At 49.6% G+C, this 71,799-nt stretch overlaps 4 protein-coding genes across 4 annotated transcripts in view; 1 reads left to right on the forward strand and 3 right to left on the reverse strand.

The window, feature by feature from the left end:
• The window catches only part of LOC307090191 (WAP, Kazal, immunoglobulin, Kunitz and NTR domain-containing protein 2-like), a gene marked incomplete at both ends in the record, with an annotated part of 2,147 nt that extends 1,930 nt beyond the window's left edge, over positions 1-217 (reverse strand). The window contains one exon of the mRNA XM_079756764.1: positions 32-217. Within this exon, the coding sequence (XP_079612890.1) occupies positions 32-217 (186 nt within the window). The remainder of the gene's footprint in view (positions 1-31) is intronic.
• A 3,314-nt stretch (positions 218-3,531) lies between these two features.
• abcc3 (ATP-binding cassette, sub-family C (CFTR/MRP), member 3) lies at positions 3,532-53,977 on the reverse strand. The gene is made up of 31 exons (XM_079757151.1): positions 53,725-53,977; positions 41,357-41,533; positions 39,763-39,888; positions 37,977-38,114; positions 36,074-36,208; positions 35,624-35,685; positions 34,011-34,142; positions 32,195-32,458; positions 30,829-31,006; positions 30,042-30,203; positions 29,450-29,542; positions 26,748-26,951; positions 25,995-26,141; positions 25,276-25,363; positions 25,111-25,177; positions 24,834-24,960; positions 23,631-23,807; positions 22,887-23,054; positions 21,777-21,957; positions 21,002-21,110; positions 20,046-20,205; positions 19,383-19,590; positions 17,809-18,119; positions 13,781-13,980; positions 12,421-12,547; positions 11,951-12,052; positions 11,052-11,198; positions 7,392-7,550; positions 6,374-6,540; positions 4,859-5,053; positions 3,532-4,477 (listed from the first exon to the last, which is right to left on the reverse strand). Exons 1-31 carry the CDS (start codon positions 53,758-53,760, stop codon positions 4,366-4,368), a joined length of 4,659 nt encoding a protein of 1,552 aa, XP_079613277.1. The 5' UTR covers positions 53,761-53,977; the 3' UTR covers positions 3,532-4,365.
• LOC307090749 (uncharacterized protein) lies at positions 13,976-16,931 on the reverse strand (the record flags this gene model as incomplete). Its single annotated transcript, XM_079757512.1, has 1 exon — positions 13,976-16,931. A coding segment is annotated over one exon (990 nt), but the record flags the coding sequence as incomplete, so codon positions are not given.
• Positions 53,978-57,136: 3,159 nt separating the features above from the next.
• The window catches only part of LOC307090192 (ras-associating and dilute domain-containing protein-like), a gene marked incomplete at both ends in the record, with an annotated part of 25,087 nt that continues 10,424 nt past the window's right edge, over positions 57,137-71,799 (forward strand). Inside the window, 11 exons of the mRNA XM_079756765.1 lie at positions 57,137-57,279; positions 58,843-59,042; positions 59,761-59,938; positions 60,919-61,154; positions 62,138-62,265; positions 62,479-62,643; positions 64,668-64,970; positions 65,574-65,975; positions 66,523-66,560; positions 66,978-67,213; positions 67,492-67,604. Of these exons, the coding sequence (XP_079612891.1) occupies positions 57,137-57,279; positions 58,843-59,042; positions 59,761-59,938; positions 60,919-61,154; positions 62,138-62,265; positions 62,479-62,643; positions 64,668-64,970; positions 65,574-65,975; positions 66,523-66,560; positions 66,978-67,213; positions 67,492-67,604 (2,142 nt within the window). The remainder of the gene's footprint in view (positions 57,280-58,842; positions 59,043-59,760; positions 59,939-60,918; positions 61,155-62,137; positions 62,266-62,478; positions 62,644-64,667; positions 64,971-65,573; positions 65,976-66,522; positions 66,561-66,977; positions 67,214-67,491; positions 67,605-71,799) is intronic.

The following is a 71,799-nucleotide window of genomic DNA, read 5'->3' on the forward strand; positions in this document are numbered from 1 at the left end:
TTAAGGAATGACTAGCGCGTAATGAACGTACCTGGTCGTGTTCACACTCTCGGGTGCAAGTGCTCATCGCGTCCACCCAGAGGTTGGGGTTCATCTCGTTGGGGCAGATGCCCGCATGCGAAGGGGCTGCACGAGGCATCGCTGTGGCGTGGGGGTCCATCCACGCGCAAAGGTACGCCAAGAACCATATCCACCGAGGGAACAGCATCCACCACATGGCCAGCGTGAGGCTGAACGCAGCGAGTGGAGAAACGCTCTGACTCACCGGCTCGGACCCAGCGGTTAATGGTCGGAGATGTAAGCCAGATGTGCGGGTTTAATCAGACGACCAGCATCAAGACGCATCACGTGTCCGCCTGGGGAACCAAGAGCTCCGATGGGGCAGATGGAGGTCCGTCGCTCCCCTTCGGTTGATCACTTAATTTCAACTACAACAGGGATTCTCCTATTTATACTTTGCGTGAGTAAAGGAAAAAAAGGAAAGATCTCCAAGCGCCCAATGCAGAACCTCTGCTAACATAGCTGGCCAGGTATCCTAACTGGTAATGACAGTTATGGATCGCCTTGGAGTTGTTGAAAGAACTTTTGAGGTACTTTGATGCGCTCGGGGCTCACAGCGGGGCACCTGCCTGCTAAAGGGATTATTAACCCTTCCCTGGCGGCTGGGCGTCAGCACGTTGCTGCTGGTGGAGACTCTGCTGCGGCCCCTGAAGCGCTCGCTGGAACAGAGTGGCTGTTTATTGATCTGAAGATAGGGAATATTAATTGATAGGTGGAGCGACTCTTTTTTTAATGCATGGCAAATTCTTTGAATTAGGTTCAATCGGTTCAACTGATGGACTGAATTGTATGTGAATAGGCCTCAGTCTAAGATTAGTTCATTTTAATTCACTAAATAACTGACAATTTCAAATAAATTCTACATATTTATATATATATTTTATTATGAATTCTTAGCATGATTATTGTGATTACGATTATTATTTTACACAATTCTTAATTAAGGAACAAATTATCATATTATCAAATCCCTAGTCCATATCAGAATATTGAAGCATAAACCACATGGTATTAAATCCAGTGCTTTTTTTGAATGAGTGCTATTAACTAATAAGGAATGAAAATACTATTCAAATAAAGTTTCAATAATTCGTTTCTCGGATTTAACCGGATAAAAGTGTCAGCCTCAGTAATGTAAATGTACGAAGAACAAAAGAATGTCTTGAATACCAAATAATCAGTTTATAGTCAGATGTTCTAGATGTCTTCTTCTTATTGTTCGCTTGTTAAAAAAAAGAGAGCACTCCAGCAATTAAACTGCGTTGTGGACTCACAATCACAGCACATTAAACATGTACTTGAATGTTATTCGAATGCTATTTCAAAAGAGCTGCAACTACATTGCTAATTTTCTCTTCATTAACTTGAAGTCACTTTATTAACTCCAGATGCTTTGCAGTCATTGGCCAAATTCTGCCCTCAGAAATGTTATTTTCAGCATCTTGCGCAACATGTGACCACCAACCCACCCGGACCTTCATTTACAGGCTACATACATAACCTTTGATTTACAGTGCATGTCTTTGTGCCGCCTTCCGGATTAGCCCTCTAAATACATTTTAGCGTGGACTTTTAAATGTCGGAATGTCTACACTCTATTCATGTCTATCTCCCTCTCAGAGCTCCGTAATGCTGGTGACTAAACGCGCTGCAGGATGAACTATGTTAAAGCCCAGAGACCCTACAGCGTGTTCCCTGTGGTACACGCAGCCAGAGCTTTGTGAATAACAATCAGAACACCGGTCTTATCCCAGCCCCTGCGGCAGAGCCGGAGAAGGTGAACTGAGGAGAGGAACGCAGACGGACTTACGATGCAGAGAGGCTGGGCAGTGAACCCAAAACGTGCTGTACTGTACCGTCTGTTCTAGTTTATTTTGGCTTTCTCACCGGGTCATCTCAGGACAAGGGAAGCTAGTGTGTGTGTGTGTGTGTGTGTGTGTGTGTGTGTGTGTGTGTGTGTGTGTGTGTGTGTGTGTGTCTGTGTGTGTTTGTGTGTGTGTGGTTGTGTGTGTGTGTGTTTGTGTGTGTGTGTGTGTGTGTGTGTGTATACCATAATTTCCTCAATAAAATTACCTTTGCATAACCTTGAAGTGATAGGTAATATGTCTGTGTATTTCACATAAAAGATTCTCATTCATTATAATTTTCATCAGACTCCATTACTTACCTCACCTCAGGTGCCCCCTCTCTCTCACACACACACACACACACACACACACACACACACACACACACACACACACACACACACACACACACACACACACACACACACACACACACACACACACACACACACTTGGATGACATTGATTAGTGAGATATTTCATTTTCATTCCCACTCATAACTTTCAAGGCTACTGTGGCAATGAGATGCAAATTGAGGCTACGAAAGTTAGAATATTTGTTGGAAGGTACAACAGACACGGGTTTGAAATGGAGAGCACCGTACCAAACCAATTTAGCAGAAAACATTAAAGGAGTCAGGGTTATTTGAGGTTTCAAACTTTGCTTGGAGAACACAAATGAATTCTAACTGAACCCCCAACATCAGATTCATCTCTCGTACCTTTTCTGGGTCAGAACTTATCCAGCTTTAAGGATTCCTGTAAGACGGAATATACATCTAAAAAAAAGTTGTGCTGATGTTAGAAAAGGCAGCAAGGTTTCAGAACTTTTTGATTTAGTCTCTGGATTGATGGAAATCTCAGGGTGACGGTGAAGTGGTGTGAAACCACCTTCATCACTGCACCCTTTGTTTCATTAAGAAACTAAATGAATATCTACTAGTAGAGTAGAGATGGACTCTCCCAGACAGGACAATTAATATTGACTTAGCATCGTGTAGCATCTTATCCTAGCTATCTTTGTTGTGTACGGGGAATGGGTTTACCTAGTGATTGTTAGTGCTTGGCACTTGGTTCAATGAATATCCTTACTGTTCCGACCGATATGTTGTTTTTCTTTCTTCTGACAAATGTACTTATTGTAAGTCGCTTTGGATAAAAAATGTAAATGTAGATGCAAGGCGTTAAGAGATGGACTCTCCCACGCAGTTCCACAAAAGTGACCAACAGTGGAATGAGTTTAATTTCCAGAAAGATCCTAACCATATTTCTGGCTGAATTCTGACCTGTCAGTTGAGATTAGGTGTGTGTGTCTCTGTGTGGGTCTGTGTGTGTGTGTCCCATAAGACAATGGATGAAGCCTTTTCAATAGTCGATTGAATGTGTCAGGACAGCTGCTCTGAATCATTTATGTGCTACAGGCACTCTGTCTCTGTGGGAGTTCCTGGGAAGGGAAGGCAGACGTCTCCTCTCAGTCGAGAAATCAAAAAGGTTGGTTTGGAAGCTATAATCGTGTTCCTAAATCCTGGTGAAATGAAATCCGTCATGCCTGAAGAGAATTTCTGCATAAGGGTAACAGTAGGTGCAAAGAAAGTGTTTTTTTCATTGTGAATCAAACAACAAGTTATCATTTATGTATATTTTTAATAAAGGCAATAACATACGTCCATATTTTGGTAGTACACAATTCAAGTTATTTTTTCCTTTCCATTTTACTGCGGTGCCTCAGAAACAAATCACAAATGTAGCCGAACAATCTTCCCTAGAAAAGAAAACCTTTAAGAGTAGCTTAAATAAAAATACAGTACAAAAATAGGTGGGGCCGCCGCCCCTTTAAGCAGGCGACGGCCTCTCTGGAAAAAGTTCTGGAAAGGACAGTGGCACAGTATTGCTAGGTTGTTGAGTACAAATAAAATAAAAAAACATGTTCCTTATGTCTTTGCATGTGTAAGAATACATATATATATTTATACATCAATATATATATATATATATATATATATATATATATATATGATCTGGACAAGTGTTTTAAAAAACGTTTACATTCAGAAGTTGTTCTCCCTAGCCAGAAGGCACTAAATTCCAGACTTGTGTCAAGCAGTAAAATGCAGAGATCCTACTTTCCTCTTTTATAAATGGCTTCCTTAAATCACAAACAACAGATGAGCGACGCGATGCACAACCCAATCAACGCCCTCAGCTTTGGTCAGTGTGTTTACGTCCGACTTAGGCAGCACTGCCCGACGTGTGATCTGTGGTCAGAACGTTCCTGAAGTCTCTCTGGATCAAACACCAACCGGAAGGTTTGACAGCGCCGGTGATCCTCAGGACTGAACCCATTCTCCAGGGAGACGGGAGGTAAAGGCGGCTCCGCTGTCTGCGTCGGGGGTCCCTGACGGAGCTACACCATGCCCCCTCCAGCTGGCGCTGTGAGGTCGCTGACAGACAGGGGGCGCTACTGCACCAGGCCTGCGTCTTTGGCCATGGCGTAGAACACGCCCTTCTGGGACAGCAGCTGGCTGGGGGTGTCGAACTCAGAGATCTCTCCCTTGTCCAGAACCAGCACTCTGTGGAGAGGGAGAGAGGGAAGGGAGAGGGAGAGGGAGAGGAAGAGGGAGAGGGGGAGAGAGAGAGGGAGAGGGAGAGAGAGGGAGAGAGAGAGGGAGAGGGAGAGGGAGAGAGAGAGAGAGGGAGAGAGAGAGGGAGAGGGAGAGAGAGAGGGAGAGGGAGAGGGGAAGAGAGAGAGAGAGGGAGAGGGGAAGAATAAAAAGTGAGTGTGAGTAAGTTAGCCAGCACAGCCTGAGCGCCCCCCTTTCAAAATAAGGGCGTAAGAAATACATTAAAAAAATGTGCTTCGATTGCAAGTCTCATTCAAAAAAAGAATAGTGGGGTACTACTGGGTTGCGACCCCTAGAACCTGGGGTTCCCCCGTGGGCGGCGGGGTGTACCTGGTGTAGTCCATGATGGTGTTGAGCCGGTGGGCGATGGTGAACACGGTGCAGTCCTCGAACTGCGTCCTGATGGTGGACTGGATCAGATCGTCCGTCTCCAGGTCGATGGCGGCCGTGGCCTCGTCCAGGATCAGGATCCTCGTCTTTCTCAGCAGCGCGCGCGCCAGACACACCAGCTGCCTCTGGCCCACGCTGCACACACACACACAGACACGCACACACACAGGTACACACACACACACACACACACACACACACAGACACAGACATGCAGACGCAGTCAAGCAGACGCACAGACACAGACACGCACGTACACAAACACACACAGATGTACACACAGACATACAGGCACGCAGACACGTATAAAGACACACTCACACAGACCAACATTCACACACATACACAGACACACAGACAAACACACAGAACCTTCGGATTATTCATATTCTTTACATATAACATACAACATTAGAGCAGACTGTAGACTGTCTAGTCCAATGTAACTATCCCAATGTAGCTGGCCTAATGTAACAAAACAGGAGAAGAAGATCCAGTATTCTGTCTGTGTCCCACTCAATGACAATTAAGGCATTTAGCAGACGCTCTTATCCAAAGCGACTTACATCGGTTAATACACACATTGTTGTGTATTGCCAGCTGGTCAGGAGCAGTTAGGGTTAAGCGTCTCGCTCAGGGACACATCAACACTCAGCTAGGAGGAGCTGGGGATCGAACTAGCAACCAGCAACCTTTCGGTTACAAGACAACTAGAGCCGACCCAGGTCTAACTAGAGCACCTCTACCTCTGCCTCACAGCAGAACCCTTTAATAACCCCTATGTTCTCCTCTGCGTCGCATGAGCTTTCATATAACATTTTTGGGAGGCGCAAGTCCGGCCCTTGCGGTGGACGCTAGCAGGGTCCGCAAGGACGTAAGGGGTCCGTATACCCCCTCGCGTCGCGTCGACGTGGAACCATAATCAGTCCCTCCAGAAAAACGTGATTATTCGATCGCATAATTCAACGCATAATCAGCCAAAGTCCGCATATTCATGCTGGGGCCGCATTTTTTCAAATATGCCAATCTTTCACCGCATAAATTGCCGATTTCTGTGCAAAATATGCGGGGCTTGCGTGATTTCATAATCCCCGCATTTTCGTTGGAAAAAAAGTCACATATATCTTAGCAGAAAGTTGAAAAGTGTTGCGTTCACTCCACACAAGAGCGACCATTTCCCCCTGTTGCCATGGGAACGTTATGAAGTGACGTAATTACGCGACGCGAACGTCATCGAAAAGCTGCATTTTTGCAAGTTCCCGCATTTTCATTGCATAAAATTGCAATAATGTGCCGCATATTTCATCGCAATTTTTAAGAAAACGTGCCGCATAATCAAGGATTTTTGGCCGCAAAAATCACAAAAAAACGCCACATTTTTCTGGAGGGACTGCATAACGCGCCCTTAGAGTTGGGGTGAATCCCGGTCCAGAAGGCCTGTGGTGGGGGTATTACCTGAGGTTCTCGCCCCCCTCAGCACACTCCATCTCCAGCTTGGCCGGCGCGTTGGTCACGAACTTGTGGAGGTGGGAATGTTCCAGGGCCTTCCAGATGTCCTCGTCGCTGTACGAGTCGAAGGGGTCAAGGTTCATCCTCAGGGTCCCCGAGAACAGAACCGGTTCCTGGAGGTCAATGAAACGGTCAACTGAAAAATCCTTCACACTTTTTACGCCACAAAAGGAAACCCGTGTCAAGTTACAGGGACCGAAAACAGCCTTTGACAGGATTTCATATTTTCTAATTCATAGAAGGTTATATTGTTATACATCAAGAAGAAAAGTCAAACTAAATAAAATGCAATTAGAAGAATGTGTTTTTCCTTTTTATTCAACGATGCGTAAGGAAAACCTCTTGAAATTGTATTTAGTATTCCTCTATTGTTTACAATTAGTATTAGTGCTTGTCACCTGGTTCTATGAACATCCTTACTGTACCGACAGAGATATATTGTTGTTTCTCTTTCCTCTGACAAATGTACTTATTGTGAGTCGCTTTGGATGAAAGCGTCTGCTAAATTCCCTCAATGAATATCGTCACCCTCTTAAAGTAATGGCCTAAGTCATATTTTCAAGTTGTTCAGAAAACAGAAAAAACTGAACTGAGTTATGGCAATAACTTCACTAGCTTGGTACACTTTCTTTATTTGGGAAGCGGCCGCCATCTTGAAACGCATATGGAATTGCCTGAATTTATTTTGCCTAAGTCACTCTGTCTAGTGACTTAGGCAAAATAAATTGGCCTAATTCACACTCTTGACATAGGCCATTACACTAAAGGGGTAGGATCACATGATCTGTTAAACTGAGGATTTTGGGGATCATACCAGAGGTGGCCAGCATCACAAAGAGCTGATTTAGGCAAGAAAATCATTTTAGCAAAAAATTGACGCAGGCCATTACTTTAAGAAGGGGACGATATGTTAATGTAAATGTTAATGTTAATGTAAACGTTCATGTCTTGGTAGGGATCAGACCTGGGGGATGATGGTGAGTTTGGAGCGCAGGTCGTGGAGGCCGATCTCGGAGATCGTCACTCCGTCGATGGTGATCTCTCCCCCCGCTGCCTCCAGCAGTCGGAAGAGGCACAGAGTCATGGAGGACTTCCCCGCGCCGGTCCGGCCCACGATCCCCACCTGTCAGACACACACACACACACACACACACACACACACACACACACACACACACACACACACACATACACGTGCACACAAGGGCATATGTACACACACACACACACACACACACAACCACACACACACACACACACACACACGTGCACACAAGGGCATACGTACACACACACACACACACACAGACACGCACACACACAAACACGTACGCAAACACACACACGCACAAACACATACACGCGGACACAAGGGCATACGCACACAAACACACACAGACACACACACAACGGCACACACAGACACGCACACACACACACACACATACAATCGCAAAACCGCACGCACGCACGTACGCACACACACACACACACACGCACACACTCTAATGAGGTTGACAGATGTGCGGGGGTGACTCGGTTGTGAGTTTGAGTTCCCCTCGGCTCGCCCCCTGCTTGAGGACCAGACACTGGGGATGGAGCCCTTTGATAGACACTTCCACGCATCTTAATCCGTTTGTGCCCGTCTAATATTATACACTGTGGACGTTGAGGTGATATAATACCAGCAGGAGGGTAGGTTCCCATGGGCAAAGGAAAAGGAGGCGGAGCCTCACTGTGGGTATCTACGTTACCGAAACGTTACCGGACACTAAATACCTTTCAGAAGGAGCTTCTGAAATCAGACACTTGTTTACTGTATGTTGTTGTGTCTGTGCAAGCCTTAATAACAATGGCTGCTTTTACTGTTCAACAGTACAGTATCTATTCAGCAATATATATAATATATATATATCATTCAGCAGATGTTTTTACCTAAAGCCACTGACACTGAATCTGAATACATGTCAATAAAGGAGCACTTTTAAGATTCATAGGAGGTTCAAAACACTGAGCATAATCTGAAAAATACAGAAAGAAACCAAGTCATAAGGCTCTCGAAAAATGTTTACAGCCTTGTCCTCAAATGACGACAATAAATAATCATGAATCTTGAATATTATTTTTGCAGATAATATGATTAACAGATAGCTGCTGGTGTATTAGAAGTAATTTTATAATTTTGATTAAATTATTTGACATAAATATTGCCTCCTGCTCCTTTAAAAAGCAGGTAGGGGTTAGACAGTACAGAGACAGGTCATTAAGGAGCAGGTAGGGGTTAGACAGTACAGAGACAGGTCATTTAGGAGCAGGTAGGGGTTAGACAGTACAGAGACAGGTCATTAAGGAGCAGGTAGGGGTTAGACAGTACAGAGACAGGTCATTAAGGAGCAGGTAGGGGTTAGACAGTACGACAGGTCTTTAAGGGGCAGGTAGGGGTTAGACAGTACGACAGGTCTTTAAGGGGCAGGTAGGGGTTAGACAGTACAGAGACAGGTCATTAAGGAGCAGGTAGGGGTTAGACAGTAAGACAGGTCACTAAGGGGCAGGTAGGGGTTAGACAGTAAGACAGGTCACTAAGGGGCAGGTAGGGGTAGACAGTACAGAGACAGGTCCTTAAGGAGCAGGTAGGGGTTAGACAGTAAGGCAGGTCACTAAGGGGCAGGTAGGGGTTAGACAGTACAGAGACAGGTCTTTAAGGGGCAGGTAGGGGTTAGACAGTCAGACAGGTCACTAAGGGGCAGGTAGGGGTTAGACAGTACGAGAGGTCGTTAAGGAGCAGGTAGGGGTTAGACAGTACAGAGACAGGTCTTTAAGGGGCAGGTAGGGGTTAGACAGTCAGACAGGTCACTAAGGGGCAGGTAGGGGTTAGACAGTCAGACAGGTCACTAAGGGGCAGGTAGGGGTTAGACAGTCAGACAGGTCACTAAGGGGCAGGTAGGGGTTAGACAGTACGAGAGGTCGTTAAGGAGCAGGTAGGGGTTAGACAGTACAGAGACAGGTCTTTAAGGGGCAGGTAGGGGTTAGACAGTCAGACAGGTCACTAAGGGGCAGGTAGGGGTTAGACAGTCAGACAGGTCACTAAGGGGCAGGTAGGGGTTAGACAGTCAGACAGGTCACTAAGGGGCAGGTAGGGGTTAGACAGTCAGACAGGTCACTAAGGGGCAGGTAGGGGTTAGACAGTACGAGAGGTCGTTAAGGAGCAGGTAGGGGTTAGACAGTACAGAGACAGGTCGTTAAGGGGCAGGTAGGGGTAGACAGTACAGAGACAGGTCCTTAAGGAGCAGGTAGGGGTTAGACAGTCAGACAGGTCACTAAGGGGCAGGTAGGGGTTAGACAGTACAGAGACAGGTCGTTAAGGAGCAGGTAGGGGTTAGACAGTACAGAGACAGGTCCTTAAGGAGCAGGTAGGGGTTAGACAGTAAGGCAGGTCACTAAGGGGCAGGTAGGGGTAGACAGTACAGAGACAGGTCCTTAAGGAGCAGGTAGGGGTTAGACAGTCAGACAGGTCACTAAGGGGCAGGTAGGGGTAGACAGTACAGAGACAGGTCCTTAAGGAGCAGGTAGGGGTTAGACAGTACAGAGACAGGTCTTTAAGGGGCAGGTAGGGGTTAGACAGTCAGACAGGTCACTAAGGGGCAGGTAGGGGTTAGACAGTCAGACAGGTCACTAAGGGGCAGGTAGGGGTTAGACAGTCAGACAGGTCACTAAGGGGCAGGTAGGGGTTAGACAGTCAGACAGGTCACTAAGGGGCAGGTAGGGGTTAGACAGTCAGACAGGTCACTAAGGGGCAGGTAGGGGTTAGACAGTCAGACAGGTCACTAAGGGGCAGGTAGGGGTTAGACAGTACGAGAGGTCGTTAAGGAGCAGGTAGGGGTTAGACAGTACAGAGACAGGTCGTTAAGGGGCAGGTAGGGGTAGACAGTACAGAGACAGGTCCTTAAGGAGCAGGTAGGGGTTAGACAGTCAGACAGGTCACTAAGGGGCAGGTAGGGGTTAGACAGTACAGAGACAGGTCGTTAAGGAGCAGGTAGGGGTTAGACAGTACAGAGACAGGTCCTTAAGGAGCAGGTAGGGGTTAGACAGTAAGGCAGGTCACTAAGGGGCAGGTAGGGGTAGACAGTACAGAGACAGGTCCTTAAGGAGCATGTAGGGGTTAGACAGTCAGACAGGTCACTAAGGGGCAGGTAGGGGTAGACAGTACAGAGACAGGTCCTTAAGGAGCAGGTAGGGGTTAGACAGTACAGAGACAGGTATTTAAGGGGCAGGTAGGGGTTAGACAGTCAGACAGGTCACTAAGGGGCAGGTAGGGGTTAGACAGTCAGACAGGTCACTAAGGGGCAGGTAGGGGTTAGACAGTCAGACAGGTCACTAAGGGGCAGGTAGGGGTTAGACAGTCAGACAGGTCACTAAGGGGCAGGTAGGGGTTAGACAGTACAGAGACAGGTCGTTAAGGAGCAGGTAGGGGTTAGACAGTACAGAGACAGGTCGTTAAGGGGCAGGTAGGGGTAGACAGTATGACAGGTCGAGGAGGCTGCAGACACTGGGCATTGAACCCAGTGCCTTTGGGCGGGGATTCGACCCTGCGTTGTGGTGTCGGTGGGCAGGTGGCGGGCCTCACCTTCTCGCCGCCCTTGACGCTCAGCGTGAGGTTCTTCAGCACCAGGTCCAGGCCCTCGCGGTACCGGACGCTGTAGTCTCGGAACTCCACGTTGCCCTGCTGCGGCCAATCAGAGGGAGGCCGCTTGTCCTCCACCAGCCAGGGCGCCTGCGGGGTCCAGACCGGGAGTGAGAGGGTGAAGGAGTGAGGGAGGGAGGGAAGGAGTGAGGGAGGGAAGGAGGGAGGGAGGGAAGGAGGGAAGGAGTGAGGGAGGGAAGGAGTGAGGGAGGGAGTGAGTGAGTGAAGGAGTGAGTGAGTATCTGGTTGTGGTTGTGTGAGTGAGTGAGTGAGTAAGTGAGTGTGTGAGTAATTGAGTAAGTGTTTGGATGTCTGTGTGTGTGTGGGAGTAATTTAGTGAGTGAGAGTGTTTGAGTTTGTGTGAGTAATTGTGTGTGTGTGTGTGTGTGTGCATGTGTGTGTGTGTGTGTGGAATTGAGTGAGTGAGTGAGTGAGTGTGAGTGTCTGAGTGAGCGTGAGTGTGTGAGGAAATTAGTGAACGAGTGAGTGAGTGAGTGTAATATAAATATATACATATAAATATATCTATATGATACATATGTATGAGTTGTAGTCCTTCTGGTGTTAAATCGCTGAGTCTGCAGTACAAAGGCCTCGCTCCCTCTCTGCAGTACTAGGGCCCCACACAGAGAGCAGCAGGTATTATAACCTTTATGATCGGGTTGTACTTTAGGAGCGCTGTGTGTTCCGCTATGAGCTGGCAGCTCTGCTGCTGCTGTTGTTTCTGAGCTCTGTTATTCTGGCAGAGCACACTCTCCTCCTGAACACAAACAACAACAGATGCTGTGCACACACGCACGCGCACACACGCACACGCACACTGCGTCAGCAGAACCTTGTACCTCAGTCTTTGTCTCGGAGTACTCCTTGACGCGCTCCACGGCCACGATGTTGCTCTCCAGGTCGGACGTCATGCGCACCATCCAGTTCAGCGTCATGGTCACCTTCACAATAAGAGCGTAACATGTTGGTCGCCTTCACAATAAGAGAGGCACACGTTGGTCGCCTTCACAATAAGAGCGGGACACGTTGGTCACCTTCACAATGAGAGAGGGTCTCGTTGGTCGCCTTCACAATAAGAGCGGCAAATGTTGGTCGCCTTCACAATAAGAGCGGGACACGTTGTTCACCTTCACAATAAAAGGCCCATATTTACAATGCTCGCCTTTTAAAGGGGAGGGACGGAGGTTGTACTTCAGTGAACTTTATGCAAAGTAGCCTGTCTTGCAGCGAGCCTGGGGCCCTGTGATTGGACGATCGCCGTTCAGTGGGTGCAGTCCCCGGAGGGTGTGAGACGGGCTGGTGTGCGTACCTGCAGGGCGTAGGACACCGAGAGCCCCACCAGGCCCGGGTTCAGCTTCTCCTTCCCGATGACGGCAAACAGCGCGGCGAACAGCACGATGCAGTTCCCGATGAACTCAATGCGGACGCCCAGCCACCTGGGGACAGACAGACGGTGAGAACACGGCCGCAGGGTCTGGATCAGCACTTGGTCAAATGCCTGTGCTGCCTTACATCTGCCAAGTCAGCCTGTCTACACACTGGCTCTAAGGGAATGTCTTTTGAAAGTAGTCCGAGAGTGAGTGAGTGAGTGAGTGAGTGAGTGAGTGAGTGAGTGAGTGAGTGAGTGAGTGAGTGAGTGAGTGAGTGAGTGAGTGAGTGAGTGTGACTGAGAGAGAGAGGGAGTGAGTGAGAGTGTGAGAGTGAGTGAGTGTGACAGAGAGAGAGAGAGGGAGTGAGTGAGTGAGAGTGAATGAGTGAGTGAGTGAGATGGGTTGTTCAGCTCAACAGGTAAAGAATGCTCCTAAAACAACCCATACTAGTTTGAGGCTTCAAGGAAAACTCTAAAGATATAGATTTAAAGATAGATATATAGATATATAAACTTATCTAGAGGTATAGGTAAGCGTCTAAATATCTCTATCTATTTTTAATTAAGACCACGCATATATATATAAAGAGAGAGAAATACAGATAAGTGTCTAAATATCTTTTTTTTTAATAAAACAAATGCATAGATATCTGTAGTCTAGATCTATCCCTCCCTCTCACCTGTTGACCACGATCCCAGGATCCCTATATATTATGTATAGATCTATATTATGGATAGATCTATATTATGAATAGATCTTTATTATGAATAGATCTATTTTATGTATAGATCTATATTATGTATAGATCTATATTATATATAGATCTATATTATGTATGGATCTATATTATGTATGGATCTATATTATGTATGGACCTATATTATGTATGGTTCTATATTATGTATAGACCTATATTATGTATAGATCTATACATAATATAGATCTATATTATGTATGGATCTATATTATGTATAGATCTATATTATGTATGGACCTATTTTATGTATGGATCTATATTATGTATGGACCTATATTATGTATGGATCTATATTATGCATAGATCTATATTATGTATAGATCTATATTATGTATGGATCTATATTATGTATAGATCTATATATGCATGGATCTATATTATGTATAGACCTATATTATGTATAGATCTATATTATGTATGGATCTATATTATGTATGGATCTATATTATGTATGGAGCTATATTATGTATGGATCTATATTATGTATGGATCTATATTATGTATAGATCTATATATGTATGGATCTATATTTGATCTCTCACCTGTTGGCCACGATGCCGGGGTAGTAGCTCTTCTGGTTGTCGTCCACGCGCGTGTCGCTCATGCGCACGAAGGCGCTGTCTTTGCCGTAGGCACGGATGACGCTGGCGCCCGTGATGGTCTCCGAGAAGTGGGAGTAGATGGGCGAGCGGCTCACCGACTCCAGTCGCTTCAGCTGGCGCGACGTGGCCACGTAGAACCTCTAGGGGGCGAGCAGGAGGCCGCCGACGGGACGGGCGTTGGCGTGATTGGACGAGGGGGCGGGGACAGACACAGCGTTAGGGCAAACTGCGACGCGGGCTGTACGTTTTGAATTGGGTGGAAACTGAAATGTTGATGCTCGCTTTCACACACACGCACGCACACACACACACACGCAAACACACGCACGCACGCACACACACACGCATACACACATAAGACAGCTACACATTGAGACAAAACAACGAGACGCACACAGAATCGCACATATACACATGTGCACGTGCACAGCGGCGAGGCCGATGTTGAAACAAACACCTGAAGCCTCAACAGACGCAATAGCAATGCTGCCATCAAACAACACCAGGTGTGTTTTGGAGATAGGGACTATGATCGAGATAGAGAGTCATCATGTCATAGCCTAGTCATACTCAGTATGAGATACTTGCACCATTCTCAGGGGTGTCATTTTTAATCTGTGGGAGTCAAAATGATAGCACATAACTATATTGTGCATCAATATATTCAGTGCTTGCATAGTTTTGTAATCCATGGCGAGATGAAGAAGAAAGTCTCAGGTGTTTTCTAACATATAAACCAATCAAAACCCTTGATTATTACACCGCCATTTGGCATAATGTCATAACGGTGTCATAATGGACGGGCATAATGGTCGGGCTGTCTCATAATGGTGTCATAATGGTCGGGCTTTCATAACGGTGTCATAATGGTCGGGCATAATGGTCGGGCTGTCATAATGGTGTCATAATGGTCGGGCTGTCTCATAATGGTCGGGCATAATGGTTGGGCTGTCATTATGGTGTCATAATGGTCAGGCTGTCTCATAATGGTGTCATAATGGTCGGGCATAATGTTCAGGCTGTCTCATAACGGTGTCATAATGGTCGGGCAGTCATAACGGTGCAGCCCAACCATAATCCCACAAACCCAACAGAACGCAGGAGGCCCCTGGCCCCGGGCTCAGGGGCCCCCCCGCTGGGGTCACAGGAGACAGGACGTTATACATGCAAACAAAGCTCGGAAAGGCGGGAGGGAGAGACGAGATCAGAGCGAGTGATTGGTTGAGGCGGGTGGTGTGTGCTGTGAGTGGGATATGGCGCTTGGGTTAGTTAGAACAAGGACGGCGCACGTGAACGAACGTACACACACACACACACACACACACAGAAAAGGTGTTCAAATTGATCACAAACACAGGATGAAGATAGGTTTCGCACCTGTACTGATTTGTCTCGGGGGGGGGGCGAGCGGCTGTTAGTTATTTATCATGCAAACTACGCCACCTTGAGGACAGATGGAGAACCGGTGTTTCTGCTTTTCTGTCGTTCTCTTGAGGAGGCTCGGGATGCCCGACCCCTGTACTCAGTTCGGGGTCTTCATCCTCCACGGTTTACCACCACCCAATGTTTGATCAGCAGATGTTGAACATCCTGCCAGCTTTGACTTCCAAATTGTGTTGCGGGCCCCAGAAACCAAACATCAGCCAGGCTCCCCAATAATCCAACCGAGGTGAGTGAACTTCTAGCAGACTGTCGACTGTTAATAGGCACACGTCCACGAGAAACACTCCATCAACACTAGATACCACCGCTGGACGGCTGTTCCCTTGACGACCACACGGAAACCAGGGAGGGGGGAGAAACTTCATCTGTTTCTATATATTTATCAGTACACCTGCGTGTGTTAAATAGTGTGTATTCTGGGTAGGGCTCTTAAAGGAACAACCGTCCGCACAGGCCGCTAAGTACTGTCCCGCCTGCTATCGTCACGGGCACGTCGATGTTGGGTCCCAACACCGACGCCACGGCAACACCGAACCCCGCGTCCGTCGCGTCGTCGCGCTAACGCCTCGCTAACGCCTCGCTAACGCCTCGCTAACGCCTCGCTAACCACGCGCACACGGCGACACAAGACGACAGCAGAACCAAAACGGACGACAGACTACCGCCAGCCATCCAACAGAGCTCTCAGACGACGTGCGGACAGGTCGGGGGGGGGGGGGGGGGGGGGGGTCTCCGTGTTTACCTGGACCCACCAATAGAAGAGCAGCAGGGGCGCAACCCCGACCATGAACATGGGCGTGAGCACTGAGCACACCAGTAGCACGTTGAGCGTGTACCAGAAGGTGCGCATCCATATGTCTGTGTTGTCGGGGATGGCCGTGTCTATGGTGTCCACGTCTTTGCTGAAGCGGTTGAGGACGCGGCCGGCGGGCGTGCGCTCGAAGAAGCCCTGGGGGGCGCGCAGCACGCGACGCAGCATGGCCTCGTGGGTTAGCCGCGCCGCACGCAGCATGCAGTACGCCTTGCCCAGCAGGGAGTTCACCAGCAACAACAAACCTGGAGGAGGAGGAGGAGGAGGAGGAGCGGGAGGATGAGGGGGAGGAAAATGAGGTGGAGGTTCAAGGTGAGGAGGAGGAGGAGGAGGAGGAGGAGGAGGAGGAGCAGTAGGAGGAGGAGTGTGATGATGATGAGGAGGAGGAGGATGAGGCGGAGGTTCAAGGTGAGGAGGAGGAGGAGGAGGAGGTGGAGGAAAATGAGGTGGAGGTTCAAGGCGAGGAGGAGGAGGAGCAGGAGCAGGAGGAAGAGGAGGAGGAGGAGCAGGAGGAGGAGGAGGAGCAGTAGGAGGAGGAGGGTGATGATGATGAGGAGGAGGAGGATGAGGCGGAGGTTCAAGGCGAGGAGGAGGAGGAGGAGCAGGAGCAGGAGGAAGAGGAGGAGGAGGAGCAGGAGGAGGAGGAGCAGTAGGAGGAGGAGGGTGATGATGATGAGGAGGAGGAGGATGAGGCGGAGGTTCAAGGTGAGGAGGAGGAGGAGGAGGAGGTAATATGGGGGAGTGTGAGGAGGAGGGAGGAGGGTGGTGGTTAGGTAAAGGGTAAGGAGGAGAGTAAGGAGGAGCAGGGGGGTAATGAGGCGAGGAGAAGGTGAGAAGTGATTAGGAAGGGGTTGATAAGGAGAAGGGGGTGAGATTGGGGAGTGCGAGGAGGAGGATTGCGGAGGGTGAAAGGAGGAGGAGTGAGGAGGAGGAGAAAGGTGGGTGGGGGTTAAAGGTATGCTTTAAGGAGAACACCCAGCTTATGCAAGCCGAAAAGCACAGGGTTGATCAGCCGCTGCATCCACGTGCATGCCCAGGCGAGAGCGCACTTCCACTGCTCTGACACTAGAGGGGAGCAGAGCAACTCTGAGGAGGCATCCTACACTCACCACTACTCACTACTACCGACACCTGCCCGTTTCTCCAGAGATCCCTGGGAAGGATGAGAGGCGCAGGCATTTGGCTGTGATCCAGAAGACAACAAATCAACAACAACAACAACACCGACCAGACCCTAACCTGTTCACAATCACACCCCACCGGGCTACCGAGTCCTGGCCAACGAGAACGCGCCTTTTCCAGCAAAGGAGTGAAATCCACACGGATCCTTCTCGTCTGTACGGAGGAACAGGAGAGCCCTGGCCCTCACACACGCTGCGGTCAGATGTGTGTGCGCATATTAGAGGTGAAGAAAGTGTGTGTGTGTGTGTGTGTGAGAGAGGGAAGATAGGTTCACCAGAGACAGCCAAGCAGGGATGCTCACATTCAACAGGTGAACGGAGGAAGAGAGGGAGGAGGTGGGCGAAGGACTTACAAGAATTCCCGCCATTCCAGGCAGTGGAATCAGGAAAATCACGGGGAGGACAGATACAAAACACAAACACACGCACACAAACACACACACCGGCATGCACACAGACACACACTCCTCCGAGCAGTGCCCGGACGCCCCCCTGCCCTGGAGTGGGGGGGGGGGGGGAGAGCGCGGTGGTACCTGGACAAAGACGTAAACGAAAGCCAGCGGCACGATGACCACGGCGAAGATGGGCGTGCTGGCGATGATGACGATCATGGTGGACATGGAGGAGAACACGGTGCCCAGGAACATGAGCACGGTGGAGGGCAGCACCTCGTCGATGATGTAAATGTCCTTGGAGAAGCGGTTGATCAAGCGGCCGAGCGGCGTGGTGTCAAAGAACGCCTGGGGCGTGTGAAACTTGTTGCTCAGCAGGTTATAGTGCAGCTTCTTGGCAGCCCCGATGTTGCCCACGGCCAGGGTGAAGGACGAGACCATGACAAGGAGACCTAAGGGGACAGGGAGGAGCAGTTTGGGGAATGGGACAAGAGGATAAGGGCGCCATTTTCGGCCGTCAGGGCGGAGCAGGAGCACTTTCCCCACCGGGGGCGGGGGGGCGCTGCGGCTGTCAGAGGAACAGTGCGACAGTTTTCTGCATGCGCTTATAATCAACAGAGGAGGACAGAGTCAGTTCCTGCTCATCCATCAGGAACATCCCTCAGCTTCCAGTGGGCTTCGAACTGATGGACGCAAACGGTGACTGCATCCCAGTGAACGCAGCTTCAATCGGTTAATAGAGAACTGCTCCAGACTGTACGATTAGAAGGGTGAATGGACAACACAATGATAACGTATTTGGAGCACATCCACAGTAAGCGTTCTGTGCTACACCTGCATCTGCTGTTCTCACTCCTGTGCCTGCTCTATACAGCAGGTGTTTCCTCTGTTAAAGCTTCATTGCACTGCTGCGAGGCCGTTCAGTCCAGGCTCCATGTGATGGGGAGCTAAGAACTACCGTTGCTAGCAACTTCCGTTTCTAGCTCACCACCACATGGACCCCGACCACCTCATACGAGGTGCTTGTCGTGGTTCACAGCAAGAAGATGTGTTTACAACCTTCCGCTTTGGAAGGGTTTGCATTTCAGTTGCAGCCCCTGATTGCCAAAACATCTGAAAGGCATGCAGGAAACCGGACGCAGAAAACTCTGCTGGAGCTGCATGGTACAAACCAGTACTGGTTTTGCGTAAAACGACTAAGGAACAAGGTTCCTTAGTCGACAACTACAACAACTCTGTACTCAACGCCGTATGTTGACGGAGTTACAAGAGACCCGTTGTTGCCAGTCGACAACAACAAAATAAAAAGTCATCAGGACAGTAGATTCACCAGCCAGAGTCTTCAGCGAGACTCCAGGGAAAGTCTCCAGGGAGAGACTCCAACCAGATTCTCCAGGGAGTCTCCAGGGAGTCTCCAGCCAGAGTCTCCAGCCAGTCTCCAGGGAGAGTCTCCAGGGAGTCTCCAGCCAGAGTCTCCAGGGAGTCTCCAGCCAGAGTCTCCAGGGAGTCTCCAGCCAGAGTCTCCAGGGAGTCTCCAGCCAGAGTCTCCAGGGAGTCTAAAGCCAGACTCTCCAGGGAGAGTCTCCAGGGAGAGTCTCCAGCCAGAGTCTCCAGCCAGAGTCTCCAGGGAGAGTCTCCAGGGAGAGTCTCCAGGGAGTCTCCAGCCAGAGTCTCCAGCCAGAGTCTCCAGGGAGAGTCTCCAGAGTGAATCTCACCTTGGGCAATGCCCAGCGAGGCGTACACCCCCAGCCTCATGTTGACCTCGTCCCTGGTCTGGTTGGCGCTGGCGTCCTTGGTCCAGTCGCTGAGCCAGATGTTGGCGCCGATGGCGGCGGCATTCTGGCAGCCGTAGAGCAGGCAGATGATGACGGAGAGCACTAAACCCACCGCCTTGGCATAGTCCACGAACACCTTCATCTTCACCTACAGGGACCAAGTGGGAATGAAGGGTGCTACGTTCGTTGTATAATACTGTGTAAGGACAACTCGAAAAGGCTTAGTTGTGGTTCCACGTTGACGCAACGCAAGGGGGTTTACGGACCCATCACGTCCTTGCGTCCACTGCAAGGGCCTGACGTGCGCCTCTTAAAAGGATTAATAACCTTGCGTTGAGGCGACGCAGCAGCAAGGGCTGTGATCGGTCCGCTCACGTAAACCCGACGCAGAACCAAAACAGGTTCACTACTGACGTGGAACCAAAACTAAGCCTTTACTAATGGAGTGACACAAGAACGAAGGTGGAGACGTTGACTCACCAGCACCGGAACGATATATATAATATAAATTATAAGTGACACTGAACAGGTCCCCTAGAGCGCCCCCTAGGGCATGGGAGTAACAATGCCTCCGGGGGCGCTCTCTGTCCTGTGAGGACGTACCCTGCCGGTCTCGGAGGTCTCCGCGTGGATGAGCTTCTCCGACCCGGGGGTCTGTCGTGGCTTCTTCTCCGCCGGGGGCTCCCCGGACTTCCGCTGCGAGGCCAGGTGTCTCCGGCGTGTCTTGGAGTTGTCCGAGTCCCCGGATATGATGCTGATCTGCCTGGGGTGGAGGAAGAGGAGCGCAAGGTCAAAGATGGCGGGTTAGAAAGCTAGGTTATGGGGCACTCCCGGTGGCTGACCGGGCAGAGCACGCACCGTTAAGGCTCAGTCCTTTAGGAAGAGTCCAGGGTTTGGTTCCGGCCCGTGGTCATTTGCTGCATGCCCTCCCCTCTCTCTCCCATGCTTTCCTGTCTAACTCACTGTTTCTTCATGAATAGCTTCGAGACAGTAAGGAGGGGTGTTGAGTTATCGGCCGCATTCCAATGTAATCTCCCTCCGCTCGCTTCCCATTCTTCCCTGATCCCTGCTTCACTCCTTGACCGGTGTAACTCCATGTTTACTCAGGAGAAGTTTGTTTGGGACGACTCAAAGGCCAGACTTCCTCTCCCACCCCCCAGGCCTCTCGCAGCTGCTCCCAACATAAACCCGCTTTCTGGGGTTTCCCGGTAATAAACAGGCCGGTGATAAACAATGGTGTCTTTAAGGTGCTGTAGGCAAGATTTGAGTGCTATCATCTGAGGGCAATTTGATGCCATAGCAATCAGTCTGCTATTGAGGCAGGGGAATAATCTGTTCTGCTCCACTAAACGCCTGCCTCTGGAAAAGAGCTCTTACATTTTAGACTTTTAGATGTCAAAAAAGTCTACATTTTTTACATTTTAGACTCATTTTAACCCCATTTAGACTTAGACCCTGGCTCATTTACGCTTTTTAACTCATTCTGTATAAAGTTGAACAAATGATGAATGGCTGCAGGGAGTATGCAAGACCACCTGTGCCCAGTGCGTGAGGGGTACCTGATGAACTGTCTCTTGGTCTCGTTCACCACCGGCTCATTGTCCGCCACGTCTGTGTGGTTGCTAAGGGCGTCGTCGGGGAACAGCTCCTCGTCATCAATCAGGTCCTCTGTGGAAGACAGTACGATTATCACGGTATGTAAAGTTCACACTGCAGAGGCCTTCAGAAGATACTGGAGTTAAACGGACAGCGTTTGTAAAGCGCATCTCTAACAAGTGGCCACTCATAGTGCTTTACAACACTGCCTCACATTCACCCATTCATGCACACAGTCACACACCGATGGCGGTGTCAACCTTGCAAGGCCACAGCCAGGCTCGTCAGGAGCAGTCAGGGTGAGGTTTCTTGCTCAGGGACACCTTGACACTCGGAGGAGCCGGGGATCGAACCAGCAACCCTCCGGTTACCGGCCAACCCGCTCTAGCTCCTGAGCCACATGCCGCCCGAGTTAAACAATGCTCAGGGGGCAATCAGTGCTTCTCTAGACACAACCCGAAAAAAACAACAGCAGTAAAATACAAGAGTGAAAAACAACCAAACATAAATAAGAACAACCGATAAAATATGAACTAGACAGAGGAGCAGGACTGAGGAGGAGTAGAGAGGAGCAGGTCTGAGGAGGATTAGAGAGGAGCAGGTCTGAGGCGGAGTAGAGAGGAGCAGGTCTGAGGCGGAGTAGAGAGGAGCAGGACTGAGGAGGAGAGAGGAACAGGTCTGAGGAGTAGAGAGGAGCAGGACTGAGGAGGAGAGAGGAGCAGGTCTGAGGCGGTTTACCTATGGCGTCTTCCTCGATGACGTCCTCCATGGCGTAGTTCCTGAGAAACTCTGCGAAGGCCCCGTTCTGGTCCAGCAGTTCCTGGTAGGAGCCCATCTCCGTCACGCGGCCGTCCACCATCACCAGGATGTTGTCCACCTGCGGCAGGAAGCTGACGCCGTGCGTCACCAGTAGGCGGGTCTTCAGAGAGGAAGGAGAACAACAACAACAAGAAGGAAGTTATCAAGAAACGAGTCTCGACTCTCTGACCTACATACTCGGGTCCCGAGATCAGAGGTGGACTTGACTGTGTCCTGGATAAGATGCCTCAATGCTTACATTTTTCAATGCTCTGTCCCTACCGAAATCACTTTGATATCCAGTACCAACAGCACTTTGATATCCAGTACCAACAGCACTTTGATATCCAGTACCAACACCACTTTGATATCCAGTACCAACAGCACTTTGATATCCAGTACCAACACCACTTTGATATCCAGTACCAACACCACTTTGATCCATGTTCTGTAGATTGATGCCAGGCAGCTGAACAATAACCTTCTCCTTACTTGGACTGAATGCGGTCCAACAGGTTCCTCTCGTTTAATCCTAGCTTCCTCTCAGAAAGACGAAGTGAAACGGCGCTCAGAGATCATCTTATTACCATCCTTAGAAATATTTACCAGTCAGCCCCATAATTGGAGGACAGAGCGGCGGAGGAATGCGGACGGTGTCAAAGCACAGACGTCAGTTGTTATGTCATCGGTTGAAAAGTATAAGGGAATGGTGAACCTCTGCAGGTTACATTTAGATAGTTGATGTTTTTAGATTTATTTTGAATACTTTGCATGGCTTCGATGATAGAGATAGACAGATAGAGAGGGAGAGAGAGAGAGAGAGAGAGAGAGAGAGAGAGAGAGAGAGGGAGGGAGAGAGTGGGAGAGAGAGAGAGAGAGAGGGAGAGTGAGAGAGAGGGAGAGTGAGAGAGAGGGAGGGAGAGAGGGTGAGAGAGCGAGAGCGAGAGACCTCCTGTGTAATGCTACTAACCCAGAGAGAGAGCCCCTACCCGAATGATAGATTGCGTCTTGTGTGCGTTGGGACTGGAGCCTTGAGAGTGCCCTTCCTACCTTGCCCTTCAGCGCCCCCTCTGGCCCGATCAGGTTGTCGAAGATGTGCTTGGCCACGTGGGCGTCCACCGCGGAGAGAGGGTCGTCCAGCAGGTAGACGTCCGCGTCGCTGTACAGCGACCGGGCCAGGCTCACCCTCTGCCTCTGGCCCCCCGACAGGTTGATGCCCTGGGGGCAGCGGGAGAGAGAGTCAGGGACCGGGGGTCCTCAGAGACATGCAGGAGGACTAGCACTTTCTGCGTGGGAATACTGACAGCAGACGGGTTTCACTCTGGGTTTCACTTTCTTTGGCTTCATGGTTGTTTTCAACTTTCAAAAGAGGTTCTTTTCGTTTAAGACTGGTGGCCCAGAGTGTGTTTGCTCACACCGTGATTGGTTGAATCTGGGTTTGACTTTCTCTAGCCTCATTGTTGATTCAACCGATGAACACTGTGTGGACTGGCCAGCAGTAGAAATACACCTAAAATGCCACTTTCAATTAAATTTCCCTCTGAAGGATTCATCCACTCAAGGTAGGTAAGTATTCTTCAGACTCTCTCTCTTCAGTATTGGTCATTTCCGGTTCCTGGCCAGGCTCTGTCTCATCTCCGCCCAGGAGCTCTGCTCTAACGCAGTAGGACTGATGGATCCAAGAGGACCCCCACCTCCACCCCCAGGCCTCCCACCATCACCTCCACCCCACCAGGCCTCCCACCATTACCTCCACCCCACCAGGCCTCCCACCATCACCCCCACCCAGGCTACCTTCTCCCCGATCTCCGTCATGTCGCCGCCGGGGAGCACTTCCAGGTCGGGGGTCAGGGCGCAGGCCTCCAGCACGCTGTGGTACTTCTGCTCAGCGAAGGGCTTCCCGAACAGGATGTTGTCCCTGAGGGTGGCGTTCTGGATCCAGGCCTGCTGGGGGACGTACGCCACCGAGCCCTGGGGGGGAGAGGGGGAGAAGCACAGGAATTTAACGATCCTGCAGTGGAGCTTGTTACATTTTTACATTTGCATTCAGGGTGTTCAGCAGGCGCTTTTATCCAAAGCGAATCCCCATTTGTCATAAAAAAGTGCAACAACAATATATATATAGATGTTCATAGAACCAAGTGCCGAGCACTAACCATCACTAGGTTCACTCATTCCCTGTGTACAGCAGTGTGAGCTAGCTAATGCAGAGGCTACACAATTACTACGAATAAATACAACATACAGGAAGTGCGTCAATTAAGTGCCAGGACGTACAACATACAACAGAGGGGGGAAGGGACTGGATGGCTATGCAGAGTCTAGGTGAACTCTGAACCGGTGAGTTTTGATGAACCACCGTTGCGGTCCAAAACCTGTTCTCTATAGTAGTCGCCCCCCCCCCCCCTCCACTAATAAAACAGCTCAGATGCAAAAGGGAGTGTAGCGTTGGAAAGGTGACGGCAACAGGTCCTACGAGATCTGTGGTTCCTGCGGGCTCACCCCCCCCCCCCCCCCCCCTTGTCTGCTGGGGTGATCTGTCTTTCAGTCCCTCAGCGGGGACATAGCCGGAACAAAGCTCACTCGGAAGCGCCCGACGTTGTCACATAACCGGGACGGGCCACACATGTTTCCACGTAGCAGCACATCCTGCCACGCCCCCTGTCAGCTCAATTTCCACGGCCCAGACGTCTAACTCAGTGGTTCTCAAATGGGGGTTACTTTGGAGTGCTCAGAAAATTGTAAAAAAAAAAAAGAAGAATATATACCAACAGGAAAAAAATATTGTATTCATTTTTCTCCGAAAAATATGTTGCGCAAGTGAAGGGGGTGCTCGGCCGAAGGAATATCTTAGAAGGGGTACACTAGTAGAGCAAGTTTGGGAACCACTGGTCTAACGTGTTCATCATGCGATGCTTTGTTGAACACGAGAGCCTGTGGACTGACAGCTGACGGGACCGCGTGGTGTGAGGTCGGTGCAGCTCTGGTGGTCCTTACCCGCACGGCCACGTCTCCTTCCATCTTCTCCATCTCCCCCAGCAGGGCGGAGATCAGGGAGGACTTGCCGCAGCCCACGTGGCCGACCACGGCCACCAGGGAGCCCTGGGGCACCAGCATGTTGATGCTGGGACACACAGAAGGACGTTCACATCCGGCAGAAGCAGACGATTTTATCCACAGCGACTCACAATAAGTACATTTGTCTGTGCGCTACTCAGTGCGGTCTATTGTGTTCCACAGGGGGGTGTCGTGCTGCCTGGGGTTGAGGGCGTACTTGTGGAGGGCAGGTGCGTCCTGCTTGTTCCAGGTGAATTTGCCGTTGACGACAGTCACAGAATGTTCTTTGGGGCAGAATGAAAAAAAGAACAGATTAATTGAGCGAATGAAAAGATGCCGGTGTTTGCGTCTCCCCAGGGGTGTGAGTCGTGACCTGGCTTACCGCTGGCGGCGCTGTTCTTCTGCACGGCCTCTGGGTCCAACTCGCTGTGGCTCAGGAAGTCCTGGATGCGTTTGAGGGACACACTGGCCTGGGGAGGGCAGGGGGGGGGGGAGAGAGACACGGTGATGTTACTGACACACACACAGAGAGGGAGGGAGAGAGAGAGAGAGAGAGAGAGAGAGAGGGAGGGAGAGAAAGAGAGAGAGAGAGAGAGAGATAGAGAGAGAAAGAGAGGGAGAGGGAGAGAGAGAGAGAGAGAGAGAGAGAGAGAGAGAGATCGTGACAGACAAGACAGACAGACTACCTGTATGATGCTGCTGACAGACAGACAGGCAGACAGACAGACAGGCAGACAGACAGACTACCTGTATGATAGTCAGATAGACAGACAGACAGACAGACAGACAGACAGACTACCTGTATGATGCTGCTGACAGATATACAGACAGCCTACCTGTACGATACAGGCAGACAGACAGACAGACAGCCTACTTGTATGATACAGGCAGACAGACAGACAGACAGGCAGACAGACAGCCTACCTGTATGATACAGACAGACAGGCAGGCAGACAGACAGACAGACAGGCAGACAGACAGACAGCCATGTATGAAACAGGCAGACAGACAGACAGGCAGACAGACAGCCTACCTGTATGATACAGACACAGACAAACAGACAGACAGACAGACAGGCAGACAGGCAGACAGACAGCCTACCTGTATGATGCTGCTGATGACCTGGGGCAGCATGTTGAGGGGGAAGCGGAGGATGTTGAAGAGCGACAGTGACACGAAGGCCTTCTCCGCGTCCAGAACGTTATTCTCGTCCACCTTCACGTACACGGCGAACGTCGTGAGCGCCACCTGTCAGACCACAGAGACGCGGGACCGCGGTCAGACGGGCGTCTGTGTACGCCCATCTCCCAGAATCATACTCCAAGCTCCCAGAATGGACCAACATGGATCTGGGATCAGGATGAGCTGACTCTCTCACTGAGCTGGTTGCTTGTTCAGAATCCTGAGTGTTGGCTTCAGTCGTTCACGAGACAAGGGGAAAGGAAAACCGGTGAAGACCGCATCTATACGGGAAGCTAAGATAGCGTGGAGTAGGCAGAGAAGGCCCTACTAATCACTGGCTTCATGGCTACGGTTGGCCAGGGACATCCCCGACCCGTCTGTTTCTCATTTCCTTATATTAGTTTATTTTTAGGGCATTTTGCAGATGCTTGTCAACCACGCAAGGCGACAGCCAGCTCGTCAGGAGCAGTCAGGGTGAGGCGACTTCCTCGGGAACGCCTCGATCAAACTAACAACCATCCGGTTACAAGGCGAGGCCTCCAGGAGACCATTACTCTGACCTCTAACTAGTCCCCCAAGGAGACTCACCAGCAAGGGGGTTGGTCCAGGCCATGGTGGAGACTAGTTCTCTGACCACTAACCAGTCCTGACCCAGTCCAGACCAGTACTCACCAGGAAGGGGGCGCTGGTCCAGGCCATGGTGGACAGGGCGCCCAGGTAGGCGGTGCGACGCAGGACGTCCAGCTCCTTCTGCCGGATGGCGAGGACCTTCTCCTGGAAGGAGCCCTCCCACGCGTACAGCTTCAGCACCTTGATGCCGTTCAGGATCTCGCTCATCAGCTTGATGCGGGCGTCCTTGTGCTGCATCTGTTGCACCTGAGAGGGAGAGAGAGAGACCGCGGTGAGACGGCCGTGCAACATGAGGCGCGTGTGTGTGTGTGTGCGCGTGCTTGTGTGTGTGTGTGAGAGAGAGAGAGAGAGAGAGAGAGAGAGAGAGAGAGCCTAGGAACAGATGGCTGTGCGACATGAGGCACTTGTTTTGTGTTATTAAACCTTTATTTTACCAGGCACGTCTCATTCAGACGACAAGACCTTTTCTTCGAAGGATCCCTAGACCAGAAAGCAGCAATGCAGTTTCGCAACAACATAAAACAAACACTAAAAGTACCTCAAACAAACCCTTTGGTAGTAGGTCTCAGAATCATTTACCTAACAGATGGGTGATGCAGGGTGAGACGGCAGTGCAACATGCATACAAGACTGCGGTCTCACAATTAGATTTGCCTCACAACCTTTCACTACATTATTCAATAATTAATGGGTTCAGATCCTTTAGCTACATGTCTGTCTGTAAGATGTTCCACGCTGCAGGGGCTGAAAACATAAAAGCCTGTTTGCAAAATCCAGTGCGTGACCTAGGGTCTGATAGGGGGATAGTGTTGTTTGAACACAAACCATAATTGCTAGTCCTTTGTGAGATACTCCCACACATGAAAGAAGGGAGCAGGCCAAGGATGGACTGTTTAATAAATATGTGCCAACGAGTGAGTCTGTGCAGGCACAGTGACGCCCACTGAACTCTGGCCAATGGGGGGCCATGTTGTGGCAACCGTCAGAGCTCTGTGGTACAGTGCCCAGCCAAGGCAAGCATTGGGCAGAGGTGTGCAACAGATCACCACAGCCCAATAGGGAAAAGACGAAGCCTCAATTCATTTCTTCCTGGCAGCTTAGAAAATAAGCAGGATTTGTTAAAAAAAAAAAATCGTTACTAAACTTTCTATGTGAAGTTTCAATTTTAAACGGCTATCAATTAAATGACCTTGATACTTGTACTGTGACACTAGTTCTATCTAACTGCCCTGAAAGGTTAACAAGCTAGGATGAGAAGTTAATGTTTTCCTGGCATTAGGAAACAAAATCCAATTAGTTTTTGTAGCATTTAACACAAGTTTCAAACTACCGTGACTATAGACTCAAATACCAAAAGCAGACTGTAAATACTCAAGCAAGAAAAAGACAGTAGTGTGTGTGTGTGTGTGTGTGCGTGCATGCTTGCGTGTGTGTGAGTGAGTCAGAGAGCATGTGTATGTGTCGGTCTGTCTGTCAGTCAGTCAGTCAGTCAGTCAGTCAGTCAGTCAGTCAGTCAGTCAGTCAGTCTGTCTGTCTGTCTGTCTGTCTGTCTGTCTGTCTGTCTGTCTGTCTGTCTGTCTGACTGTCTGTCTGTCTGTCTGTCTGTCTGTCTGTCTGTCTGTCTGTCTGTCTGTCTGTCTGTGTGTGCGTGTGTGTGTAAGTCTGTGAGTGAGTCAGAGAGAGTGTGTATGTGTCGGTCTGTCTGTCTGTCTGTCTGTCTGTCTGTCTGTCTGTCTATGTGTGCGTGTGTGTGTAAGTGGGTGAGTGAGTCAGAGTGATTCAGAGAGAGAACAAGGATTCTCCCTGTCGGATGATGCAACATTGAGTGACCCATTTCTGGAGTCAGGCACCCTGCGGTGACGTTCGTTGCGGTTTGGTTTCCAATCTTACAGGTCACTAATCACAGCGGTGCACAGAGAGGTTAAGTGCATAAAATGTCTTCCGTTGTGTGTGCATTAAAAGGATTCCTTGTCACCGTTCCATAACACACCTTCCAGACAATTGGCAAGGAGCCCGATGGAAAACAAGGCACCCCATACGACACACAAGGGAACACTTATGGCGCGCTTCCACCGGAGAGTGCGGGTGGGTTTGGTGCACAAAGGTGCGGCACGGATCGCTTTTCCACCGCCAAAAGTGGGCGTGACCCGGACTGAGCCGTATTGAGCCGTACTCGTCTCGCAGTGCTCCTCCGTTGGGGTACTGCGACGCAGTACCCCCGGCTTACCCCCGGCGTAAGCCGTAAGCCAGCTTACGGCTTAAACCCCGCCCTACCATAAGGGTGGCTGGAAACGCGAGCCGTAACTGAGCTGGGCCAAACCGCACCCTCACTACTCCACCAGGCCGCACCGAACCGACCGGCACCCTAGACACCTCGTTCACCTACACCCTGCATAGCCTCCCCCCTTACCCCCCCACCCCCCATACGCACTTATTGTATGTTGTACGTCCTGACACTAGTACAAGGCATCGTGTAGCATCTTACCCTAGCTATCTTTGTTGCATACAGGGAATGGGTTAACCTAGCAATTGCTAGCGCTTGGCACTTGGTTCTATGAACATCCTTACTGCACCGACGGAGATATAGTGTTTCTCTTTCTTCTGACTAATGTAATTATTGTAAGTCGCTTTGGAAAAAAAGCGACTGCTAATTGCCCTAAATGTTAATGTAAAAGGAACATATTTTTGGGTTCCTTTGGCTGCTACTGTGCGGATCGGAGACGTGTCTGAGCAGGGATCCTTACCTGATAGGCGCGGGTCTTCACAGCGATGGCAGCGTTTAGGGGAATCAGCAGCACCATGACGGCCAGCCCCGCCAGCACAGACGGACCCAGGTTCTGCATATCGGATTACAGAGACGTTCAGACATCCCAACACATGAAGGGAGACGTATCTGGAATACCAGCAGACAGGTCGTGGCAGATGATGTGTAAGGGAGACTGCCACAGAGTTCTGCTTTATACGCGTGTTGTGAAATAATCAGTCTGCGAGTTGTGTTGATGAGTGGACGTTGCAATCGTTACCGAAATCTTTTCCCAACACTTGTACGAGTCTCTTCTCTACTCTCTTCTGTTAGGAGACGCCAAAGTCTGGGGGTCCCTCTTAAAGAGGATCGATGACCCCTGACCCCATCACCTGAACCTCTGATGACAGAGCATCACAGTTTTCTTCACAACGTGTCAAACGTTGAATGTCTCCGCTTTTTGCCGACCAAACAATAAAGCTAAGTAAGCTAAGCTAAGCGTGTGCTTGTGGGAGCGTGTGTTTGTGTGTCGGAGCGTGTGTGTGTGTGCGCGTGTGTCGGAGCGCGTGTGCGTGTCGGAGCGCGTGTCCCACCTGCCACAGGAAGTACAGTGCCAGGATGATCTGCAGGGGCGCCGACCATAGCATGTTCAGGAAGGTGGTGAGGTCCATGAAGCGCTGGGCGTCCACCGACATCAGGTTGACGATCTCCCCCACGGTCGACTTACGCTTGGCGGCGTTGGTGATCACCAGGGACTGGGGGGGGGGGGGGGGGCAGGGGAGCAATCCGTTTAGCAATCGCTTTTGTAGTATTGATTTATCGGTGATCGCGCTGGTGACCCTGTGAACCTGTGACCCCTCTGTGAGCTGAGAGAACGAGGGTTGTACGAAACAGGAGCTAAAGATGTGGGACACGCAGAGGAAGGCCCTACTTTGGAGGTTATTCTGATTGAGTGTACTCTGTACCACTAGGCCTCTGGTTTTCACCAAAAATCATATCACCAAAGTAAACCTCCACCGCTACAAGGGCTGTAATATGTAATTTTGGTCCCGAAATAAATAGAGATTACTCCTGTGAGATGGTTGTGGGGATGTTTTTATCACAGTGATTGCTTACGAGTCAGAGTGAATAAAGCTAGAACTCATCTCTTTCAGTTTCCTCCAGTTTCCCCAAAATAAAGGTGTTTGTTTCATAGGGGATGTCACTGAGTGAATGACCAGCAGGCAGCCTTTGAGTGCTCTAGGGCCCTGGCACCTCCAACCATCCATCCACCCATCTATCACAGACAGAATTGTGGCAGGCTGGGGCCTTGTCGGGCTCCACTCTCCAGGCCCACCTGTCCCTCTGACTGGGGGTGGGGGGGGGGGGGTCTGCCCCTACCTTCCGGTAGATGGCTCCGATGATGGCGGTGCGCAGCCTCATGCCCGTGACGAAGCAGTACTGGAAGTGCTGGTGCAGGATGAGGGTCTGCAGCAGGGCCGTGAAGAACATGAGGAAGGCCAGAGCGTAGCCCCACCAGTCCGGGGCCCCCTTCTGCTTGGTGAAGGAGATCAGTAGTCTGGGGGTGACGCGAGCAGAGGCCGGGGTTAGGGGGGGATGGAGAGATGTGAACAAACAGGCGCCGTTTGGGCCACCATAACAGAAGTTCTGATTGTTGTGGTTCCTGATGCTCCGCCCCTATCCGCGGTCCCTGTTCAAGTTCACAGACGCAGACACACACACACACACACACACGCACACATCTTCATAGATAGGAAAACGGAACTAGAAACACGCTGACTCCCTCATAGTTAGGCGTACAGAACCACAAACACGCACGTACACACACACACCCCTATCCCACTATCCTAACCTGACCTTTGGCATTATATTTATTTGAATCCTTTGTTTTCTCCTTCCTGAGTGTGTCTCATCAAAGTGAATCAAACCAGACAACAAAGTAATCTGTTCAACCCATCGACTCTCAAGGGCTGCCTCAGACAGAAGCAGACGAGAAACATGACACGCAGAAAAAAGGGGAAATCCTTGATTTCCATCAGACACAGCACTTTTTTTTTTGGCTTTCTCAAATAGTTATTTTCTCGTCCAAAGCGTGAGAAAACCAATGCAAACAAGACTTATCACGAATAAACCGATGTGGATGGATAGGGCCTACATGGTCACACAGAGCCTGGTCTGTCTATGAACAAACAACATAAGCAAAATAAAATACCTGCTTTGCATCCCCAACATAGAGGCCATTTCAGATGAATGAAGCAGTCTCACAATGGAGCCAGGGGTGATAACATGCCCCCACGCTACAGGCAAGTTAACGACTTCACGCGAGGAGGAAAGTTTTAAATAATGTGGTTAGTTGCCCGAGGTTAGTGGTGTTCTTTGCCAAACATAAACATGGCGACAATGTAAAGACGGCTCACTTCAGGACAAACAAACAAATTTCACAACCGCAACACATGTCATTGTAACGTTACAACACATCTGCCCGTCTCCAGCAAACACAAGCCAGAGTCTGACTAATACTAATGCAAAACACATTCACCATGTTTACAATATTCACAAATAAACCCTGTTGATAAATGCGTAATATAAACTGTTTATTCTGTTTATTCTGTCTATACCAATGTCCCTCTGTCTCTGTCCCTCTCTCTCTCTCCCTCTGTCCGTCTCTCTCTCCCTCTCTCTCTCTCTCTCTCTCTCTCTCTCCCTCTCTCTCTCTCTCTCTCTCTCTCTCTCTCTCTCTCTCTACCTGAGCAGCTGGGGGCTGACGAAGCTGATGAGGTCCTGCAGCAGCTTGTAGGCGGAGCCGATGAGGAAGAAGGGTCCGAAGGCGCGGATCAGGGCCCAGAGGAAGGAGGGCTGGCGGGGGGCGGCGCGGCCCTCCGACAGCAGCACCTCCGTCTCCTCCGGCCCGTTCTCCACCGCGCCCGCCGCGCCCGCCGCCACGTGGTTGGTGGCGCCACCTGGAGGCGCCTTGGAGAACACTGCGTGGGCGGAAAAGGTCTGCTGCTCACTGGGGAGGGAGAGAGGGAGAGGGAGAGGGAGGGGGAGGGAGGGAGAGAGAGAGAGAGAGAGAGAGACAGAGAGAGAGGGAGAGAGAGAGAGAGAGACAGAGAGAGAAAGACAGAGAGAGAGAGAGAGAGAGCCAGAGAGAGAGAAAGATTTGGAAATGAGAGTTGATGAGATAAGAAATGTCATTAATTTGCGATCCAGGCAAAAAAAATGTCATCCTATCTAAGATGGACGAATTGTAGTGTATCGCCTCAAAGAGTAAACTCAAACGTTGGAAGGGAGGGAGGAAGAAACTAACCAATAATCTGACACTGGAACTGAGTCAGCCAGAAACAGCATTATACAAGCTGTCATATAAAGGTACATGATGTAGTCTAGTCATCACATTTCATAAATAAACAACATATAACGATCCTAACCTTTCATGTATAAATTCACAGAGTCAGACAGAGGACAAACCGGTTTTACTAAAGAGTCCACCCCTGTCCGTGGTGAAGAAAGGAGGGGAAACATCTCCCTTTCTTCACACATGTACATTTTAGGTTTGCGGTTCTCAAGTGTTGGCTGTCCGACCGACCCACTCAGCCGGGGGGGGGGGGTGTTTGAGCAGCGCATTCCGCCGTCTCCGAGTGCTGGACTGTCGTGCCGCTGCGCCGATGTTTAAGCAACCTCTCCTTTCCCATGTCCCACAATGCAAAGCGGTGAGAACATGTTTTCCCGTTGGTAACGGATGGCTTGGCAACCGGACACTGTGGTTCTCCGACCCCCGAGGAGAGGTGTGGAGCTACTGCTGTTTTGTTTTGTGTCTCTCTGTCTCTCTCTCTGTCTCTCTCTCTCTCTGTCTCTCTCTCTGTCTCTCTCTCTTTCTCTCTCTCTCGTTCTTTCTCTCTCTCTCTGTCTCTCTGTCTCTCTTTCTCTCTGTCTGTCTGTCTGTCTCTCTCTCTCTGTCTGTCTGTCTGTCTCTCTCTCTGTCTTTCTGTCTGTCTCTCTCTCTCTCTCTGTCTCTCTCTGTCTGTTTTATAAATATACATGATGTACTCTTTACGTAAAATTTGACGAATAAATGATATGACCTTATATAATGATGACCTTTCATGTATTAACGTATAAATGAGGAGTTTTTAAGTCAAAGTAGGGCTGTTCCTTTGTTTAGTGTATTTAGATATCGAGAGACTTCAGCCTCCAGTCACACGGCTCCCACCCAGCCGTCATCCAAAGGAACACTTTGTCCTTTGGCAGAAATCGTGGATTTATTTTAGTTGAAAACTCCTTTTGTCCTCAGCTCACCTCACCCACTTCCACTCCTCTGCACCCTGGGGTGCACGGGCGCGACACGCTAAAAACACAATCCAGTTTGTAGTGTTCTCCCAGACAAATAGGCAGGTTGGCAACCAAAACCTTAGTGCCGCATTGGCCTGTGACACCAGGGTGCCTGCAGGGTGCTAAGCCAAACCCTGACAAACTCTTTGAACTTTCTCCCAAAGTATAAGCAAACTACTCCAAGTACACCATCTATGATAAGGGCCTGTGTGTGTGTGTGTGTGTAGACGTACCTCGGGGCCTTTGCCTGCTCCTTGTCCCACTCCTCCAGGAAGCGGGGCACCACGGTCTGGGAGCTGTCCTGCAGGTTCAGCGACCACAGGTCCTTGGCTTCCAGGGGCATCTTGTAGCCCTTCACCGCCATCCTGACGGAGGGGCGGGACAGGAAGTGGTTAAAACACGGCCATCCTGACGGAGGGGCGGGACAGGAAGTGGTTAAAACACGGCCATCCTGACGGAGGGGCGGGACAGGAAGTGGTTAAAACACGGCCATCCTGACGGAGGGGCGGGACAGGAAGTGGTTAAAACACGGCCATCCTGACGGAGGGGCGGGACAGGAAGTGGTTAAAACACGGCCATCCTGACGGAGGGGCGGTACAGGAAGTGGTTAAAACACGGCCATCCTGACGGAGGGGCGGGAAAGGAAGTGGTTAAAACACGGCCATCCTGACGGAGGGGCGGGACAGGAAGTGGTTAAAACACGGCCATCCTGACGGAGGGGCGGGACAGGAAGTGGTTAAAACACGGCAATCCTGCCGGAGGGGCGGGACAGGAAGTGGTTAAAACACGGCCATCCTGACGGAGGGGCGGGACAGGAAGTGGTTAAAACACGGCCATCCTGACGGAGGGGCGGGACAGGAAGTGGTTAAAACACGGCCGTCCTGACGGAGGGGCGGGACAGGAAGTGGTTAAAACACAGCCGTCCTGACGGAGGGGCGGGACAGGAAGTGGTTAAAACACTGCATAAACATCGTGGAAAAATAGTAGAGCAGGCTGGGTTGTTTCATGGACAGACCAACATAGGAAGGGCTATTACATTTACATTAAGGGCGTTCGGCAGACGCTTTTATCCAAAGCGACTTACTTACTTAGCGCATTTGTCTGAAGACGGAGGAACAATATATAATGTATTGTAGCATACCGCTTAAAAGGGGGAGACATTGCAGAGTCCAGTTGAACTCTGAACAAGTGAGTCTTTGGATATGATAGGATATAGGAGACGGGAAAGTGGAGTAGGAGAGAGAGGGAATGCGTCCCAAGGCCTCAGGGTAGTATTGAACCCGGGGCGCTGTGATCCTTATTTGTCTGTGTGGTGAGCGTACCAGTGGGTTTAACCTCTGACGCCTCCGTGTGAAAACAACAATTGGAATGCCATGACGTGGTTCCTCTTCCCGAACGGAAAAGATCCACACGGCCCAAGGTTTTCATGATTCACGGATTTCATTTGTAAATAGGAAGTCGAATGTATATAGAGGTTGACTTTTTACTCTGTGTCCCATTCAGAATACTGAAACTACATACTACATAAAATATTGAATACAATCGCATCGTACTCCAGCCAATCACAGAGTCACGGTGATTCACTGTTTGAAGACAGCGCGTAAATTCCTCCCACATATACCCAGGACTTTGTTAAAAAAGTCCTGGGTACATACCAAGAGCATGTTTTGCCTGAGCACCTGTGTGTGTGTGTGTGTGTTTGTCTGTGTGTGTGTGTATGTGTGTGTGTTTGTGTGTGCGTTCTGTATTTATGTATGCATGTATGTGTGTGTGAATGTTTGTATGTATGTATGTGCGTGTGTCTGTGTGTGTGGGTGTGTGTGCGTGTGTGTGTGTGCGCACATACCTAGTGAACCACCAAAAGGTTATTGTGGAGAGGAAACCTGCGGTGGATTCAGGGCAGGGATTCTGTGGAAAGAGAGAGAGCGAGAGAGAGAGAGCGAAGGAAGTGAGGGGTTGTGTGAGGACACGAACTACCTTCAACTGTAAGCTGTGTGTTTGTGTGTGTGTGTGTGTGTGTGTGTGTATGCGTGTGTGTATGTGTGTGTGTGTGTGTGTGTGTGTGTGTGTGTGTGTGTGCGTGTGTGTGTGTGTGTTTGTGGTTGTGTGCGTGCACATGTGTGTCCAGTGCCAAGTGCAGATTAAATGAAGTTTTGACCAGGGTAACAAGGACAGCCTATACACCTGATTAATGTTTCAGTAAGCTCACACACCCGCACACACACACACACACACACGCACGCGCACACGCACGCACATACACACACACACGTGGCCTGCTGTGCGGGGGACTCACAGGGTCTGTGACCACGGTGGAGAACAGGGGGGGCTTCTCGTTGAAGCAGCTGAGGATGAGCTCCAGCAGCACCAGGCTGAAGTACAGGTAGAAGGTGGTGAACCGCAGCCTATCAGGGGGCTCACTCCCAGCCTCCTACACACACAGGGGGGGACAGGCACACGCACACACACACACACACACATGGGCACAGGCAAACGCACACACACACACGGGGACAGGCAAACGCACACACACACACGGGGACAGGCAAACGCACACACACACACACACACACGGGGACAGGAAAACGCACACACACACACACACACATGGGCACAGGCAAACGCACACACACACACGGGGACAGGCAAACGCACACACACACAGGCAGACAGGCACAAACACACACGGGCACAGGCAACCGCACACACACACACACACACACACACACACACACACACACACACACACGGGGCCAGGTACACACACATGGGCACAGGCACATGCACACACACGGGGACAGACACAAAAACACACACACACGCACGCAGACACACAGGGACACCCAGACACGCAGACACACAGGGACACATGCACACGCACACACACACAGACACACACACACACAAACACTTGGGTTAAAATCAAAAACAAACATAAACATGGAAACAACACAACATATCAAACGACAGCAACAAGGTTTCACGACTGCCATGGAGAAGGGACAATGTTTGTCAGGTTGACAGACAGAGAGACAGACAGGCAGTCGGTCTCTCTGTCGGTCAGTCTGACAAACGTGGTCCTCACCTGCGGATATCAGTCCATTCTGAACAGTGTGCTGGCCGCCAGCGACCAAAACGAGCAGTAGACATACAAACACATTTGAATAGCGTGGCATCTAATTCCATATCACACTACGACGGTATTCAAATGATTTCCATCGTGGCAGATCCCTATCCCATAGCCCTCCCTCTGTCTCCCGGCTATGTACCCGGCCACATCAGATTTTCTGCCTTATACTGCACTATGTATACTACTTTACATAGATATATTACTATATACAATGTTGTAGGATCACTCTCTTTGTTGTTTTACCTACCTTCTTTATTGTATATTTTTTATTGCATTTTTCATACTTCGTACCTGCACTGATAGCTTACAAAACTGGACTTTCATGTACAGCAATGATTGCATGTTTGTTGTGAATTTGCACAACAAAGGACTTGGACTTGAACTTCACACAAACAGAATTAGCAGCTCTAGGTGTTGAGATCGTTAGGACTCGGCAAAGTACAACGGCTAATCTAATCCAATCCAAATCTATTCCCCCGAAACAGCCCCAGTCCTGGTCAGAAGCTAATGCAATCATACACTGCTGCTACTGGCTGTCCCTGTTTGACCCCCACGCAGACCAGGGTGGGGGGGGGGGGGGGGGGGAAGAGAGTGAGAGAGTGTGAGAGAGTGTGAGATTGTGAGAGAGAGAGTGTGTGAGTGTGAGAGTGAGTGAGTTTGAGGGTGAGCGTATGAGAAAGTGAGTACGTTTGTGAGTGAGATTGTGAGAGAATGAGAGAGAGTGAGTGAATGAGATTGTGTGTTAGAGTGAGTGAGGTTGAGTGTGAGAGTGTGAGAGTGAGGGAGAGAGTGAGTGAGAGAGAGTGTGAGAGTGAGTGAGTACGAGAGTAAAGAGCGAGTGAGTGTGTGAGAATGAAAGAGAGAGAGAGAGAGAGATAGAGAGAGAGAGAGAGAATGAGTGAGTGAGTGAGTGTGAGAGATTGTGAGAGAGTGAGAGTGGGTGAGTGCAAGAGTTTGAGTCACTGAGCGAGTGAGCGAGCGATTGAGTGAGTGAATGAGTGAGCGAGCGAGTGCGTGAGTGTGAGAGGTGAGCTGAGGACAGCTCTAGCCCGTGGGGGAGACGCCTCACCGTGCTGGAGGCCTGGAGGATCTTGGAGCGGAAAGGCACGATGGCGCACAGCAGGGACAGGAACCAGAAGATGAAGAGCACACCCGACGACTGCATGCCCCTCAGCCGCTCAAACTGGATCAGGAATGTCACCAGAAGCTGCTCACAGCAGGGGAGAGGGGGGGGGAGACGGGGGAGAAGCGAGGGAGACGGAGTGCTATTAGGCCAACGGAAGTTCGCATTGAGACCGTCCTGTTCAGTTTCTGTCTGCAGAGCAGTTTGGCCTCCATCCTGTGGAATGAACATGTTTTAAACTGCTAGGACCAATCAGCACTCGGCAGAGGTATTAGAGGACCAATCCGCGCTCCGTGGAGGTATTAGAGAACCAATCAGCACTCAGGGGAGGTATTAGAGGACCAATCATTGCTCAGTGAGGGCGTTTATGCCATGAACCAGGAGCATCGCAGTCTAGCTGAGACGTTGCAGTAATAGCTCAGCGTTTCTGTTTCTGCTCAGTTCATGAACCTGCTCCTGGGGGAAGCCTTTTTGCGATTATGTTTGTTCAGTCATTTTGAGTTATTTCATGTTTGCTACTCATTTGACATTTCACGCCACACTGGAGGGATGAATTGGACTGAGGTTGTTATTTCCACAATGATACGAATCGTGTTGTTCAAACAAAACTGTGGCTGTGCCTGGTGCACTGCCATGAGACCTGGAGCACTGGCCTTGACTTTGTCAATATTAGGTATTAGTCAGTATTAGTCACCCTATGCTGGTTGTGCTCAGACTGCTTCCTTCCACACCTACGGACTGACAACATGTGCAGCCATGTGGTCGCTCCACGTGTCTTCCTGAAGTCGTAACGTGGTTCGGGTTAGAAGTGAAGCCTATTGGTGCCTTGCTCGCTCTAGAAAGGAGCTCTTTCTAGGTGCCAGGTGTTTCTCTACCTCAGGACTCCCTTCTTCTAGGCTTCTACCAAACCTGGAAGCAAGCTGCGTCCGTCAGCCTGGCGTGAAAAAAGCCAATGGAGAAACGCAACACGTGTGTGTGTGTCCCAGGCCCATGTAGACAGCAGCGGCCCTCCCAGTGTCTTGTGGTCTCCTGTTTAAAGTGTGAATAAGTAATGAGACTAAAGGCGTCGCCTGCTGTAAACAGGTTTGGGGTCGGTTGCCTGTTCAGGAGCACCCGACCGCTGCGAGGCCAGTGATGGCAAGTCTAAGGTCTAGCCTCTGGACAGATGGCTGCGTAAAAGGCTCTTCACCGAGGTTGTGTGTTTGCCTTGATTTGATCTTCTGCTGTTTCAGACTACAGTGCATCTTAATTTCCTTAGGCCAAAAGCACGTGGCCATGACGAGACAGAAGCAAGCCAAAGTCATGTTTTAGGATATTAATGTTTAATGTTCCACTTGTTTCATACGGAAACAAGCAGCTACCTTTGCCCTCTGTGTGCTTTGCTCTGTTAAAACGATTTGAATGATTTAAGTCTTTGTTTTGCTCACGCTACCAACATGAAGCTAAGGTTTATGGCAAACAGGGCGAGAAATCTCTGTTTAATACCTGGATTGTTCCCTTACTAATTTCCCTACCGGATGGCAGTCAAACATGGCTGCAGACGCAGTCAAATCCCAACCCGTACAACAACACAAACATAACACAATGACACAGCAATAACTTTGCATAGGGCCATTTCCAGTTTATAACCCAGTCCTCTGTCGTTACAGTTCTCCGGTGATCAGCATCATCTTAGGGCCTGTAAACGTGCCTTTATAGACTCTGCTTCCCCTTCCCCAGGGCCGATTCTCACCATCGTCATGCCGACCACCAGCGGGGTGACGAAGTAGATGGGGGGCCGGGTCAGGCCGTTCCGCAGCTCGTGGAATGAGTAGAAGAGGTCCGACCAGCATACCAGCCACAGGACGAAACCGAAGGCCTGTCAGAGACGGGGAGACACAGGGAGCGATGAATGGACTGCGTCTATACAGCGCTTTACTGACCAGCGGCCACTCAAAGCACTTTACAATATCGCCTCACATTCACCCATTCATGCACACATTTACACACAGACGACGGCGGAGTTAATCACGCGAGGCGACAGCCAGCTCGTCTGGAGCAGTCAGGGTGAGGCGTCTCGCTCAACGACACCTCGACACTCAGCTAGGAGGAGCCGGGGATCGAACCAGCAACCTTCAGGTAACCAGCCGACCTGCACTACCTCCTGAGCAACATGCGGCCCCCCCCCCCGGAGAGACACATGGAGGTCAAAACACTTTATTTAAAAAGGTGCCGTAGGAACGATTTGAGCATTGTGATTGACAGATGAGCGTCCCCAAACCAATCAGGGAACAGATGTCCTGATGGGGCGGAAAATAGTTGGGCGTGGTTGAAAATCTAAGCAGACTCATACAGAGGGAGGTGCAGGGTTTTCTCACGGAGAATTCAACTATCTCTCATCTGTCAAAGTTTCTAACAAATTGCACTCAGATGACAGCTCTTAAATCTCCTCTTAGCACCACTAAAAGACACCAATAAACAGAAAACACACAGGGAGCGATAACCCTTATTCGTTTTCTGCGTTTTCCCCATAAGTAGGGAAACACATTGAGACCCCACCTGTTTATTACAGTCAAACCCCCCCAAAAAAGGGTTGTTTGGGGGGGGGGGTTTCCAGGGCAGGTACTGGAGGCCTGGATACATTGTTGCCTAGCGGCAGGCCGTGTAAACATGGCCGTGCTGAGCCATGTTTACATGGCTCAGCACGGCCTTTGAGGTCGTACCAAGCAAACATCTCCTGAATAAACATGGACCTAACCCGGTGCAGGAGTGAAGCAGGGAGCGGGGGGGAAGAGGAAGCGAGCGGAGGGGAGATTATTGGAATGCGGCCGAAGACTCATCAGCCCTCCTTACTAGGGCTGCACGATGTATCGGTTTCGGAATCGAAATCGCGATACGCGCATGTGCGAAATTTGTATCGCTTGATGTGAGATATATATATTAAAAAAAAAAACATGTACGGTTTTTCCATGACTAATTTTCCATGACTAATCTACAAGGGAAATCTCTCGGATTAAACATAATTTACTGTGTTTGACGGGTTCTTGGATACACAAGAATCTGTTCCTAGGGAGCGGCATGAAGGCTCTGGATGCACACTGATTCACCAACAATATCTGATCATGTAGATCAGTTTATGATCAGACAGCCAAATGAAAATCAAAAATCTTTTATTAGATGCATAATTCTTTGTTAGAAAATAATTTGGCGACTGTCTTAAACCTAGACAGGCTCTTTCAGAGGGAGGCGCAGTCACTCGAATTGGGTTGTATCGCAACGCGTTTCGCTGAAAGACAAAATGTCCCGATACGATTGTGTCTCCAACATGGTGCATCCCTACTCCTCACCGTCTTGAAGCGGTTGAGGACGGACATCATGATGTAGCCTTTGTTGTTGCGCTTGAGGTAGAAGAGGTAGAGGGGGGTGACGGCCCACAGGTAGATGCAGGGCAGCCATGACAGCACGGTGAGCTGAAAGCAGGCCGGAAGGTCCGGTCTGTCTGTGTGGATCGTCTGGTTGGCCACCTGCGGAGGGGGGGGGGGTAGACAGTGTTGGTACAGGGAGTGAGTCGGGGTTTACCGATGGAGGAGTGAAGTAAACACCGGACACACGGTAAAACTCTGTGTGTGTCTTCTTTTCTTTACTATTTTATTTCATTTCTATTTCCATTTTCTTACTTTTTAATAATGTTAATCTGTATTATTATTTTAAACCAAAAGCCCCACTAGGGACAAGCGTCGTAAAACCGCTTTGGCTAAAACCACTATGATGCAAACATCAGACGACTAGCTCAAGCGTATCTATGTTTCTGTATCTGTCGCTATTAAAATAAATATAAATAATAAACAAAAAGATTTTTGTCAAACAAAAGCCTCACACTGCAGGCTTGAGGCAGAGGCTTTCCGTCATCAGGAATGTGTGTGTACTTCTTAATCTGTTGTGTTTACCTCAGCCAAAGGGTGTTTAGAGAGGACTGCATATCAGCAGGAAACAGCATTCCCTTTATATGACATCAGCAGGGATCCTTAAGTTAATTTAAAAAGCCCTTTATACTGAATGCCTTAAAGGTAGGAAGTAGCAGTCTAGTGTGTGTGAAGGCATCTGGTAATAATGCCTTCACACACACTAGGAATCTTTGAGTATAGTGAATACTATAAACATTTAATGGACGTGTAATAAACATACTGTGCATACTTTTTTTGTTCACGTAACAAATACACTCAATAGCACAGTTAATACACTTCTATGTTATAAAATAGAACTGAATAGAATAGAACGTGCTTTGATCAGGATTAGACTATACATGTCATACAATAAAACGCGCCAAGCAACAGGAAGATGGACAACAGTGGGTGTGCATATGACCCAGGACTATTGTTGCAGCCCTGCAATACATCGCAGCAGACTCAAGATAGCGGGCCAGTATTGTATCTCCAAACATGCGGTTTGCTTTGTCAATAAAAAGCAGCTGAAGATAAGCCAGCTCCGATAGTACAAATTGAACAGGCTCCACTGCAGTCCCAAGGAAACATAAGTCATCGTCGCCCAATACAGCGCGTTGATGGAAACAACCAACAACCGATAACACACTATCAGAGGAGAGCCCTTTACCAGGCTCCGGTTGGCTGTGGCAGATTAACAACGCATCTGTACATCAATTGTCAAAGATACATGTGTGTGTGTGCGCATGTGTGTGTATATGTATGTGTTTGTGTGTACATGCGTGCCTGCTGGTGTGCGCACTGTGTGTGTGCGCTTGTGCGTTATATGTATGTTTGTGTCTGCACGTGATGATAGGAGTGTGTCCGTGTGTTGTAAGCAGTGTGCATTTGTGTGTGTGCATGCGTGCACAGTGCACTGTATGTGTGTGCGTGTGCGCGCATGCACGTGCTTGTGTGTGCGGGAGCTTGTATGTACGAGTCAAGAAAGGGCCGCGAGATAAGGCAGGCCAGAGTCATGCTGAGTGGTCGCTGCTGCTGTGTGTGTGTGTGTGTGTGTGTGGGGGGGGGGGGCGTGGTTGACTTGTGGTCTCATCAACAAGCGCAGACGCAGGCCGACCCACATGCACCCTGGGAGATAAACACAGCTGTCAGCGGCCGCGGCCGGGCCACAGACCGCCCCACGCTCATTAAGACACGTGGCCCACGTGCGTGTGTGTGTGTTGTGAGTGTGTGATATTAGGAGTGTGTGCGTGCCTGTGTGTGTTTGATATTAGGGGTGTGTGTGTGTCTGTGTGTGTTGTAAGCAGTTTGTGTGTGTGTTTGATGTAAGGAGTGTGTGTGTGTTGTAAGCAGAATGAGTGTAAGTGTGTGTGTTTGATATTAGGAGTGTGTGTGTGTGTGTTGTAGGCAGTGTGAGTGAGTGTGAGTGTGTGTGTTGTTTACTAGCCACCTGGTACGTAAGGCAGCTGGCAGCTCATTTGACATCAAATATTTAGCAGGGAGAAAGAGCATCTTTTCATTTGAGGTCATGTTTAATATAGCTGAAGCTAATTTTGGTATTTAATGATTTAAATACAAATATTTGTATTCAAATCATTAAACACCAAAATTAGCTTCTGTCTGTCAATGGCGACATGACATAGCATATTCCCATCATCAGTCATCCTCATGTGTCCACAGTGGGTCTATCTTCTGCTAACAGCTGTGGCCATGCCATCCCGTTTCCTATTAGCTTAAGGAAGGGATGGATATAATGATGTGTTCCCTCTGACACATCCTTCACTAGTAAGACAATAATGGTAAATAGACCGCATTAATACCGCGCTTTTCTAACCAGTGGCCACTCAAAGTGCTTTACAATATCGCCTCACATTCTCCCATTCATACACACATTCACACACCGGAGGCGATGTCAGCCACGCAGGGCAACAGCCAGCTCGTCAGGAGCAGTCAGGGTGAGGTGCCTTGCTCAGGGACACCTCGGCGCTCAGCTAGAAGGAGCCGGGGATCGAGTTAGCAACCCTAACTCGTTCTAGCTCCTGAACCACATGCCACCGAACGTCTTATAATAAGGCGGCCGCATGTCACCTTACTATAAGACTTTAAGAAGAAGAATATACTGTGAGGTTAAGAGGTGTGTTCCTTCAAAGCACAATCAACCAATGAGGCTAGAGAAGCAAAGCGTTTTCTAAGCAACAATAAAGAGGTGTTGGTTTTTCTGGCGTTATCAGTTCATATTTTCCTTCGTCATGGTCACCTTAGTAAGATCTGAGGCCCCGATAAAGCATGCTTAATTCTCCATTACCCGATAACAGAAAATATTACCCGCCAAATAATAGAGCAGGCTATTCATTGTATTGTATACTGGTGTTTTTGTTTCATGTCTCAGATGAAAGGCGCCCTGAAAGAGTTAAAGGGCGTTTGATATCAATATCATGAACAAAATAATCATCATCAGGCAACCAAGGCTTGCATTAATGGGAATGCATTAATGTTGACTTACCCCTGGTGTTAAGGGTTTTAAAAGCTTTGCTTGCACAATGTTACACGGCTCTTCTAGGTGAGGGAAAAACAGGAGTCATAAGTCAAACTGCTTTGACTCATGACTGTCAGCAAATAAACCTAATGTCCTTCACCGATAAAGGCTTTTATCAGAAAAAATATTCTGGTAAACTCTAGGTATCGGACATGTTCGACGTGCTGTGAGTCAGGGATCCATTTATCTTTTACAAAAATTCTTGCTACGGCTGTTAATGCCAAGTATTGTGATTCGTCAGCTGATTTATTAGTGCGGGGTGGGGGGGAGAGATTGTGGTTTGGAGACCAGCCAAGCGAAAAGACCCCGCCTAGAAAATCTGCCAAGAATGAAAGATAACCGGTTGGAAACACACACAACTGGTGGCACCATGTAAACAACAATAACTAGCCACTGGCCGAATTAACATATTCAAAACCCTAATTGACTGAGGACAGCAACAGCATGGGGGCGGGACTATCAACAGCATGGGGGCGGGACTATCAACAGTGTGGGGGCGGGAGTATCAACAGGGTGGGGGTGGTAGGTAGGGTGGAGGCGGTAAGTCAACTGTGACAGGAGCAGTTCGCGTAATCCCAAATCAATTTAAAATGTCCTGACATAACTCAACCATGACCCAGTTACAGGAGAAGGGCCGAGTGCTTCTGTGCACAGGCTAATGGGAAAAACCTGCAATTAATCCCTTTTTCCACAATCTCAAGACGACGCAGGGAAGGTAATCCAAGCTTTGATTTCCTCTCACTTCGGACATTTCAACCAATCAATGCACTTTTTCTTGGGTTGCAAATGGCCCCCAGTGCTAAGCTAATGCTACTCGTTTAAGGAGGAACGGGGGGGGTTGAGAGGGCGGCGGCTGGCGATGGGACGCTGTGATTACATTCAGAGCAATAAGACGGTCGTTAGCATCCCCCTTGGGGGAGATCCGCCCCGTGCTTCCAACCAGCCCCTGGCAGACACTGTGTGAGGTGCCCAGAGATCCAGGCCTGGGACCCAGGGAACCAGGCCCTTGGACCCAGGGAACCAGGCCCTTGGACCCAGGGAACCAGGCCCTTGGACCCAGGGAACCAGGCCTGGGACCCAGGGAACCAGGCCCTTGGACCCAGGGAACAAGGCCCTTGGACCCAGGGAACCAGGCCTGGGACCCAGGGAACCAGGCCTGGGACCCAGGGAACCAGGCCCTTGGACCCAGGCCCTAGGACCCAGGGAACCAGGCCTGGGACCCAGGGAACCAGGCCCTTGGACCCAGGGAACCAGGCCTGGGACCCAGGGAACCAGGCCCTTGGACCCAGAGATCCAGGCCTGGGACCCAGGGAACCAGGCCCTTGGACCCAGGGAACCAGGCCTTGGACCCAGGGAACCAGGCCCTTGGACCCAGGGAACCAGGCCTGGGACCCAGGGAACCAGGCCCTTGGACCCAGGGAACCAGGCCTGGGACCCAGGGAACCAGGCCCTTGGACCCAGGGAACCAGGCACTTGGACCCAGGGAACCAGGCCCTTGGACCCAGGGAACCAGGCCTGGGACCCAGGGAAACAGGCCTGGGACCCAGGGAACAAGGCCCTTGGACCCAGGGAACCAGGCCTGGGACCCAGGGAACCAGGCCCTTGGACCCAGGGAACCAGGCCCTTGGACCCAGGGAACCAGGCCTGGGACCCAGGGAACCAGGCCCTTGGACCCAGGCCCTTGGACCCAGGGAACCAGGCCTGGGACCCAGGGAACCAGGCCCTTGGACCCAGGGAACCAGGCCTGGGACCCAGGGAACCAGGCCCTTGGACCCAGAGATCCAGGCCTGGGACCCAGGGAACCAGGCCCTTGGACCCAGGGAACCAGGCCTTGGACCCAGGGAACCAGGCCCTTGGACCCAGGGAACCAGGCCTGGGACCCAGGGAACCAGGCCCTTGGACCCAGGGAACCAGGCCTGGGACCCAGGGAACCAGGCCCTTGGACTCAGGCCCTTGGACCCAGGGAACCAGGCCCTTGGACCCAGGGAACCAGGCACTTGGACCCAGGGAACCAGGCCCTTGGACCCAGGGAACCAGGCCTGGGACCCAGGGAACCAGGCCTGGGACCCAGGGAACCAGGCCCTTGGACCCAGGGAACCAGGCCTGGGACCCAGGGAACCAGGCCTGGGACCCAGGGAACCAGGCCCTTGGACTCCGGCCCTGGGTTCTCCGTCTTCTGACAAATGTGCTTATTGTAAGGCCCCGTCCACACCGAACCGATTTCGGCTGGATGTGCTCCACTTTTTTTTGTGGAGAACCAGCTCCATGAATACGGACTACAGCGTTTCTACAGCTCGGTGTGTTTTTCGCAATGGGTCCGTCTTTACGGAGATACTCCTGAAACGCATCAAAGGAAAACGGAGGAGGGAAAGGTTTCTCTCGCCTGTGTGGGCGGGGCCTAAGTCGCTGCTAAATGCCCGAAATGTAAAAAGTAGATGTAGGAGTCTGGCCTGTGTGCACTGTGTCTGCAGGGCAGGCCGGGCCAGGGTCCTTGGAAGCAGAACACCTCCGCGGGGCTGAGGTGAGGAGGCACCAGGTTGTGGCACATCTCTTACCCTGCCATATTGGGGCATGCCGAGCGCAATGTTTTCTTTTAAAGGTTGTTTGTAGTAATGCGCGATATAAACGATATACGATATAAACGATAAAAAAAAATGGCCTACGATAGAGATTTTAATTCTATCGCTCTGTCGCGATAATGCATGTTGATGACGCAAAATACAATGTTTAATTTTTGGTTTGGTGCAATTCCTTTTCACATTGCGATTTTCGCAACAGTGCCAGAATTCGTCAACAAACCTGCATGTGTGCAAAGAACGTTAAATCATTGGACAAAAAGGTCTGGGGCGGGGTAAAGCGTTAAAGAAAAAGGGGAGGGGGGGGGAAGCACCGGTGAAAGTAAACAATCATGGATATCCAGCGTGATATACATTGATCTGCGGACTGGTCCAACTCCTTCTCCCTCATCCTGACTCGGAATGTGTTAAATGCATCTGCATTTTTAAGTTATGTTTTCCAGCATACTTTTTACTTGCTTTTGTCGGACCGTCGGGTGGTGGCTCAACATGGAGCAAAGAGGAGACGGAATGTCTTTTGGATATCGGACCCAAATATCCAAAAGACGTTCCGTCTCCTCTTTGCTCCATGTTGAGCAACGTCTCCGAGACCACCTCTCCGGCTGGGTCAACCTCCTTTTGATGGTTAAAAATATCACGTAATCGACAAAAATCTTAACAATCAATGATCGATCATCAACTAATCATGCCCATCCCTAATTGTCAGTACAGTGTCTGTTCCTTATCTAGAAAGACACCCGTTTTTCCTGTTCTCTGCATCTTGGGTGGCATTTAAGAACCAAGGACTTAAACTAAGTGTAGTGCCTTTTAGAATGGTTTGCACCAAAGGAAAGAAACCCAATACTAATTTTATTTATCTGCAACATTATGTTGTATTATTACAGTGTTTCACAATAAATGTTCTCGAAATGACATACTATATTTCTCTTTTTTTTAAATACATTTAGCAGTTTGCCTTTCCTTAGGGTCTATGTAACCTGTTCTGAAACGGTTATTTTATGATTTTATATCGTGATATATATCGTTATCGCAAGAGGCTGCAATGTATATCGCAATATGGATTTTAGGCCATATCGCCCATCTCTAGTTGTTTGTTGAGTTAATTTTTGCATTCGAAATGCACCGAAAGCCCAGTGCAATAAGGGTCAGGGATTCGAAAAACGCTGATAAAACCGCTGAAGACAGAGTTGTATTCCACGGTGAAGGAGGACCGTTCCATTGATGATTCTGTGGGAAGTTACGTGGGTTAAAGAACGGTTTATCCCGGCGCGATGTGCCAAGTATTGAATATTGAAAGTATGTTAATGCTACCGGTCGTCCATCTTGGCTCCGTTTTGGCAGAGATAAGCGGTCTTCTGTGGGCGTTGATCTCAGAGGAGCGACCAGATCTACCGTCGCTCTACACCTTCTATTCGTAGGTGGATGTGAGGTTAAAATGTTTTACTGGGGATTAGGGGCTTATACACTTGGACTTGTAAAACGTTGCCCAACAAAAGATAAAATAATAAAACACAGGAAGTGCTTGCACAATGTAGAGCTCTGAGTTAAAGACTTGCACCATTCGTCCGCAGGGGAGCTCACCGTAAGGAGAACTAGAAAACGGATGAAACCAAGAACCTTAGTCAACTGAAACTAAGAGGGGGGGGGTCAGAGGTCATGTGAAAGTGTGTCACAGGGGCCAGCACCACGTGTTATTCTGAGGCGAAAATGCGTGTGTTCGGTAACTTCAGCTTCCTGAATTTCTGCCGGCCCTAGCAGTCTTTCACTCCAGGGAATAGATCCTCTTGTTTATCCTGGGCAGGATACGCCTGCTTCAGGGCAGGTTATATCACCATGGACACAGTCGTCCTGTACCAGTATGAGTACTAAGTAGTAACCAGGCGATTATTCTTAGTAGTGAAAAGGAAAAACCATCTACGACGGAAACCACCGGTCCATTAATCTCACTTGAGGTGTAGCTGGTGGCACGGCGTCCAGTGGGAGCAAAGGGCACTGGGAACGCCCCCGTGAGCAAAGAACACTGGAGATGAAACAATGGGACTAAAACAACACAAACGCGGCCTTCAACTTTCATTCTGGAGGATGAAAGAACTAGAATTGACTTCCTCTTTTCCACACCATGTGGCAATGCTTACAGTCCCAAACCACTGCTACACACACCACCAGAAGAACAACATACTGCATGGGCCGGTTTCACCACCACTTTGGTTCAGCATGAGCGTCCAAACATAATAAACCCATCCGCACGGCTCAATCAACTCCATAACAATGTGCTTGGTCTCTAAATTTAGTCTCTTAAATTTAGTTTGTGTTCAAAATCCTTTTGAACATAAACTATGGTTTTGCTTAGGGCTGTGTCTCGTGGAAAATGTCTTAGGTTGATAATTGTGAGGGATTCTACATGATATCAATAAATATCAGAATATGCTTACGATTCCAAACGGTCTAGCTGAGGGTCATTACATAGAAGTTTATGCAAATGTGGAGTATGCAATCAGACAATGGCATATCTTTTCAATGCTGTTTGTTTAGACTTTATAACCGGGTGTTACTATAAGTCTATACTTTAATTCCATGATGATACAATCCCATCAAAGACGCTAACATTGAATGCAAGTTCCCAAGAATGCAGAGAGTTTTAACAGAAGACTGCATTTCTGAGTGCGTGTTCTTGGTAAATGCATTGTGACTCTGTGCCTCGTAACCATGACGGTCTCCAACTTGTGTAATCATGACATTACATTGACCTGGCTGACGCTTCAGGGCCACGACTTACAAGTGTGCATTCAAACATGAAGAGACAACCTAAACAGTGCACGAATCTTGCGAGCACGGACAATTTGTCCAATAAGGGAACTGCTTCAAGTGCTACATTACAGAACCAAGAGATCTTTCTTTACAGGCCACGATGCCGTCTGGACAAAGGAAACATCAGTGACGGGCGGGGAAGTTTTACTGTTGCGCTACAATGCTTTCAATATTCAAAGCATCTCAGGTGACTTGGAATGCAGTAGGTGCCACTACTACTACTACTACTACTACTACTACTACCAATACCACTACCACTACCAATACTATTACTACTACTACTACAACTAACCCAATGTTTCTTGTAAATAGGATTAAGTCGCAATATGGGGCTTATTTGACCAATGCTGTCCGTGTCACATGTTGAATTGCATGGTGTAGCAGCCGTCTTGGGACTGTGACCCCATGACCCCATAGTGGGTCCATGTTTACCCCAGTTGACTGACTTTGTCTCTATGGCAACCAAAAAGACCCCCCAGCTGAGTCCACAGGCCAGGTTTGACACACACACACACACACACACACACACACACACACACACACACATGGATGCGCACATGTTTTGCATGCGTGCACGCCACGCACAGTCACACACATGCACACACTCAACTGATAACATGGACTTCAGTGATGTCAGAGCGAGAAACCCCTATCGAATTACTGCAGAAAAAATACTAAATTATACATAAAGAAATTATTAAATGTACTTATGAACTCCAAATTCCATCGGTTCACAAGAAGTACGAAGAACTTTGGTTCTCTTGATGTGCGCAATTGAAAGCGTCACTAAGGCACTGATGTTGAAGTGCGTCTATCTTTGAAGGACACTTCTCCCGTTGTCAACACAAAAGTACTAACACTGTTGGAACAGAGAGTGGTCTGTGGTAGAGGGAATACATGCACATCTGTCTCAGATGTGAAGACAAGAGAGCATGAAGGGATAACATTCTAGAACTACAACCCTCGACGTGGCTTGCTAAAAAGCAAATGAGCTGAAACAAAGGTGAGCTATGAGTACACAACTCAGGTATTGTATCGTTAGTCGTGTTATCATTTGAATTATGCACTTCATTTGAATGTATAGGGTCTAAACTTTGACTGTACTTATTTGCCAACAATTTAGAGTATGCAGAGAGATTGTGCTGATTATTGTTAACTATGTAGGTAAGTAGTTTGACAAAAAACCTGTATTATTGGACACACACTAGTCTCACTCCTCACACCAACTACACAAGCAGTGGTTCAGCTCGCATCATGACCTGCCATTTGTAGAGTAGGTTGTATACCAATGAGCTATTTCAATCTAAACAATATAAAATATAGAATTCACTGGAAGAAAAAGGAATGCCATAATTTACACAGCAAGTGATTCATCGGTTGCCTGAAAGTCGTCAAGTAGATCAAATTGTAGTTTAACTACTGCTGTACTCAGACTGCATGTCATCGTGGTCAAGGCCTTCCACCGGTCACGCCTTCTACCTCTTCCCTCTCAGGACTGTAGCGCAACAGACAGAGTACGACCATGTGAAGGGAATAATGAATAAATAATCCATATCAATCATAAAGAATACAACTCATTAAACACAACAATCTAGGCTTCCTGACAGGAACTCTATCAGAAATTGACATCAGCGCTTTGAAGTTCTGAGATTGGTTTTACCATGTACTACCTTGGAAAAACATTGGGTGGACAGATCAATACAAAAAGACTAAAATGTAAAATGTTGTAAATGATATTTGCATGACGGAAGGCAACTTAGGCATTTTGTTCGATATTATCTTATTGTTGAACTTAAAGATAATAATATGCTACAATACTTATTTTTCTGTACCAGTCTCTTAAATAACTTGCCGTTATAACTGATGACTAAAGGTACTTCGATTGTGAAATAGAAACAGCCTCGAGCAACAGGTTACAAGCTGGTCCATGTTGGCATGTGTAATGTGTTTTACAATATCTAATATTATTGTTGCAATACTGCTCACTTCGACAGCCATGGACCAGAGACCTTCCTTACCGTCTTTAACATCCACCAAAGCATCAGATGCTGAACCCTAGTTCAGTGAGTCAAGAGTGCCTTCCTTTGCCCTACTAAAATGCGGTACCGGTCTGTATAGAGGTTTTGCGGGCGTGGTCGTAGTGAAATTCCTAATCAAACACCATCTAGACTGTATTCTGTTTGCCATTGTCAAACCTGGGTGTGTTGGGGAACAACGGCGTGAGTGCCACGGTTAGTAGAAGCACTATACAACATTCATTCACTGCTTGCGTAAGGTACATAACACAGATAGACAGAACGATCCCTGGTGCTGTTCAAAAGGCTGTCGTTAATAATCAGATGGGAATGCCTCAGGTAACGTGTCTTACAAGGTTGCGGGAAAAAACGACCAAGCATGTTAAGAATGGCCCTCACTGAATTTGGGATTGTTGGGTTGTGTCTGAATCTATGAAGCCCTTCTGTAGTGCGGCGTGCCCATTCTCTCGCAGCCTCCCTGCTTGTACCTCGCAGTATTATACCCAACAGTATTCACAGTCAAGGACCCAATGGGTCATTCTTATAATGGCTGTTAGATGCTGTTCACAAAACGACTCAAGGATTTAAGTGTAAAGAAACTCTTTACACTTTCCACTAAACTATGTTTCTCTCGAAAAAGAAAAAAATGATGGTTAGTCTCAATTAATGCCCTGCAGTTGACAGTTAATTGCGTCAACTGTTAAAAGATTTGTCAAACAATACCTTGTAACCTTTCACATGTAACAATATTTAGGCATAGATTTGAACAGTTGTGTGTAGACTACAACACTGTCAATTAAGTGGGAATGGTAAACATGTTTCTACATGAACACATGTTGAGAATGTGATTATTTGTGTTGTTCAATTGCAAAATGACAGCACTAATAATAATAATACTGGATTGAATTCATATAGCGCTTTTCTAGACACTCAAAGACGCTTAAATTCACTCAAAGACGCACTGAGAACGCAAGGGTTTTATCTGAGCTCTGAATCCAATAAACCATTCAAACTCTGTGGCATTTGGGATCACACGGGGACTGTGCATGTGTAGTGGATTTAAAACACAAACCGTCACCTCGACTGAACTCATCAAAGAACTTTATGACACGACAAGAATAGAATGAGTACCTAGAGTACGCTGCCGTGGCTCCTTCTAGTTGCATTCATTCAATCTGGAAGATCCCGGATCATCGTGAGTACAGTGCGGACAGCAGAGTCGGTTTGCCTTGGTCGTGACCTCGTTATAACCCATACCCATCCAGCTCATCCTCAAACCGGCTGTTAACAGGAGAATGGTTTATCAATTGAAGACAGTAGGCTTCTCGCAGGCTTCTTCAGTAGACTTGAGATGCAAAGTGATTCTTTCAGCCCAAATATCGCCTACAGACACTGTTGTGGTTAATGTAGTCGGCTAACAAAGGCTTAAACATTAGACGATTATGCTGGAACTCATGTATTCGGTTAATTATTCTCCACCCAGTCATGACGGTGGTTGGAAAAGACATACAGTCAATTACATACAGTCGGTCACTCAGGGAGATGGACCTCCGGTATCATTGAGGAATAGATGCCTTGAACTCTCGCTCTCTCTCTCTCACACACACACACACACACACACACACACACACACACACACACACACACGCACACACACACACACACACACACACATATTTATACCTTGCCGAACGAATCGCACACACTCTCGGGAGAGAGAGACAGAGAGAGAGAAAGAGAAAGAGAGACAGACAGAGAGAGAGAGAGACAGACGCGATCGCGGCATGGTCAGTCGTGTAACAACACGAGGTTAGCCAGTGCGGGGGAGCGGGGACTCACCCAGAACGGGAGCTCCGGTCCGCACAGGTCCTCCATGTCGTTATAAACGATCTATAAGCCCGGTGAGAGACCTTCTCCTCCTCCTTGCAGCCCGGGGCTCCTGGTTTCTCGCAGCGGACCGTGTTCCTTCACAGAGAGAACAACGTGTACATGGGGCGGTGCTCAGGTACTGCCGAGGCACATGGGACGCCGTCACTGCCCGGGTGAGAGTGGAGGGAGAGGCCGCGGAGCTTTTACTTCTCCCCGCTGCGCTCTTCCGTTGTTGTGTGAGCCGCCACCCGGAGGTTGTCATGAGAGCGCCGCCCCCCCCTCGGTCCCGCCTTTCGGCGCGGGCGCGCGCATACTATGAGGTGCACGCGCACGAACAAATACACGCGGGCCCACGTACACGCGTACACACACGCATACAAGCGTCGAGCGAGGAGGAGAGTACATACGTGACGTGACTCGGCAGAAAAAGTGGATATGTGCCGGATGCTGCCCAATGAGGAGCGGAAGTGACGCGTCTCTTCTTTCTTTGACTCCTGTTGCCGCGCACGTGGGGGGATGTGCAAGTGAAACGTGACTCGGCAACCCTGACTGAGCCTTTCTTTCTTTGTCTATAAAACGAGCTGAGTCATGGTGAGCCTTATGGAAACCCACATGGGGAGGGATGGAGAGGGAACAGGTTCCCTCTCCATCCCCCCCCCCCTCCCCCCAGCGAGCCACTGGTTCTGGGATGGATTTCCCCAGGAGGTCTGGGGTCGCTGGGTTGCTAAGGAAGCCATCACAACAAGGAGGATGGTGATGCACTTGAAGAATAGACTGTTTACTTGACTAGTGTACACTTTTCACTTTTAATTTCCCACACACCCCTCTTACAAACTTATTTTTCGTTTTAGTCCTTGCATTTAAGAATAGTACATAGCAATGTGTAGCAGCTTATCCAAGCTATCTCTGTTGTATACGGGGAATGGGTTAACCTAGTGATTGTTAGTGCTTGGCACTTGGTTCTATAAACATCCTTACTGTACCGACAGAGGTATATTGTTGTTTCACCTCCTTCTGACAAATGTTCTTATTGTAAGTCGCTTTTGGTTAAAAGCGTCTGCTAAATGCCCTAAATGTAGATGTACAAATGCCACCAGAAATACAGGCTGGTGAAGGCTCACAGCAAATAAAAGGGAATTAAAGATAGGGTGTGACATGGAGAATATAAACCCTCCCTACAATAATCTCACAACTATGGCACAATGTAGAATCTGTTTTCATAGTCTGCTTTTCACCCTTCATCGTAGACATCGTGCATTTTTTATTTATTTCATTTATTTCTTTGTCACACATTTAGATATTACCCCCACCAATGAGTTATGATATAAAGAGTTGCATAATGTTTACATGTTTTTATTTGTATTATAATTAAACATTTTGTTATTATAATTATACTATTTAATTTATTATTATTGTATTATTTTAATTATTAATTATTATTGCTGTAAGTATTCGTTGTAGTATAAGTAGTATTAGTAGTAGACGTATTAGTAGGCCTAGAAGTAGTAATAACACTACATTGTAATAGTAGTGATGCTCTGAGAGAATGACTCCATTTATGAGTATTAACGCTAAGCCTTTGTAGTCCACAGGTTAGTGAGCAACAGACTTCGACGCTCCTGTTCACATTCACACCCAAACGAGTTTACGACGTTTAACAGTTGGTATCCCGGGAAAAAGGTCTGAAAACTGATGATTAAAGAAAGAACAACGATTTATCATAAATCGAATGAAGATCATTTGCCCCGCAGATCTGCAACGTAAGAACTACTTATTCCGGAAAATATAGAATGTCATGAACATCCTGTAGGGGGCAGTGTAGCTTCGATTACATTGTATTTTTAAAGCCCTTCATCACAGTCACAGCCTCAATGGGATGCTAAGGGTTTAACGACAGCCCTTAACCTCAGCCCTCTAAGGGCAAGAAAAACACCCTAAATTATCCCGGGAGATCCACATCCCATTCAGGGATGTGGAGGAGTGTCATCTGGCGCCATAATGGACAGGCATAATAAGATAAATAAAGTGCAATTAAATTGTTACAAAACAGAAAATCACATCTGAGTAACTTAGAGCCTCTAGTTATGTCACAAACGTGCTTCGTGCTCCATCCTTCCTGAGCTCGAAGGACGCCTCTGTGCGGATGCTGTTACCATGGCGATGCAAGTTCAAGGGAAGTTCAAGGGAATGTTTTTGGAAAATAATTACATTTCATAGCCTGTTTACTGTTTTTACCTCAGGCCTACATATTATCTTGATACCTATACCCCTTTCCTTCCATTACACCTATTACTTTCAAACAGCAGTTTACTATAATAATGCTGTAGGGTTTATAATTACAGTCTATCACAGCCCTATAGCCTACCATTGGCATTAGTACGGTAGGGTTGAATAAGCCTATTTAAATAAGCCTGTATTTATATTATTGACATAATTCTGGTCGACAGGTCGACGCTTCACACGTGATGTAACGCACGCAAGCATGTGATTCCACGCACCTTCTCTGTTCACAGAAATAACTTCCACTCAACCAGCAGATGGGGCCGTGCGCTCATAAAAACGTATGCGTCAGAGCAGTTGTAGCAGTAGTTAGAGCAGTGGTTCTCCCCTGCAGTATTCCAAAGTACCCCTAGGGGTACACGTACCCCCATTTGAGAACCACTGCGTTAGAGTTTTACTCCAACTCGGCCTGCTCATGTGTTGGAAGCTGCAGCTTGACAGCGATGGGTTGGACCATAAGTCGGAGCAGTAGCCACTGGGCATGTGGTGAATGAATGGCTTGAACCATAAGTCGGAGTACTAGCCTACTGTGCATGTGGTGCGTCCGAAATGAGGCGTACACACTGAACTGATTTATCGCACAGCACCGCCTCTTCAATATTGGGAATCGACCCCATCTACAGGCAGCCGAGTTTCCATCATTTGTAATGCAAAGCTCATTGATACAAATGCAATATTTGCATGGCGATGTGGTACGTTATTGTTTCCAACCGTGTTTTTATATTTCCATGTTGTTTTAAGATTCAACCACTGGCGCCGTTTGGGTTTATTGGATTTTTCCCCAAAACGTTTTCAACTTTCTAACCATCGTACAATTTTTTTGAGTGAGTGTTTGACTAACGGTCTGGGGTAAGCCTATAGCACAAACGGGTGCAGCAGCTATCCCTATAGTTTTTTATCACAGTGTCGGCGTCTATCCATGTATACCGTTGGATTGTGTTCCCGGAATGCCTCTGCGTAAAATCCGCGTCTTTGCTTCCATTGCGCGGCCGACTGAGCGACCAAATGACATTCCTTCACGAAGAATTCTGCTTACGAGTCCTAACCTACTGTTGAGGTTAGAATGAGCTTCTCTGGTATGTTGTACAAATAGTGGGACGACATGGATATTGCCACAAAGTCTTCAGAAGATTCGAGTTATCTGCTGTCCAGAGCATCTTCGTTTTTGCCGGCGACTATCCTAGCAAACTCCTCGAAGAGACGCTTTGACAAGCTGGGAAGAATGCCAAGCAATGGCTCTCAACGGTGAGTATTAATGACTAATCAATTGAAACCGTGCAAATGTACATTATGTAGGTTAACAATTAATCTTTGGTTGCACCTTTACAGCTATGACTTGTTTCCAAAGGGGAAAAGCATTAAAAAAAGAAACGCAAACAGACGTGACCCGTTTGAGAACCTCGGATAAACTATGGTTTTTAATCCCATTTAATCCAGACATGGTTTATACAGACATTATGTTTAATTGGCATTTCTAAAACCTAAACAACAATCAGCAAAGCAGTGCTTTGCTGATTTAGTGTTTATCCCTTTTCTAAAACACACACACACACACACACGCACACACACACACACACACACACACACACACACACACACACACACACACATATAAACACACACACACACAAACACAGACACACACACACACACACACATATATAAACACACACACACACACACACACACACACACACACACCACACCCCACACACACATAACCCAACATGCATGAATTGGATTCATAATAAAAATCATGTTCCCTTGTCCGCTTTGGTCATTAGTTTACGAGGCTACACAAAGTGGTCTGTTTGTGCTTCTGAAACAGGCCGGTCTGAATCCGCACGCTCATTCAATTGCGAGAAACCTTTGAACCCTAGCAATAATAAGTAGCTTAGTGGCTTGATCTGAGGCAAACAACGCTTCATTATTTGCTGCTATTGTGTTGCCCGAGGAACGGAGAGTGCAGTTTAAACTCTCACTCCTATAGCCGCATGTGATTGGTTGTTTCATCATCCTTAACCTCTTCAGTCTTACAGGTATGTGTCACCAGGATCTTATTTGTGCTGTGTATTATGATTTTTATTAGGACTTTACATTGATGTTATCTTTATTATTAGTCTATTTATGATTTGTGCTCTGTTGTTGTTCTCAGTAAAGTTGTGTATGATTCTTATACATGGCGTTCGAGTATGGCGTTATTCCTATGGCGTTACTAGTAAATATCTTTGTTTTCATGTGTTTGAGCAGCTTGGCTCTGGCTCATTGTTTTGCTCTGGTTCATTCTGCTAATCGATGTGCATTAAGCCGAACAGCTACTGTATTGTTCTCTGAATTTCATCTGGGTGGGAAAATGTAATTTTTCATATACTTTAAATGTTTAAGAGTCATGTGTACCAAAGGCAGCATTCATCATCCGGTCGATGACTTTAACTTCTGGTTCAGAGTATTGTTGAGTTCACTCTGATGCTTCCCTCCTCATGCCTCACCCCATCCCTCCACACCTCTGTCTATCCTCTCATTCCTCCATCCATCCCCTCCACCTCCACCTCCATCCCCTCCACCTCCACCTCCCCTCCACCTCCACCTCCACCTCCATCCCCTCCACCTCCACCTCCCCTCCACCTCCATCCTCCACCTCCACCTCCACCTCCATCCATCCCCTCTCACCTCCACCTCCCCTCCACCTCCACCTCCCCTCCACCTCCACCTCCACCTCCCCTCCACCTCCATCCTCCACCACCCCCTCCCCTCCACCTCCACCTCCATCCTCCACCACCCCCTCCCCTCCACCTCCCCCTCCACCAGGTCTGCCTCCTCCAGTAGCTCCTCCACCAGGTCGGGCGAGGCCGTGAAGCTCCGCCCTCCCGGGAAGACCCAGCGCCATCTGAACCGCCTCTCTGGGGTCTTCCTCCGGGGCCCCGACCCCCCTGCCCCCCCCAGTCCCCCCATGGCCCTGCCGGCCAGCCTGAGGCCCTCCCTGTCAGGCCACCACCGGAAGGGCAGCGGTGAGTAGCGGTTGAAGCCCCCCCCGGGCCCGACGGTGACCCCACCAGGCACATGATGGCATTAAAGGGGTGATGTTTTGCCACCAAGTGAGAGTGTGATTAGCCGTTACAAGCCGTGTGAAAGTGGTGAATGGACTGCATTTATACAGCGCTTTTCTGACCAGTGGCTGCTTAAAGCGCTTCACAATGTCGCCTAAGATTCTCCCATTCACGCACACATCCACACACCGACGGCGGTTTCAGCCAAGCAGGGCGACAGCCAGCTCGTCGGGAGCAGTAAGGGTGAGGCGTCTCGCTCAGGGACACCTCGACACTCTAGGAGGAGCCGGGGATCGAACTAGCAACCTTCTGGCCACCGGCCAACCCGCTTTAGCTCCTGAGCCACATGCCGCCCTACGAACGGGTCTCGGACCCCCTCCGATGAGACACACAGAGCTTTGTCTGTCTGGGCAACCCCCCACTCCGCTGTAACCCGTAGACCCCGCGGCGTTGGACAGGGCCTTCACAAAACCTAACCGTCCACTCAGCAGAATTCCAGGCGGTGGAAGCAGAGCCTACTCTCACTCTAAACCCGGGAGGAAGGAACACAATGGAAAAATAAATGGTGAAACATCAGACGCTAACGTCTCCTCGGAGTGTAAATAACTCCAGCGGGCTTGGCCGGTCTGTGCGTTGAGCGCTGCCAACGTGCCCAGGCTGACTGTTCTTTGTCATGCAGTGAGTCCGGGAGACGGCCCGGGCGTGGCTGAAGACCCCTCCGAGCTGTCCACCCAGAAGACCGCTCCCGGGATCCTGAAGGTCTTTGGCAGCGAGATCTGCGAAGGGGCCCACTACAAGAGCGTGCTCGCCACCACACACTCCAGCGCTAAGGAACTCGTGAAGGAAGCCCTCGAAAGGTCAGGGTGCATGTTTGTGTGTGTGTGCGTGCGTGAGTGTGTGTATGTGTGTGTGTATGTGCATGTGTGTGTTTGTGTGTGTGTCAGTGTGTGTGTGTGTGTGTGTGTGAGCGTGCGTGCCTGTTTGTGTGCCTGCTTGTGTGTGTAATTATATGTGTGTAATTGTTTGCTTTGGCATTTTGTGACTCAACAGTGTATCTCCTGTCCTTTAAATGCAGTCTAAGTGAGCTGTGTGTGTGTGTTTATGTTAGGCTTCAGGCCGTGTCTGTGTGTTTTGTGTAAGCCAGTGGGCCACTGAGGGCAGTCCAGGCTGTCATTCTTGATAATGCCAGCCTTTGTTTTTTCTCTTGGCCAAATAATAAATAATGACTAACAGAACCAAGTTTCATCCTACATTTCCATCTGAGCTCAAAGACAACAGAGGTTCATTATCTCACATGGGAAATATCCACACGAGCCGCAGAGTAACAAGATGTGTTTAATAATAGATCATACAAAAGGATAACGCATGTTCATAGCCGTGGCATTCAGCGCTCTGTTGTATCTGAATAACAGGCCGTTGCTATGACTTACAGAGCGTTGCTATGGATGATTTTTCCAACTGTAAAATTGAACAGAATGTTTAATTTTATCAGAGGCGATGAAATCATTTTTTAATCATTCACATCAGGTCATTTAGCTGACACTTTTATCCAAAGCGGCTTACAATAAGTACATTTGTCAGAAGACAGAGAAGCAACAATATATTGCTTTCTGTGCAGTAAGGATTCTCATAGAACTAAGTGCCGAGCATTAACCATCACTAAACCATTCCTTTTTGTAGTTATACTTAGTGTCTTCTCTAGTACGTTGCCTTGTAATAAGCGTGATAATGTATCATCAGGATCCATTATCCAGACCCTGTCCGGGTTCATCTTGTGATAACGAGCATCTCGCTGCACTTGACCCCTGACCTGTAACACGTGCTCCTGGACGAGCAGGTACGGCCTGGGGAAGGAGGAGGCCCGGTCCTACGTCCTCTGCGACTCCATCGGCTCTGTCGTCGGGGGCAGCCAGTGGGAGACGGAGGCCTTTCGGGTCGTCGGGGACAACGAGAAGCCTCTCCTCCTGCAGTCGCTATGGAAACCCAGAGAGGGTCTGGCGCGGCGTTTCGAGATCCAGCGGCGGAGCTGCGTGGACGAGAAGCGCTCCAAGGAGAAGGACACGGTCACCGCCGGTACGACCAGACGACCCCTGGGTGGGGCCCCCTGGGTGGGGCCCCCTGGGTGGGCCACCCAGTCCTTTCAATCACTCCTCCGTTGGGGGGGACACGAAGGTGTAGGGGACAGTGGGCTCAACTTCAAGACGAGAGGGACTGGGTTCGAAAGGGACTGGTTTCGTTTTCCACTATCATCGATAGTCAATGCTCCGTGGTCTATGGAGGCCCTAAGTGGCTTGTTAATGAGCCAGTTATTTCAATTAGACTTATCTGACTTTTTGGGGAATTACCTGAAGTATCTTTGGATGAAATTACCAGCTAAATGTCTAAAACAATCCTTCATCGGTAACTGTATTGTCACGAGGGTTACAATCCAAACAGGGTTTACAGCTAACCCTAAGCCTCACCAAAACACCTACCAGGTCTGTTGCCAAACTGAAGGTTTACTGATAGAGTAAACCCCATCTTCAATAACAAACAGCTATTGCAGGTTCAGCTGTTGTCCATCATGAGGTTGTCTCGGCTGTGTGTGTGTGTGTGAGCGTGTTTGTGAATGGGCTACTATCAGGTTGAGCTTGTCATTGCCTGCTGAGCTGGGGCAACTTTCTGTTCCTTTTTTTCCATCAGGGGTTTTCTCTCTTTCCACTGAGTTCTGTTTCCTTTACGCAGCTCCTCCACACACACACACACACACACACACACACACACACACTCACACACACGCACACATACACACACACACACACTCACACACACACACACACGCACACACAAGCACACACAAATACATGCACGCACACACACACAAACCACCCTGCACACACACACACACTCACACACCAACATGAACACACGCACGCACGCACACACACACACACACACACCCTCCGATCAGCCAACAGTCCTGATGCTGTCCTCCAATACCAGCTCTAAGCTCAGCCCAGGGCCTTCTGAGCGGGGCTGTGCCGTGACATTCAACCCGTCGTACCTCCTCTCCCCAGGTATCAACGCCCAGGCCCGCAGGCTGCAGAAGAGCCGCTCCCGGGTGGCCTCCACCCTCACCGAGAAGGCCTGTGGCCCCCGGGGGCCCAGCCTGTGGAGGAGCCGGAGCGAGATGGACCTGCTGGACGTCCCCGCCGAGCCCCAGCCTCAGCCCTCAACACCTCCGCCGCCTCCACCGCCCCCGCTCCTCCACCAGGCCGACCACAACCACAACCACAGGCAGAACCACAACCACAGGCAGAACCACAACCAGAACCAGAGCCAGAACTCTGCCCCCAACACCAGGGCCCGCGGCCTGGCTGCCGCCCCCCCCGCCGGGGTGGGGGGGGCGGCGTCGCAGGGGGGGGCGGGGGCGGACACAGAGAGCCTCTGTCAGAGGGGGGAGGGAGGGGGGAGAGGGGAGTCGGAGACGGAGAGCAGCGAGGACAGCGGCACGCGGTACACCGTCCGCCCGCCCCGGGACGGCCCGTACCTGCTGCTGCTGAGGGGCTACCGGCCGCTGGAGGTACCTCCTCCTGCACCTCCTCATGTGTCTCCTCATGTGTCTCCTCCTGTACCTCCTCCTGCACCTCCTCATGTGTCTCCTCATGTACCTCCTCCTGCGTCTCCTCATGTGTCTCCTCATGTGTCTCCTCATGCACCTCCTCATGTGTCTCCTCATGTACCTCCTCCTGCACCTCCTCATGTGTCTCCTCATGCACCTCCTCATGTGTCTCCTTATGAACCTCCTCATGCACCTCCTCATGTGTCTCCTCATGCACCTCCTCATGCACCTCCTCATGTTCTCCTCATGTACCTCCTCATGTTCTCCTCATGCACCTCCTCATGTGTCTCCTCATGTGTCTCCTCATGCACCTCCTCATGTGTCTCCTCATGCACCTCCTCCTGCACCTCCTCATGTGTCTCCTCATGTTCTCATGTTCTCCTCATGTTCTCCTCATGTTCTCCTCATGCACCTCCTCCTGCACCTCCTCATGTGTCTCCTCATGCACCTCCTCATGCACCTCCTCCTGCACCTCCTCATGTGTCTCCTCATGTTCTCATGTTCTCCTCATGTTCTCCTCATGTTCTCCTCATGCACCTCCTCCTGCACCTCCTCATGTGTCTCCTCATGTGTCTCCTCATGTTCTCCTCATGTACCTCCTCATGTTCTCCTCCTGCACCTCCTCCTGTGTACTGAACCTTTATAAAGCCGGGTCTGTCGCATGGAGACATCTCTATCACTAGCCAGAACTGGAATAGTACCTTCTATTGAAGGTACGCTCATGTCGCCCCCCCCCCCAGTCTGAACCCTGTGTCCATGGGTACACACCTAGGCAGGGGCCCCTAACAGCACACGCGCTACACACACATACACACACACACACACACATGCACCACACACCACAAACACACATACACACACCAGAATGTTTCTGCTGATAAAGCAGCACGCTGCGTTGACCGTCGACCTGTTGGTAGTAGTTTGGGCGTGGGGTCGCTATGACATCAGGTGGGTCAGAACAATATTATGGCAGGTAGTAATGTTTACGGAAAACAATGTCCCCTTGGAAATAAACCACAGAGGGATGGGATGGACTGTGGCTCCCAGGAGGGGAGGGAGAGACCGTAGGAGGGGAGGGAGAGACCGTAGGAGGGGAGAGGGAGAGACCTTAGGAGGGGAGGGAGAGACCGTAGGAGGGGAGAGGGAGAGACCTTAGGAGGGGAGTGAGATACCGTAGGAGGGGAGGGAGATACCGTGGGCGTAGGGGGGGGGGATACCGTAAGGGGGGGAGGGAAAGACCGTTGCTTGCGGGCCGTCCTGGGTCAGGGCCAGCTCGTGGTTACAAAAGGGAAAAGAAAAACAGTGTGTGAAAACACCAGACAGGAAGCAGAAAGAGAAAACCGCGGCACTGCTTCCTGTCTGGTTATCATTGGCCTACCAGGTTGGGCAGCTGGCAACAGAGAGGGTTTTATGCACGCACACGTATACACACACACTCACATGCACACACACGCACGCACACACACAGACACACACGCACTCACACACACAGACACACGCACGCACACATACGCAAACTCACACTCACTCACACACACGCACTCACACACACACACACACACGCACAGACACACACAGACACACAGACACACATGCACACACACATATACACATGCACACGAAAACACACACACTCAAACACACTCAAACATATTCAAACACACCCGCACACAGACTCACACTTTGCCACTGAGAAAATAATCAACCCCCTTGTTAATTGCTGCCGGGGGTTTAGGGAATTTGTGAAAAAGACCCTTTTGAAAACGAAAGACACACCAAGAAGTATCAGACTGAGCATAATGACGCTTATTCTGCTCCACGCCATCCAATGAGATTAGTAAAACACAACCAGGTTCCTTCATCAAGCTTGATGCATTTGAGGATGCTCATGAAGTCAAATATCAATAGTTGTGTAGCATTATATAAATTACTTTGATTTAAAGTCTGCTTAAGTTCACCTCCTGCATCTGCTTCTCCTGTCACAGGAGTTTGTGATCTACCTGGTAACAGGGCCGAGCACCGTGATTGGCCGAGGCAGTGAGCAGCAGGGTGAAGGGTTGAAGGTTGACATCCCTCTGTTCGCCCCTGACATCCACGCCAGGCACTGCTGCCTGCGACGGAGAGCGGGCCCCGGGGGCCCGACTCTGCTCCGGCCCCGCGGAGACGCCCTGGTGACCCGCAACGGGGAGGTGCTGGTGAAGGAGGCGGAGCTTCGCCCCGGTGATGTCATCGGCCTGGGACAGTCCTACCTGTTCCTCTTCAAGAACCCCTCCGCCGTGGCGGCCGAGGTACAAAGGAGACCTGACAGAGAACACATCTCGAGGGTTAAATGTGTGACGGGAATTCAAAAAGTGGGACTCTTCCGGTTACCTGGGAAAGGGTTCGGGTAATTTGTAAAGATATTTACTTACATCAACTAACATTGAGGGCATTTAGCAGACGCTTTTATCCAGAGCGACTTACAATAAGTATATTTGTCAGAAGAAAGAGAAACAATATATCGCTGTCGGTGCAGTAAGGATGTTCATAGAACCAAGTGCCAAGCACTAACAATCGCTGGGTTAACCCATTCCCCGTATACAACAAAGATAGCTAGGATAAGATGCTACATGATGGAAAGTACTATTTTTAAGTGCCAGGACGTACAACATACAATAAGATCGTACATTAAGTGCAAGGTCGTACAACATGTTTACAATAAGATCGTACATTAAGTGCAAGGTCGTACAACATGATACAATAAGATCGTACATTAAGTGCCAGGACGTTCAACATACAATAAGTATGTAAGCGGGGGGGGTTGAAAGAGTCCAGGTGAACTCTGAACAGGTGAGTCTTGAGTAATGGGTAATGAGTGTGTGTTCTCCACTTGTAATCCTCTTCCCTCTCAGGACGTGACCGACGCCCATCAGGTGAGCCACATGCCCGGCATGCCCTGTCTCCTGGCCGACGCCCAATCCACCGCCAGCCCCGCCCCCTGTCCCGCCCCCGACCCCGGGCAGCGGACCCTCTGCCCCCGCTGCCTCCCACCCCGCCCCGGCGAGAGGTGGTCCCTCACAGGCTGCCCCGCCGCCCTGAGGGACGCCGAGGGCCGCGGCCTCACCCTGGCCCACGGCCCCGGGGAGGAGGAGGCGGTCGTCAGGGAGACGGTCGCCATGGGCGCCGACGGCCCGCCGCTGACCACGGCCTTCCTGATGAGCGTGTGCGTGCAGTCGGCGGCCGCGGGGGGCGACTCCGCCCACCTCCGCAGGCTTCTGCTGCTGGTGGCGGCGAACGCGCAGAACGCCGTCTGGGTGAGTCCGGGCACCGCCTCAGTTTTTGTATTTTTTTTATGTGTGTGTTTGTGTGTGTGTACACATGCATGTGTGTTTCTGTATGGTTGTGTGTATGAGTGTGTTTATTCCTGAGTATGTGTGTGTTCATTTGTGTGCGTGTGTGCATGTGTATGCGTGTGTATTCATGAGTATGTGAGTGTGCATGTGCGCGTGTGTGTGTTATTACCGTTGAGGAATGACAAGGTCGTCAGAAGGTGACTTGTAGCGCAGCTCGAGTGAATAAAGGATTAGAGGGGCCAATGGAGGACGTGGTTTCCTCGTGAGGTCAGCGTCGACCATTAGCCAGCTCTTTCCCCCCCCACCCCTCCCTGTTGTCATCACCTACTCCCATGAGGTCCAGTCTCTCTCCGAGTCGAGGCGGTTCCAGCCGGTTCATCCACCTGTGATTATTTCTCTTGGCGTGGCCGCAGTGCCCTGCTGTAATGCGTGGTGATGTATGGTAGTGCACTGTAATGGGAGGCCTGGTAATCCTAAACACGCTTTCTGTGGGTTTCTCGCTACACAGGACTGCAGCAACCAGCTCGCTGAGGCTCAGGCTGATGGGTAAGCACTCAACGATGGTTTGAATTTAGCTGGACTTTATGTATGTTGTACGTCCCGGCACTTAATGTACACACTTATTGTCTTTTGTACGTCCTGACATTTAATGAATGCCGACAGAAATATGTTGTTTTTTCTCTTCCTTCTGACAAATGTACTTATTGAAGCCATCTGATGACAATTGCTATGTCTCTTACTCTTGTTCTTATTTTTTCTTTATCTTATTGTTGTTTTCTTTTTAACGACTTTGGTGTGTCTTTGTACGGTGTCCTTGAGTGCAGAGAAAGGCGCTTTCAAATGAAATGTATAATTCTTACAATTAGTTAGTTGCTTTGGATTAAAGCGACTGATAAACGCCCTAAATGTTAATGTAAGCCAGTCAGGGCCGGACCGGTCCAACGTTGTTCCCCCGTCCTGCAGGGACGCGGCCGCTGAACGGAGCGACGTGGGTCTGCGGCGGCGGCCGGCTCTGGACCAGGCGCTGGCGGCGCTGCGCCCCCTGGTGGTGTGGATGTCCAACGGCCTGGAGCTGCTGCATGTGCTTCAGACCCAGCTGCCCCTCCTGCTCCACTGGAGGACCCGGCGGGCGCAGGGGCGGGGCCGCGGGGAGGAGGAGCCCGGGGACCATGGCGACGGGCAGGAGGCGGAGCTGTCAGGTACACGTGATACGATGGATTACTAAAACTTTAGCGGTTAACGGCGCAAATATTTCGAGCAAAGAAAAAATAGAAAACAGACGATTCTCCTCCTGTGTTCTCAATGTTTTAATTTGTGTGTGTGCGTTTGTATGTGTGGGGGTATTCATGTGTGCGTGTGTGTATATGTGTGTGTGTTTATGTGTATGCATGTGTATATGTGTGTGTGTGTGGGTGTGGGTGTATTCCTGATTGTGTGTGTGTGTGTGTGGGTGTGTGCGTGTGTGTGTGCTCCGCAGCGCTTCTGGACCTGCGGCGGGCGTGCGTGCGCACGGCGAGCGAGGAGGCGGTGGCGGTGCTGGAGGAGATCGTCATGCTCACCTTCCAGCAATGTGTTTACTACGTCACCAAGGTGAGCTTAACCCTAACCCACGAGAAGTGTGTGTGTGTGTGTGTCTGTCTGTCGGTGTGTCTGTGTCTTTATCTGTGTGACTGTGTGTTTGTGTGTGTGTCTGTCTGTGTGTGTGTGTGTGTCTCTATGTGTGTGTGTGTGTCTGTCTGTGAGAGGAACTACCAGAGCCTTAGGTTAATTTAATTGTATTTGTATTGCCTTAATCACAGGTACAGTCTCAGGCCGTATATTAGTTTCAGGCCTTATATATACCCCTCCTGACCCCAGAGGGCAAGGAAAAAACTCCCTGAATTATCAGGAAGGAATCTGAAGAAGGAACGCAGAGTGGGGGATCCCTTCTTCCAGGGATGATCGATCAACGGGGTGTCAGAGAAACTTTAGAGTCTGACCACAAATGTTTGGCCAAACCAGCGCTGCCTTCGGCAAACAAACTCCGTCCTACCGTAGAGCGACCTGAAACCGTCAGCCAATCAGAGAGCAGCGAGTGCAGGTGTGGCGGAGGAGGTCTGTTGGGCTGTGCGTTTGTGTGTGTGTGTGCGACTGTGTGTTTGTGTGTGTCTATCTGTGTGTGGGCGTCCGAGGGCAACACATCCTAGGGAACGTGTTGCCGCGGCAGCCACATCTACGTCTTATGTCTTTGAAAATATACAGGAGCAGAAGGTAAACGATCAGGGGCTGGGGAGAAAGAGGCTAGTGACAGTTGGCCCACCGGCCGACCGGCCGAACCGGCTCCACACACTGGAGGCTCTGTGATGGGGCCGAGACAGGACAGCAGGGGCCTGTGTGTGTGTGAGTGTGTGTGTGTGTGCATGTGTGTTGGAATATATGTATATGTATGTGTGGGAAGAGAGGGTTCATGCTTTGGTCTGTGTTTATGTGTGTGAGTGTATGTCTGTGTGTGTGTGTGTGTGTGTGTGTGTGTGTGTGGTGGTATATCTGTAAGTGTCGGTGTGCGTGTTTTTGCTTCTTTGATATATGTGTGTGTGTGTGTGTGTTTGTGTGCGCGTGTGTATGTGTTGGTGGGTTTATGCTTTTGTGTTTGTGTGTGAGTGTGAGGCTATGTAGCAGCATGTTTGCTTCCAAGTCACATAAGACACCCGTTAAAAACCTTGACTTTTACCCAACATCATCATATTCCATACATAATGCACATAACAGCGTTGTGCGCGGAGGAAGAGAAGGAGCCGTAAACCAGTGGCGAGGCGACCACGCCCGACGACTGTAGCTGGTTAGCTCTCAGGGCCTCCAGCACTCTGATGGGCGTGGGGCTGAGCGCTAAAGTAGAAACGTGTGTGAGAGCTGGCACGACCCCGCCGTGACAGACTGTGTGTCTAACCCTGTCATAGACCTTGGCCCCTCTCCGCCGTCCTCCGCGCTGACGACAAACGACGCAGGGCCAATTGGCCGGCTCTGTCAGTGACCCACACTCACATGCACACACGCATACACACACAATGACGCACACACACACTCACACAAACATACACACACATGCATACACACACACACACTTACACAAACATACACACAATGACGCACACACACACACTCACACAAACATACACACACATGCATACACACACAATGATGCACACACACACACTCACACAAACATACACACACATGCATACACACACAATGACGCACACACACACACACACACACACTCACACAAACATACACACACATGCATATGCTCATACACGCACACACAATGACGCATGCACAAAGACGTGCATACACGCACACCAGGCACACACGCACACATGCAAGCACGCATATGCACACACAATGATGCACACACACAAACATATACACACATGAACACACATGCATGCACACATACACACACACACACGCACACACATACAAACACAAACAGACACACACACACATTAACATACATACATACACGCACGCACACACACAGATAGAAAGACACATGCTACACACATGCTGGCACAAACTCGGACACACACCCACACACAGATGCTAGATTCAACAATAAACACACTGAAAGCCACCCGGTCACGAGACAGAAGGGAAAGTCAGAAGCCATTAGAGTTTGAGCCGTTTTTTTCCCCGTTATTTCATTTTTGCGAGTGGCCAGCGGCCCGCAGAGTCCCCGCCGGCCTGCGAGCCTGCGAGACAGAGAGCATAAGAACTCATAAGAACCACATGGATGCCCCGATCTCCCTGCTCCGGTTCCCTGCCCAGGAAGGAAGTGACAGCTGATACTGCTATCGTGTCTGCGGTGGTTAGCGTCAGCTTCGCTTTTGTTGGTGTCCATTAGGTCTTTATATTTTATAGAGGAAGTCGTGGTCACTGAACTACCTGCCTCCCGTCGCCCCCCTCCACACACGCACACACACACACGCATCCTCCACACACACACAGACGCGCGCGTGCTCGCACACATACACAGACGCACGCGTGCTCGCACACACACATACAGTCAGACACGCACAGACACACACACACACAAACACACACACCAGCAGGTCAGTGTCTATCACCCCACAGTGGGCTAGGACGACTCGATGTGCGTAATGAGTTCCAGACGCTGCGTGTGGAAAACACAGCTCGAATAATTACTGTACGAAACAATTAATGATGGGGGAATGTTCTAAGGTGATGTAGGTCGGGTTATTGTAAATGTAAATGTTGATGTAAATGTAAATGTAAGCGTCGGGTGGTGGAATTAAATGGTTGACCTTGCTATATTGAAGTCTAATACATTCAGTATGGTTGTGTGTGTGGGTTTGTGTATGTGTATGTGTGTGTGTGTGTGTGTGTGTGTGTGTGTGTGTGTAGACATACTATGGTGTGTGTGTGTGTAGACATATTTTGGTGTGTGTGTGTGTGTAAAAAAACCTTGGTGTGTATGTGTTACAACATACTATGGTGTGTGTGCGCGTGGCTGCATACTTGCTTGTGTAACTGTGTGCGTACACACGTCTATATGTGTGTGTGTGTGTGTCTGTACGTGTGTGTGTGTGTGTGTGTGTGTTAGGTCGGAGGGTATAGGAGCCATGCTGTTCCGTTCTGGGCGTGAATGGCCTGCTCATTCATCACACCAGTCACATATCAGTTCCCATCCCGACCCCCTCCCTCCCTCAGACAGACAGGCAGACAGACAGACAGGCAGACAGACAGACAGACCTACACGGCCTCGCGGAAAACAACTAAAGCAGAAGCGTTACAAAGCGCCGGTGATTCATGGTGACACGGTTAATCCCTCGGTTCCCCTACGCACAGCACCGACCTGCCAACGTCTTGTGATTTACATCCACGTCTTTAATACCGCAGGATCTGTGTCAAAAAAAAACAGATTTCCCAAACTCGGCGAAACCTGAGGAAAAACGATTCCTGTTACATTCTGAGCTATTAGGAATGTTCCTACACACAGCGACCAGGTGAAGTCCGCCCAGATCTGGCATAGAAGCCCATTCATACACACAACCGCTAACACAGCGAGCTAACATCTAGAGCTAGCTCAACAGAAGCCTCAAGGCTGCATTAAACAATAACATACCCCTCGAGCAGGGGGGGCTGGTCTGTGTGGCTGTGTGTGTGTGTGTGTGTGGAATGGGAAAACAAATAAAAGACACTAGTGGTGAAAGGTTATGATGATGTGATGAAAGGTTATGATGATGATATGAGCGCGTGTGTGTGTGTATGTGCTTTCAATAAACAATGGGGACATTGACAGAAAGGGGGTGGACAGAATAATAACAGGCAAACATCACACCACACATGTGCAAAAGAGAGACACACACACACATACATACACAAACACACATGCACACACACGCACACACAAACACACATACACACACACGCAAGTATCAGAGATGCTCTGGCTGCAGCGTCACGGCAGAGCTTACTCTGCTGGTGAGTCACGGTCCGGTTGTGTTCCACTCGGTGACATTTTCCAGCCAGGGAAAACCGGGAAGGGTGGAGGGTCATGGCGGCGGTGGTGGTGGTGTGGGTGGGGGTCGGGGCATTGATTCCCCCTTAATGTCCCGGCTATTGTCCGTGCCCCCCCGCTCCGATCGGGCTGCAGGGGGGCTCACGTGTAGCAGGAGCTGCCGGCCTCCTCCTAAGGCTCTCACTCAGCGGTCTGCCGCCGGCCGGCCCACACCGCCATGGTCGGCTCTCCTCCACTTTCTTCTTCTTTTTTTGTGGGGTGGGG

Source organism: Pollachius pollachius (genome assembly GCF_949987615.1).
Source record: "Pollachius pollachius genome assembly, chromosome: 19".
Classification (NCBI taxonomy): domain Eukaryota; kingdom Metazoa; phylum Chordata; class Actinopteri; order Gadiformes; family Gadidae; genus Pollachius; species Pollachius pollachius.

Coding starts and splice junctions, on each gene's coding strand:
- abcc3 (XM_079757151.1), bottom strand. CDS start 53,760: ATGGAGGACCTGTGCGGACCGGAGCTCCCGTTCTGG. Junction 35,686..36,073: donor CCACCGTGGTCACAGACCCT/GTGAGTCCCCCG, acceptor CTCTTTCCACAG/AATCCCTGCCCTGAATCCAC. Junction 34,143..35,623: donor ACCTTTTGGTGGTTCACTAG/GTATGTGCGCAC, acceptor CCCCTCCGTCAG/GATGGCGGTGAAGGGCTACA.